Source organism: Ascaphus truei, chromosome 3 (assembly GCF_040206685.1).
Source record: "Ascaphus truei isolate aAscTru1 chromosome 3, aAscTru1.hap1, whole genome shotgun sequence".
In the NCBI taxonomy this organism is placed as follows: domain Eukaryota; kingdom Metazoa; phylum Chordata; class Amphibia; order Anura; family Ascaphidae; genus Ascaphus; species Ascaphus truei.
In genome coordinates this window covers 328,410,165-328,482,253 of record NC_134485.1, presented here as the reverse complement: position 1 = coordinate 328,482,253, position 72,089 = coordinate 328,410,165, and the positions used below count along the sequence as shown (strand labels likewise).

The window sequence follows — 72,089 nt, the reverse complement described above, 5'->3', positions numbered from 1 at the left end:
TTCTCCCAAGGAGGACACCTCCACCAGGACGCGATGCAGAGGGGAGCCCTTCGCCCGGGTGACCAGACTTAAGGAGCCATCGTGCTCCGCGGTCACCTGGAGGCTCACCCCCGACACCCCTGGGGCAGTCGACTCACCCTCATCGTCGTTTGGTACTGGTCCCCATTCTAGGACCGATGGTACCTCGGTAGTAGGTCGGACTGACCATTGTAGGGCGCACGGGCCCACAGCAGGGTCCGCAACATCGGGATACACCTCCTCCAGGGCACACGGGCACACAGCAGGCTCTGTATCCGACGAACAAATTGGTTCGATGACTTCACTAGAGTGGTCCGCCGGCAGGCGCATCACCACGAGAGGTTGGTCGCTGGAATCACTAAAAGAAAATGGGGGTATAGACACCTTACCCTGTGATTCCGGCATCGGCTGGCTTGGGCTCTGTGGTTCCTGTTCTACCACTAAGCCGTCCCCTTTGAGAGGGTCTGGAACCGTTTCTGCCACATGGTTTTGGACACACGGGTCCCCTGAGGCCTCTGGAATTAGGACAGATTGATTAGCAATGTCACTCACTTTTGCAGAGGGGTCAGGCTTCCCCGCTTCTTCTTTAACTGCCTCCGTAGCCTGGGGTGTAATAGGCTTCAAGAACCGCACACCGCAGCATTCACATTCGGCCTCCCACGCCAGTGCACCTCTAGAGCAGTCACAGGTGGGACTAAAACATTGTATACCCGGTTCTCCGCATACCTCAGTCGTCTTGAAGTCTAGCGGTAACTGGGACAGTTCGGCTCCCTCGTCATAGGCTTCTTGCAGGCAGGGGCATATTAACATAAGGCCATCTACTCCTGGCGCTCGCCAGGCCACATACACATTGGGGTGTATGTCCTGACAGTCTCTCTCATCCTCATCCTCAGAGAAGAAAGAGTCTATTACGGCATCACTCTATGGTTGAAGATAACAAGGCTTGCTCCCCCTGGTGGAATCTGAAGATGGGGCACTTTCTACAAGGGAGTGGTTCTGGCTCTGTGCTGAGTCACTCACAGTGCAGGGGCGGGGTTCAGGTTTTCGCGCCCAACCCGGACAATACTCTGCAACAATTTCTTGCACAGTCCGGGTGCTCTCCCGACTTGGTGGGAGCCGCCATCTTAGGTGTGACTCACTGCTAGAGAGAGACTCCATTTTAATCACAGTCTCTGCAATTACACTAGGGCTCTCTGTATAGATAGGGGGGTAGCCTTCTGGTTTTCCCGCCAATCCCGGACAGTTTTCTTCAACACTATTTAGTGCAGGCTTGCAGCCAGCAGCACGTGCGCTCCCCTGCTCTGGCGGGAGACGCCATTTTACTAGGTCTGCGTAAACTAGGGGGTATCCCTCAGACGGGCCCCCGGGCATACACAGGGCGGACGGCGCCTCTGCCAGGCATATATCCGCAGTGAGGGTTGCTACAAAAAGTATTGATTTCCATGGGGCCGTGGAATAGTGTTCTTCATCTAAAACACATGCGTGCGGCCACCCTGGAATTTTACGCATAGAGTACTGAACCTCAACCGCGGGCATAGTTGCGGGAAGGCCTCCTACTGCCACTACCCGGCCAGGCTCCATATACTGCCTCAAAGCCCAGGCAAGGACCTCGTGTCCGGACTTCACAAACATGGCGACAAAAAATTGAGACTTGGACAATTTGGGAAAAAAAATGGAACAGGGCACCCCAGGTCTGTCTCTCAGCAGCGCCTCCAAATGTAGCCCTCTTTCCCCCCCCCTAAGTGAGATTGAGGTGGGTAGGTGTATCTGACTACTTATCAGTGTGGTGCTATACCTGTTGGCTCACAGGAGGGCTGAGCTTCCGCCATGGGGAACCTGGGGCATTTATACTAGGGGTACTTACTTCCAACGATGCAAGAAACAGATCACAGCAATATCAACATCATAACCTGTGTCCCTCTCTAGAGGAGACACTTACGGCGTCGCGCAGGACGCTTCCCAACACTAGGTGATCCCACCCAGTGTCCCGAGAATCCCCACCCAATGTCCTGCACTCTAATAGAGAACGTGGGTGACTGCGCAGTCACTAATTAATGTGTTAGGCCTGTTGGTGCACATATATATTGAATACCTTCCGAGCACTCCGATGCTCGGGCCTGCAACACTCTTCTAAAAGGGTCAGACGTGCGATGCATCCGTCTGATCCTATCCAGGTACTTCTCCAGGAACCCCAACGAGGGTCCCACCGCTGCACGGGAACACAACCGAATCACGGCAACACCAACCGCATCACGGGAACAGCAACCGCCGCTATCCCTGTCTATCCCTAACTAACCCTAAAGCGACAGGAACCCTAACCTAGGGCCTGTCCCTGATGAACCGCAACCTGGGGTGGCTTGGGGAAAACTCCTAGGGCCTGCGGGGTAATAACCTGCCCCACTCCCCTAACTCATCCCAGTCCTGACACTCACTGAACCCTAACACTAACACTAACACTAGCAGCTACGCACTAGCAGCTATGCACTGCAAACTTCGTAACGCGTACAGCAACTTGCTGCACACTAGCACTATGCCTTCTTGTCAGGCCTCACAGCCCTGCCAGCTGTGATCCTGACAAGACAGCACACACACACGCACTAAGGGCAGCGTCCCTATCTGGGCCGTCCCTCAGCACTTACCCACTAACCTGGTGGGGAGTTGGGGCCTTACTTGGGATGTGGGGGACCTTACTCGATGCAGGAGCTGCACATGCTCTCTGCACCCTTCCTTCCCTCACAGCTCCCCAGCTCCAACTGCCGTTCTCAGCGCGCGAAAAGTATCTTATTGCTCCCTCTGGAGATCCTTGGCCCTTATTGGCCACACGGAGGCACCTGATGTGCTTGCCCCTAAGCCTCATGGGAGTTGTAGTCCCGTGGAGGCTGCAAATACATTGGGGCCGCGTGCGCGCCTTCCCTGCGCCTGCGCGAACTACTAATGGCCGCCTCACTGTTTCCTGCTCCTTCTCTACTCTCGCGCGACTCTGCCCTGTCTCTGGGGCTCTTCCTGCCCTCGCGCAATCACTGCGCATGCGCGAGTCTCTCCGCAATGGCGGCGCCCGGCTCTGCGGCCGCCGGGACCTTAGAGATGCGATCGCGGCCTTAGCAACGGCCCGATCGCGTCCCCGGCAACCGGCCGCAGGCAGGAGAAGCCGCGCTGCTCCCTGCTCCAGCCCCCACCCTTGGAAGCAGCCGTCGGGTCGTTCGGCACCCGCGCTCGAGCTGCTCCAGGGGAGGGGGGTCTCAAGGGGCTGCTGGAGACCAGGGTTACATGTATATAACAAGAGACGGGGTGCCCAATGCTACATCCCATTGACAAAACATATATGGTAAAAAGTATAAAGTAAAATACTTCAATAATAATATTAAATACTTGGTTATTTAGTTAACCCTTTGACCAAAGCCATTATTTTGGTTATACCTTGGCATTGGTATGCAGGCTTATGACGCTTTGGCCAAAGGGTTAACTAAATAACCAAGTATTTAATATTATTATTGAAGTATTTTACTTTATACTTTTTACCATATATGTTTTGTCAATGGGATGTATCATTGGCACCCCTGTCTCTTGTTATATACAATTGCCACGCTCAGTAGCTCTCTTGTTGACATAAATATATATTCATGATGTGGTGGGTGTGGGAGTTTGAGCTAGCTGGGAATGTGTGTTAATCAATTTCTGACTGGTAGCAGTTGTTTGGAGGCTGTGACACCTCCCCCCAGAGCTCACTCCTCCTCCTTCACCTTTTTAACTTGGGAGGTCATTTCATTTGCTGCAGGAACAAGACCTATGATGGTTCTTCCCCTCTTACGGAGGTAAAAGGAAGGATTCAAAGTGTAGTGTAGAACCTGCATTAATTTGGTTATACCTTGGCGTTGGTATGCAGGCCTATGACGCTTTGACCAAAGGGTTAACTAAATAACCAAGTATTTATTATTATTATTATTGAAGTATTTTACTTTATACATTTTACCGTATATATTTTGTCAATGGGATGTAGCATTGGGCACCCCTGTCTCTTGTTATATAATTCACATGATCAATTAAATAAATTAGAGATACAGATAAAGATCAATAATAAATTTAAATTAAATTTAAACTGCTAAATCATGCGTGATTCAAAATAGAACTTCAACGGCAAAAAACAATATAATCCATAAGAGTTTAAATTAATCAATAATTTGCTGAATAGCTTTTTTCTGAAAAGTAACTTCTCAATATGCAGATAACGTGCAATAAATTGAACCTTTTAACATAATATTATGTTCCAGCAAGAAATATTATACAAATGTGGCATATTAGTACACGGGATGTAAGATACAATATAAAGAAAGGATACAATATAAAGAAACAGTACTCATGCTTCCCAGTCACAAGCCTGTGTTCACAAGGAATGCTTTAGATCCCATTCTACATTAATCCAAGAAGGGGACAATGTATTAAGAGAATGAATTCAAAACATCTCCTGCTTATTGAGTTGTTTAACTCTATCGCCTCCTGAAGGGGGTAAAAATTATATGTCAGCTCTACAAGTCTCAGGGATTGAAAGGGTGAATATTATCTGCTAGGTTTATCTTTCTTATATGGGCTGTTCCAGTCCTGAGAGAATTAACTCACTATGCTAGTTGTAATCTTTATTTACTTCTGTTGTTCTGTTTGTCTTTTATACAATAGCACAAGAGCAGTAAGAGGTCCCAAACAATACAGCTGCATGCCCTTGATAAACATTCCCTGTATTTCTCTTTGAAATGTAGAAGTAGAAACTGCTGGTCAAACACAAGCAAGATGTAATGTTTTACTAATGCTTTGTCCAAAGACACAGTTACATAACCTCTACAGAAACTAGTTATTTCTCATTGTTAAACATGATATGTTATGTATTAACATGCCCTTAGTTTTTTTTGTATAAATGTTGGGGCACAACTGAATAAACTTTGAAGTGTGGAAGCAGCAGCCCTGTTGTCTGACTCCTCTCTTCCCGAGCTCGTATTTGTCTGTGTTTGGGAGACTGCCAAACCAGTGCTGTCCAAATCACTAAGTTGAGTGAAGTGATTCCCACCAAAGTAAAAAAGTCCAGAGACTGGGAGCATGATATCCTGCCTCTTTATAGAGCGGATATGTGCCATGATTCTGACCTTAGGGGGTCCAATCGTCCGAACGACATATCCTTGACCACAGCCACAAGTCAAGTAATGTACCAAAAAATTAGAATTGCAATTAATGAAACATGGAATCTTATGAGTTCTCTTACTATGAGTGATATTGATTGTTTTAATTTGTTTAGTGTAACAACAAATACTACATTTACCACATTTAAAGAAGCCAAGTGGCTTTTTTTTATAACTTGAGCACTGTCAGACTCTGAAATAAATAAACTGGGGGATAGATAATTGGCCAAAGATTTAACTTTTTTGAAAGCAACCCTTGGTCCTTGTTCAACTGAATGTTGAATATCTTTATCCAGAGTAAGGACCCCCCAGTGTTTATAAAAAAAAATAGATCTTATCTGCGAAGCCTGCCTGCTATGCTTGGTAATAAAAAGCGGTGTGGATGAATCCCAATTAGCGGATTTACAGATTTTCTTTGAATTTTTTGATGCAACAGCCAAATTGGAATGCAATAAAGAGGCACGACTAGAAGATTTGGCATTGATGTAAGCCTCTTCTATATCTCTCGTGCAATAGCGCCTTGACAAAAATCTATCCGCCAGACGATGTAAGGAACGTCTTGCAAGAAATGGAGACCGCTGGGATATTGACAGAGTCTCGGAGTCCTTACGCCTCTCCCATAGTGGTGGTAAGGAAGAAGAATGGATCCGTACGACTGTGTGTCGACTATCGAACCCTGAACAACCGTATGATTCCAGACCAGTACAACCTTCCTCGCATTGAAGAGATCCTGAATGCTCTGAACGGAAGCCAATGGTTCAGCGTGCTCAATCTACGATCCGGGTACTATCAGGTACCCATGAATGCAGAGGATAAGGAGAAAATAGCCTTCGTCTGCCCACTGGGGTTCTACCAATTTACACGTATGCCCCAAGGTATATGCGGGGCCCCTGCTACTTTCCAAAGACTGATGGAGAAGACTATCGGGGACATGAACCCTCGGGAGTGTCTCGTCTACCTGGACGACATCATTATCTTCGGAAGGATCCTGGAAGAGCTTGAAGAGCGGCTGCTTAAAGTGAATGACCGTCTTGGGAAGGAAGGGTTGAAATTGTCCATAGACAAGTGCCGGTTTTGTCACACCTCGGTGACCTACGTGGGACACATCGTGTCTGCTCAAGGAATCGCCACCGACCCAGCCAAAGTGGAAGCGGTCGTGAACTGGCCGCGGCCCGAGAATGTCACGGAACTACGATCCTTCCTGGGGTTCTGTGGGTATTACCGTCGCTTCGTGGAAGGGTACTCTAGTAGAGCTAAACCCCTGAACAATCTGTTGAAGATATACCCCGAAGATACAGAAAGGAAGGCCGTATTGGCCCGCCAGCCGTTTGGTGATAAATGGACGTCTGAGTGTGAACAGGCCTTCCTGAAATTGAAGAAGTGCCTGACCGAAGCGCCAGTGCTTGCGTATGCTGATCCCGAACAACCATACGTTCTGCATGTGGATGCCAGTCTCAATGGACTGGGTGCCGTCCTGCACCAGAAGAACCCCGAGGGCCTTCGGCCTGTAGCCTACATCAGTCGCAGTCTGACACCCAGTGAACAGAAATTCCCCGTCCACAAGTTGGAGTTCCTGGCTCTCAAGTGGGCGATCACCGAGAAGCTCCACGATTACGGTGTTACGTTTGAGGTAAGGACGGATAACAATCCCCTCACGTACATCAATACCTTGGCCAAATTGGATGCAGCAGGACACCGATGGCTGGCAGCTCTGAACAATTACTGATTCTCCCTGAAGTATAAGCCGGGGCCCTTGAATGTCGGGGCTAACGCCCTCTCCCGACGGCCAGGGCTGAGGGCTACTCAAGATGATGAGGAATGGGAAGAACTTCCAGGACCAGGGGTGCGAGCTATGTGTAGCACCGCCGCCATCATCAACGATCAAGTGGCCCTCAGAATTATGGGTTGCGGATTCCTTGGGATGCCAGTCGCAGGCTGTCCCAGCCGCCTACTGCGATCCGAAGGGGATGAACATAACTCATGACAAAGTGCTATGATGGAAAGATCTGGTATACTACCAAATACGAGATCCTGTCAGTACCATTAGGCAAGCCATTGAAAAGAAGAATCCAGCCCTTCTGAAGCGTGCTCCCAACGACTTGGTGGCCTCGCTCATGCGGGAAGCATGAGCGAGCGGACAAATTCGAAATCGACAACTGCTTACTCTATCGGGTGGTGCAATACCACAACCACCCGGATAGACGACAACTAGTGCTCCCTAAGAACTTGCAATACATGGTGTTAAAGTCCCTACATGATGAACATGGACATCTCGGTGTGGAGAAGACCTTTGGGTTGGTCCGAGACCGCTTTTTCTGGCCCAAGATGCGAGAGGCCGTAGAACGCCATTGTCGCCGTTGTACTCGGTGTATACAACGCAAGACCCTGCCTACCAGAGCAGCACCCATGGGCCATCTGAAGAGTTCTGGCCCAATGGATCTTGTGTGTATGAACTTTCTGTGCATTGAACCTGATAGTCGGGGAATATGCAATGTGCTGGTCATCACGGACCATTACACCCGGTATGCCCAGGCCTTCCCCACGAAAGACCAGAAAGCCATCACAGTGGCAAAAGTATTATGGGAGAAGTACTTAGTTCACTACGGTCTTCCCAACCGCCTTCACTCAGACCAAGGTCGGGACTTCGAGAGCACGTTGATCCGAGAACTGCTGAAAATGCTTAACATTTCTAAATCACGAACGACCCCATATCATCCCGAAGGAGATGCGTTGCCAGAACGATTTAATCGAACCTTACTAGACTTGCTCAGCACTCTAAAGATGCTCAGAAGACTGAATGAAGTCGACATGTAGAGACCTTGGTTCACGCGTATAACTGTACCCGACACGAGTCAACTGGATTCTCTCCCTACTTCCTCATGTTCGGACGAGAGGCGAGACTGCCAGTAGATGTACGCCTTCGCGTATCGACAAATGAGATACACAACGCTACCCATTTCAAATACGTACAAAGACTCAAAGACAGCTTGCAACAGGCTTACCAACAGGCTGAGAAATCTACAGCTAAGATGAATGCTGACAATAAAAGGCGATACGACCATAAGGTCAAATATCTGAAACTTCGTCCTGGAGACGCTGTGTTACTTAGCAATCTGGGAGTCCCGGGAAAACACAAATTGGCCGACCGATGGAGACGGTGTATATGAAATAGAATCTCAGATGACTGGCCTCCCGGTCTATCACATCAAAGACACTGAAGGCCAGGTAAATATATGGCACCGTAACCACCTCCTCCCCATTCCACAAGTGGGAGATGAGGAAATGGAATTACTGGCCACACCGCTCAACGGTGAGTCCGACTTATCAGAGATGGGTCAAGAGACTGTCAATAACGAAACCCACTCTGAAACTCATGAAGATCCTATGGAAGGACCCTCTCAAAGGGACTACTCCACAGAAGGGGAATCTCCTGGAGGAGCTACGGGTAAAGGGCCCCGTAGGCCAACGCCTACTAAGGTGGCACCAACAGGCCAGCCTTTGGATCCACAGAGCCCATGCTTTGTGCCTAACCGAGACTGTTCAGAGACATTTCTCCCGTCAAGGGAAGCAGCTGAGCCTCAGGACTGTGTTTATTACTCCCCCGAGGTAGTTGCAGAAGAGCAGCTCCAAAGGAGCCAAAGAATTAGGTACCCGCCAAATCGGGTAACCTATGATCAAATTGCGGCACCCCATTATGAGGCTCAGCAGTGGTCGCGGAGCAAAATCCAATCTGTGATTGTGATGCTCACAGAATTGTGCAACATCGTATAAAGTCAATGCGAATGTGTTAAGTTATATGATTGAACTGCATTTTTATTATATAATTTCTGTAAATGGTTGAGTTATGTATCCCAAGCGAGGACGTTGGGGTTTTTACCAGGGGGAGGATGTAGCCAGCTCCCCTTTTGTCCCGCGACACCCCCTCCTCTTACCTCCGCTGCCGGGGGTCACTCGACAGACCCGCCGGCACTTCTGGAGGGGGCCGAGCAGGTAGCACTCCGGTGCTCCCGAGGTCCCCGGCGGCTCCCGAGCAGGGCGCTGCCATGTTGCACAACTTCGCGCATGCGCAGTGAGTCCCCGCATGCGGCGGCCAGCCAGGGACATTGCGCATGCGCAGTAATAGCGCGCGAACCCTAGCCTACCAGGGACAGGCTCTTGGAAGGGACTACAAGTCCCATGAGCCTCAGGAGCGCCCCACGTGACGCCAGGGAGCCAATAGGGCTAGAGTATCTCCCTGCACAGAGGGATTGATACATTTCGCGGGCTCGGAGCACGTCAGGAGTTGGTGACCGGAGCAGCTAGGGGAAGGAGGTAGGGTGCAGGAGTCAGTGACTCTCTGCACTAGGCCAGCAGCCCCCTAGGCCCCAGATAGCCCTGAGCCACCAGTAGTGTTGTGTTGGTTAGGGACAGGCCCCAGGTTAGGGACCCTGCCCCTTATTATCCAAAGTCAGTTAGGGACACAGCGGATGCTGCGCGTCCATCCAGAGGTCTGGGCTCAGACCTTCGCTGTCGCTGCAGCAGCCATCCGGGTGGGATCGCCCCGGACAGTAGTTCCTGTGGTCAGCGGTCATCGGATCCTTTGTGAAGCTCCTTGGCAGGCCCGGGCACTGGAGTGCTCGGCAGGTAACCATCACCAAGTGCACCAACTATACTTTATTATACTTACACGGGACTAGTGGCTGCGCAGTCACACATATCTATCTCACGTGAAGGGACATATTGTGTGGGGTTACTGGACACGGGGTGGGATCACCCAGTGAAAGGGGGTAGCGTCCTGCAAGACGCAGTAGCTAGTGTCTACTCTAGAGAGGGACACCTGTTGATATATATGAATAAGTACGGTTGCTACAGTAAAGTTATTGGTTGTTTTACATGCTGTGTGTGATATATATATATATATATTGTCCTGCGACGAACAACTCCCCCCTCCGGTGGGAGCCATCGCAGGTGGAGGCGCTGCACCGAGTACGAGGTTACACCTATTATTTATACGTGCCCCAGGCTCCCCGTGGTGGAGGTTTAGGCCTCCTGTGAGCCTAAAAGGTAAAGCACCACACCTGGTAACATTAGTTCCCTGCACACACATACCATATGCTATTGGGTGGGGGAAAACCCGTTATATACATATATATATATATATCTTAATATATGTATATGTATATGTATATATATATATATATATATATATATATCTTAATATATGTATATGTATATATATATATATATATATATTAGTTTACGGACTGGTAACTATGCTGTTTATCTCTATGGGACTAGCATCTGCCTTATGCTTTGTATCAGTGTGCTGACTGGCTCTGTCTAATATATATATATATATATATATATATATATATATATATATATATAAAATCAAAAAATAAATAGATGATACCGTTCTGTGGCTAACGAAATGCTTTTATTTGTGCGAGCTTTCGAGATACACTGATCTCTTCTTCCGGCGATGTTACAATGAATGAAGCAAGGATAACTTGAAAACAGTGTCTCTTGGAATGTTATCTGTGCTTGTCCTTCCCCCGGTGTGGATGTGTTTTATGGCTAGAGGTGTCAAAGGGTAACTGAAAGCAAGTGAAGAAAGAGTGTGTATGTGTATCAGTGTGAATAAAAATGAATGGAGAGCCCACAGTATAAACAGTGCTCTACACAAGGTGTGTGTGGAGTGGGAGGGATATAAATGGTGTGGGTGGGTGTGGAAATGTGAGAGTTTGTAGCACAACTAAAAGTGTGTGTGGATACTATGTGGTCCCTATTGGTGTATATGGATGGAAAAATAAGGAGTATTAGTATGTGTGAGAGACAGCTGTGTGTGCATACATATAGCACAGTATGTACAGACATGGCCTTTAGCGCTCATGGGAAGAGAGTTCGCTAGTGTCAGTAATGACTCATAAAATTTCGATCTCTGTTTAGGCCACTGCTAAGTGTCCCGAACAGTTGCATAAATTTGTATTCATGCAACCGTCTCTCTTTCGGGGTTTTAAGATTACCTTTGAGTATGGCAACCCTCAGATCGTTCATCTTATGGCAAGAGTCAGAGAAATGTTCGCCAACAGGACTGTCTCTTGTTCCGCGTGTGATGCTGTGGCGATGCAGGTTCATTCTCTTCTTTAGCCCCTGTCCTGTCTCACCTATGTAGTAGCAGCCCCCTGGGCATTTCATGCACATGATGAGGTACACGACATTGCTGGAGGAACAGGTGAACCCTCCTCTGATTTTGTATTCCCGATTCTTGTGTGGTATTTGTATTGTGTCCGCTGTGTAGAGCATTGCGCAGGTTTTGCATCTTGGGTCCTGGCATGGTTTTGTCCCGCATTCAGTTGCTCTACATATATGCTCTACACAGCGGACACAATACAAATACCACACAAGAATCGGGAATACAAAATCAGAGGAGGGTTCACCTGTTCCTCCAGCAATGTCGTGTACCTCATCATGTGCATGAAATGCCCAGGGGGCTGCTACTACATAGGTGAGACAGGACAGGGGCTAAACAAGAGAATGAACCTGCATCGCCACAGCATCACACGTGGAACAAGAGACAGTCCTGTTGGCGAACATTTCTCTGACTCTGGCCATAAGATGAACGATCTGAGGGTTGCCATACTCAAAGGTAATCTTAAAACCCCGAAAGAGAGACGGTTGCATGAATACAAATTTATGCAACTGTTCGGGACACTTAGCAGTGGCCTAAACAGAGATCGAAATTTTATGAGTCATTACTGACACTAGCGAACTCTCTTCCCATGAGCGCTAAAGGCCATGTCTGTACATACTGTGCTATATGTATGCACACACAGCTGTCTCTCACACATACTAATACTCCTTATTTTTCCATCCATATACACCAATAGGGACCACATAGTATCCACACACACTTTTAGTTGTGCTACAAACTCTCACATTTCCACACCCACCCACACCATTTATATCCCTCTCACTCCACACACACCTTGTGTAGAGCACTGTTTATACTGTGGGCTCTCCATTCATTTTTATTCACACTGATACACATACACACTCTTTCTTCACTTGCTTTCAGTTACCCTTTGACACCTCTAGCCATAAAACACATCCACACCGGGGGAAGGACAAGCACAGATAACATTCCAAGAGACACTGTTTTCAAGTTATCCTTGCTTCATTCATTGTAACATCGCCGGAAGAAGAGATCAGTGTATCTCGAAAGCTCGCACAAATAAAAGCATTTCGTTAGCCACAGAACGGTATCATCTATTTATTTTTTGATTATTGAAGCTCGGCTAACACGGTACTGATACCTCTACATGAATATATATATATATATATATATATATATATATATATATATATATATTAGACAGAGCCAGTCAGCACACTGATACAAAGCATAAGGCAGATGCTAGTCCCATAGAGATAAACAGCATAGTTACCAGTCCGTAAACTAATAAAGGAGACAGCATACAGCAAGGAGTAATCCAAAAGTGATGTATTCAAAACACACTGTTACACGAATGCCAACGTTTCGGTCCCACAGGGAGACCTTCCTCAGGGCCGCGCAACCATCAACTGTAAGTGACCCACCTATATACCCCACCATAAGTGCACATAAATCACATGCAACCAATCACCAGCACCCAATCCATGTCATTATGCACCTCACCTGGTGATCTCCCAGTTCCAACCAATCTGCTGCAGATAATGCATGTAAAGCACTCCACCAACACAGGGGATTCAATCAACTACTCAGAACGGGCCATTCTGACGTCACTATCTGGCGTCTAGTGCCGACAGATGCCGTGCAGACCCCATTGCGCATGCGCGAGCAAGACTGCTGCGAGCCGACAAGCCAATAGGGCAGACGCCACTGCGAACTGTCTCCAATCGCAGTGAGCGTCAGAGAGTGCCCTGGCAACCACGGACGCCAGCTAACCGCATTATGCATGCGCATTAGCACTAATAGGCCACTGGGGACAGCACTGCGTGAGCCAGCATAGCCAGGAGACGTGGAGAAAAAAGGGGATATTAGAGCAACTTCAGGCGGTGTCACTCGATCCAGATGAGACGCAGATGGCACTCATACAGATGGCTGCACGTTTTCGAGAGAGAGGCTATGATGCTCAAGATATCCGTTATGCGTTGCAGAAGGTTGCATTAGTTGATAGGAGTGTTTTATTGACACCAACACCCCCTGAACAGGTTACTGACCGAATGAACATCATCAGCACGTTCAGCAGAGCGTCTAATGGGATTAAGCGTAGTATTCGTAACAATTGGCTATGCTGGCTCACTCAGTGCTGTCCCCAGTGGCCTATTAGTGCTAATGTGCATGCACAATGCTGTTAGCTGGCGTCCGTGGTTGCCAGGGCACTCTCTGACGCTCACTGCGATTGGAGACAGTTTGTAGTGGCGTCTGCCCAATTGGCTTCTCGGCTCACAGCAGTCTTGCTCGCGCGTGCGCAGTGGGGTCTGCACAGCATCTGTCGGCACTAGACGCCAGATAGTGACGTCAGAACGGCCCGTTCTGAGTAGTTGATTGAATCCCCTGTGTTGGTGGAGTGCTTTACATGCATTATCTGCAGCAGATTGGTTGGAACTGGGAGATCACCAGGTGAGGTGCATAATGATATGGATTGGGTGCTGGTGATTGGTTGCATGTGATTTATGTGCACTTATGGTGGGGTATATAGGTGGGTCACTTACAGTTGATGGTTGCACGGCCCTGAGGAAGGTCTCCCTGTGGGACCGAAACGTTGGCATTCGTGTAACAGTGTGTTTTGAATACATCACTTTTGGATTACTCCTTGCTGTATGCTGTCTCCTTTATTAGTTTACGGACTGGTAACTATGCTATATATATATATATATATATATATATATATATATATATATAGAGCAAATGGAAATATAACTGTATGCTCATTTGCATGTCTTAGGCAGGTCTGCAACCCCGCCTTTCACCATTATCACCCAGCATTGCAGGAAGGGATTCTGGGAAATTACATGCAAATGAGCACACAGTGCCACTTTTTGCCTCAAAACCATTTTATACATGGTTCCCTATAGGCTTAAGCTTGCTGCATGGTCGTCACAGCTTTAAGCCCAGCCAGGGTTAAGATGCACAGCCAGTAAACCCACCCACAGACAACTGTTTGGTTTTTGAAATAAATTTGTTTTGTCAAAGAAATCAACATCAAATGTCTTACTTACAAACCCTTCTGTCTCTAACATTTCATCAAACATCCTCAACATCAAAGATGGCTGCAAGTGAGGCATCGCAGCTTTGAACTCCTCATATTCATAAACCTTGCACGCCAAATTGTAATGTCCTTTGAATAAACATCCTTTTTCCCCCCCTTCTCTCCTCCCCAAGCAAACAAAACAATCATCATTCAGTATTCCTTCATACTTCTCTGGACTTCCCTTCCAATCATCCAGGATCAAGCTTAAACGTTCCATATTTCCCTCCTTCCACACCCAATCAGCCCATTTTTGTATTGTTTCTTTGTCCTTTATGCGCACATACAGTATATCAGAGACTTTCCCCTTCCATTCCACTCATTCTCTGTCCATTTTTTCCATGCAACTTTCATGCTCTTTCTCTCCTCACTCACACTCCTCTTTTTTACTTCCCTACAATCCTCACCATTCTCTCCATCAGATTCACTCTCCTCTGATCCTGTTTCCTCCTTATCTGCCCAGCTTCCCATTTCTGGGGTTGCTGGAAAGTCCTCATCAACTGAGCTTTCATCAGAGTCCAGTCCACTCAGATCCATTGCCACTTGTTGCACTGTTCTTTTAACTGTTTCTTTTTGGCATTGTAACTTTCTCTTTCCTCTGGTTACAAACTGCTCCTTCCCAGCATCCTCCTTTAGGCCTCGTTCAGGGTGCAGGCTTTGGGGGGAGGGCGTGCTGACTTGCGTGCGGCCGTGGGATACAATGTATTTAAAGTGAACTGTGGTTGTCAGGGTAGCAGCTGCCCTGTCTCTGAAGTACGGAGTTGACGCTGGCTACAGTTTCAATAAACAAAAAAATTGTTTTTTGAAGCTGCAGTAGCGTCACTGGGACCTCGGCAGCCAATGAAATCATTCTTGAGAATGATTTCAAGACTGCAGCCTCGATCCCTAACCTCAGGTCTGTAGCCCCGCCCCCTCAACTCTGAAAAAGTCTGCTGGGAGGATGAACACAATCGCCCAGCAGACTGCTGCTCGCACACGCGAACGCCCGCCCTCCAACTCCTGCCTCTGGCACCCTGAACGAGGCCTTAAAGCATCCGCTTCCCCCAGGCCCTGAGGTGTTGCTTGAGCCTGGGGTGGGAGTATCTGGCTCCATGGCCACATACTGCTCCAATCCACTTTTTCCAGCTGACTTCTGTGGTTCCTCAGCCGCATGGCATTCGTTTGTAGCGGCCATCTTTTCTTCCTCATGGCGTTCGTTTGAAGCGTCCATCTTTTTTTCCCCCTCTGTTTTTGTCTCCTCTCTCCTCCAACCTCCTCTGGCTCGGTTTGCATACGATTGGGGACACTGTCTGAAACTGTGACCATTTTTGCCACACAAATTGCACTTCATTTCTTCCGTGCATCCATGTTTACTGTGTCCCAGTTGGTTGCATTTTGTACAGAATTCCTCTTTACAATCCTTCTGCAAGTGATCAGGTGCCCCACATCGCCTGCACCTTCTTAGCTGTCCCGCATAAAATACTGATCCATGCAATTGCCCAATATGTATCGCATTCGGTATATGTACCAGTTCTAATGTCTCTTTGTCCTCTTTCAGGAGTACAGTGTACTTCATTACACCGGTTTTAATGCGGTCCTCATCCACACACCTTTCTGGTTTCTCCACCACAGCACAATACTGTTTAAGCCAAAAGGCTACATCCTCTGTATTTACATTTTCATTGTAAATCGCAACAAACACATTTCTCCTGGTCCTATTAGTCAGGTCCTCCAAGAAAATCTTATCCAATTTTCCCTCCCTTTTAAACAGGGAATACAGCTTCATACATTTCTCATGTGCAGCTGGGTTTGCAAAGATCACTTGGTAACACTTACTTGGTGTCTGTAAGGACCCGTGATGCGGGGACTCCCGCTACCAGCGCCTCCTTACCTCTTCTCCCCCCTGCCTCTGGTCCCCGGCGGCGTTCCCCAGTCCTCGGCGTCTCCCCCGCGGCTGCTCCCGCACTTCCGGGTCGCGCGCGTCACCCTTACCGGCGCGCGGACCCAAGCTTCCCTTTTCTGGCGCCAGGAGCCTGACCCCGCTTCCTCCAGTGCGGCGCGCGCATTGGCGTGCTTTCCTGCCCCCAGGCTCTTCTCCCCTATCAGGGCTTCCCTTGGGCCGCACCTCCGCTCCTCCCTTTCCCCTGATAGGTCCCAGCCCACTATTTAGTCTCCCCTCACCATTACCACATGGCACTGCATAGCTTCTGTACCTTAGTGCTGTCTGCTTCTGCCTGGTTCTCTTGTGTTGCAGTCCCTGTTCCTGTCCCTGGATTCTCTGCTGACCTCCCTGGATTTTGACCTTTGGCTTTGGACTTCGACCACGCTGCTCTCTGGACCCCCTTGGCTTTGAACTCTCTACCTTGCAGTCTTCTATATCCCTTGAACTCGGCTTACGGACCCCTACTACGCTGCTCTCTCCGCTCCACGACCCAGGCTTACGGACACTCTACCACGCTGCTCTCCTACACCTTGACCATTGGCTTACGGACTTTACCCTTCTACGCTGGAGTTGGCAAGTGCTGAACTCTTTCTATTTTTGTTCGCTGGACCAGCTAGGCTACTTCCACACTCCGGCCGTGCCCCTGTTTACTGTTAGGTGTGTGGTATTTCTCCTTTTCACCTCAGTCCCGGGGTCTCATCTGGCTTGTGGGCAGGTCGAGCGTTACAGTGTCACTTCAAAGATATAGTCCAATTCCATGGGGCCGAAGCCAAATAACTTCTGTAACACCAATCGACTGAAGTTCAGGCGATCCATCCGGATATCATCATGCAGGGCAAACTGGACAGCATTCCTCCTCTGCATCTTCTTAATCTTTCTGTTACCAGCAACACAAAAGCGCTTTCTCTTCCGTCAAAGTTGCAGGGCTTGCACCCCCAGCCCCAGCCAGCGGGGCCTCACAGCTGTTTCGACCTTAATGGGTCTCATCAGTGTGGGGTTGGCTACACTGGCTATGCAAAGCTTAAGTAATGAGGATGGGTTTTACCATACTTAGTTAAGTTATGGTGAGTAAAAAAATATATATATTCTGAACTGGAGTGTTGCCCTTATTAAAGCTAGAAAAGGGGCAACCTGACCACTTAAGGTATGAGATTGTCTCAAAATATTCTGTTGGTATTGTAGCTAAGCTAATGTTAATAAGATCTTAAGAAAGAAGTATACGGATATACTTAATGGTAATAAGCAAGTTGTTACACGGTTCTGAGGGAGAAATAGAATGAATACCAGGTTTCAAAAAATAATAGTGATAACAAAGCCTTAATCATTCAGGTACGGGGCAGTCCTCATTTAGGACAGATAATAGAGCTGTAGTCCACTGTGTGACCTGATAGTGAGTAGGTCAAAGAGGGTGGCCAAATAAATCAGTAACAATGATGATAGTATATAGGGAACAGGGTTCTGTGTGTATAGATCCATCTGGATTCTCTCTTAAGACGCTCTCTGTACTAGTTGCTGCCTCTTAAATCCCTCAAGGAGATGATTAATCTCTGTAAACCTAAAACCTTTAATAATCTCGCCATTGTGTGTTTCAAGAATGTGTTTGGCCAAGGTTGTGTGAAGCTGATTTCTTATGGCCCCCAGATGTTCAAGCATTCGGCGACATAACTGACAGGGGGTTTTGCCCACATATTTTTTGCCGCAGGTAGATTTTGCTTGTAGATTTTGCTCCCCCGTCTGTTCTGCAATTCATAAATTGTCTGATGGAAAATTTCTTGGAGTCATTCCAGTTGTAGAAAGATTTTGTGGGAATGCTGAAGCGACAGGCTTTGCAGCCCCGGCATTTAACATTTCCCACAGATCCTATTGGACAACCATGTGTTCTTGATCTGGGCCTCGAAGTGACTATAGACAAGCATGTCCTTCAGATTATGTCTGATTTTTCACTAGTAGTGCACCACGCTTTTGCTTCTTTCTTCCTGCTTCTACATCCAGCGGATTTGCACACTGAGGACTACCTGAGGATCTGCAGCACAGTTGACCAGACTCATGAATATGTGAGTGAGTTGTATTATGGTTGTTCCACTATCTGTTCTCATTTTATGGCTGTGTGATGGTATAGAAACGCAATTGAAGAAAATCTTGATGCTGTTATTTCTGATTACTTAGTAGCCTCCAGCTATCTGCGAGTCTGAAGGTACTAGGCAGGTGTTAATCTTCCCACACACATCTTGCCCAGCATTTACTAGATGTCATTTCTATAAAGGAACTCCAGAAATGGAAATGGCCAACGACTAATATCTGAATGTTTTTTTATTTCCTCTGAGCACAATATCCACTCTGGACTGTCTTTCTGAAAATGAACCTGCTACTTATCCCAATTCTTCACTGTGGCCTCATATAAAATGTTACTCTCTCTATCCACTACAAACTTCTCCCGGCTTACCCACACCCAATGTATTCATACACCCTGATCTACTCAAAAGCCTTCATACTCTAATGTTGGTGGAGATCTCTGAAAACCAGCATACCTAGCACCACTCATTCTAACACCTATGGCAAACAACGTAACTTTGCAGCCTATAATTATTCAAATGTATATTTCTATTATTACTCTCTTTAGCAGGGGGATATTGAACTGAACCCAGGCCCTTCTTTTTCACCTCCGTCCCATACCCCTTTCAAATTCCAAAAAGGGCTCGCTGTCGCATATATAAATACTCAAAGCCTGATGCTCAAACTGGATGAACTAAGGGCACGGTCCCTTTTGCATAAGGCTAAAGCCATTACTCTCACTAAAACATGGCTAACTCCTAAAACCCTAGATGCATCTATCTCCATTCAGGGATATTCCATTTTTAGGAAAGATAGGTGTCACGGTAGACCAGGTCTTTAACTCATTTCTATTTTTGGGATCATTCAATTGTCAAAACAATTGTGTATAGGTGTAGAGATTGACGCTCATATAAGTGTTTAGACTCACAAGCTGTATTATTTGGCATAAGAATAGATGGGAACTTTCAAAAATCCTTAAAATATGTATGCAATAAGAAGTTAAGGGGGGGCATAAACATGGGACCTAGCGGTCAGTCAGCACGACTACCGCAAATGTGGTTCCACCGCTCACCCCACTTAACACATACACTTCCCCACATAGGGACCCAGGTAACGAAATGAGGGCTATTGCCCATTACCTGTCCGGGGGGTGCATAGAGATCCAGAGTCCACCCTCAGAAAAGTTCCACCACGTGCAATCCTGATTGAGTGAACAGCAACATTGGAGAGAGCAAAGAAGCACAGCTGGTATAAAGATCCACAGGAAAAATCCTATAGAAAAAATGAAGGGCACAACTCCAGGCTAAAACTGAGGGTAGTTTTAATGTATAAGTGCACAGGGACAGAAACACAGCCCACACACCAACGCGTTTCGTCCCAGGGGACTTTATCAAGGTGTACCACATAAACATACCTCCTCACCTTTATTATCCCCATTTCGCGCCAAAACCACCCGTGTAAGCATAGTGCGCATGCGCGCCAGTGACGCGTCGCATCATTGTGACATCGCCTCATAACCACCCAATCTCCTCCATACCTGAGGCGACGTCACTTCCATGCGTCCGCTTCCAGCCTGGAACGCACGGCAGTGATACTCTCATCGGGTAGAGGCGGAGGGGAGTTAAAAAATGTTTTTTTCAACAACTTTATTAGTATTAAAAAAACGGACAAACTCACATATAGCAAACCGAATCCATAAAAATGCACAAAAAATACATATACTAAGGTCAAAACATATAAAAACAAACAAAATATAGAAAAAATATAGAAAAAATATAGAAAAAATAATAAATCCATTGATAAATAGATTACAAAGTAATGAAAAAGGATGTTAAGGCAATCACAAACCCATAGATAGCCATAGCTAGCAATTAATCAGATAAAAAAATTAATCATCATTTGAAGATATATGTATAATAATAATACAATTTAGTTAATTTAAGTTAATTAAATAATAAATACACAAACTAAATACCAAAATAAGAATATAGACTGGATATATGTGATTGTCAAGGACATAGTGATTTATATGGAGAAAGAAATATATAAACATTAATCATTCAAAATTGAACCAATATTAAACTCCATATAAGGATGAAACAGATAGACACCAATAGATTAATATGCAATTATCAATTATCAATATCATAAACAATTAGATCATACACAAAAGAGCAAATACTATCATTATAATACAGAACCCCTCTCCACTACAGAAAGTGGGAAAGGTCCCAATCGATATTCATACCGTGAGGCACTCTGGTTCTCAATGTGAAAATCCAGAATGCCTCACGTTGATTGAGCTTCTTGACCCTATCACCCCCTCTGGGTAATGGCAAGATGGACTCAATACCTTGAAAACTGAAATTTTTTAATCCACCTGTAACAGAGGATTTATCCCTGTTCAGTAATGTGCCTTTAATCTAGCAGTGTGGTAGTTAATTACTAAACACCACCTGCCTGATTAGATTGTTTACAAAAAGCCTGCCTTTGAGACAGGAAGTGACTCCTTAGCTCTGACTGAGAGCTGACCTTTGGAGCTGACCAGTCTTGAGCTCTGCACAGCAGAGCTGATTTCAAGACACAGGGAAAACTACTGCACCTGAAGCTGAACCAGGAAGTGAGAAGATTTTCCCTCCAAGAAACAGAGAAGACTTTTATTCTTAAGAGACTGCTTATATCTGCTTATTTCATGCTATATGTTTTTGGGCTGTGAGAAATGCTTGACTAAGGGAGATGTGAATTATTGCATAGTGTTTCACTAGAAATACTCCCAAGTGAATAGAAGCTTTGTCCCCCCCCCCCCCTGTGTTTGGATGGATTTCCTGATGAAAAGGAAAAGGCACAATAAAGCCTTATTATAATTTCACATTATAAACGTCTCCAAATTGTGTACCTCTGTGAACGTCCGTCTACATATGGTGTCCGGGGTGGGTCAAGAGGTGTCTTTGTAGTTAAAAAGGACCGGAGATTTTTATGTGAAATTTTTTTTTAATGCTTTTTACCTACAAACAAGTCTGAGAAAAAAAAATACCTCATGCAGCAGAGATCGGAATTAAAGGGATACACACCACTGAAACCACACTGCACTGAAACTTACAAAAACCCAGAAGAGACTGCTGAAGTAGCTAAACCTTAATTTGCCTATCACAAAGTGTAATATGGTCATTGAAATAGGGGTTTTGCCTTTCAGCCATAGTCAGGGTTCAAGAAGTGAGTCAGCCCTTAAAAAGGGATAGGTGTTTGTTGTTTTCAAAAGTTTCGCTGAAGCAGTGAATACAGATGGTGACCCACGAGTGGTACTGATTTTGAAAATAAAGGTTGCCACACCGCATAGGACTACCAGCTGTGAATGGAGTATATGCAGAAAAGTGTGAAAATTGATACAAGACTGTGCTGAAGCAGGGGAATTTTTAGCAAACAAATGCTGAGTGTAAAATTGCCCTATAGGGGGAAAAAGTGATTTCTGAACTGTGTAAAAGGTTTTTCAAAACTAATTGCTGAATGTTGAGTCACCCTGCCGGGAATGAAAGAAATAGTCCACTACAAAGAATGTTTTTTTTCTGCAAGTAAAAAAGTCTGCCTATATATCTTGGGAGCAAAAACAGACACCCAAAGTGTGAAGTGTGAATGCCATAATACCCAAAAATGAGACTGAAAATTACTGAACTCAGGCAGAAAACCAAATTCTGTTGCTGAAGCGGGGAGATTGCACCCTGCAAGAAAATGGTGTAAAGCAAATAGACTTTTTTACCTAGCAACTGCACAACTTGTATACCTGATGAGAGAAAATGCATGCACAGTACTGCTGATATTGTAAAACTTATCCAAGAAAGAAAAAGTCTACAGAGATGCCTGTGAGAGCTACGACCTCTACAAGCAAAATATGCCCATCTGTAGGACTACCACAATTGGGGGTTCTAGCAAATACAGTGGCAATAGCTGCAATAGTGCCTCCTGAGGTCAGGAAGAAAATTACACCTGATAGCCTAAAAATGGAGGACAAGATGCAGCTTTCCTGTAATGAACCCTACCCCACGGAAGAGTGGCCCTTCCAGTCCAATAAAGAGGAAGACATCTCTTACGGGGAACCCGAACCGAGTCACACCCACAAAACACCCCAAGAATGGTGGGGGTGCCTGAACTCGGCACGAACAGAAAAGACCGCTCCCTTTGATGACGAATATGATCAACAGGAGACAAAGCGGGAGCAGCAGATCACCCAATATTTCTGTCAGCTAAAGCAACTGCAAGAAAAGCATGGCGTATATAATGAAGCTGCTAAAATTTCAAATGAAGATGGAGACCCCAATATCCCTGAAGGGACGGTGTCATCCAAATCAAAAAGGCGGAAAAAGAAAAGCAGTTCTTCACTTACCGTGGAAGGAACAGACACGTCCGCAGATCCTGTGGAAGAAAAGGGGGACCGAGTTGACCTGCAGCCTAGAGAAAATGGAGAATTCGTCCCACGGTTAACCGAATATCCAGAGGGCCCAAGGCAGAAGTCGTGTACCCCAAAGAAGTGTCTGTCCAGTGCCAACAGTGAGGAACCCTCAACCAGTCATCCCAGGGAAGCGGAGCCGGAACCAGTGAGTGACGATCCCTTGACCAGCCCTGAAGACGCCCTGAAAATTTCCAGGCATGACTGTGATCTGCTCTGTGAAGAATTAGGAAGAGAGAGAAAAAATAATGCTGAGCTACAGAAGACTGTGCTCGCAATTTACTCTGCGGCCAAGACCGAATTGGAGGATCTCAAGACTGAGCTAGATACTGCAAAGGCTACTATTTCCGCCATGGATGAAAAGCAGAGCCAATCGGATAAAATTGTGGCTACGCTAAAGCGGACGTATGAGGAGGCACTGAAGCAGATGACAGTCTTCCAGCAAGAGGTTCACACTCTTCGTATAGAGCTTGATGCCTCACATCATGAGACCAACAGCTGCCGCACATACCTGGAAGTTTCCAAAAAGGAACTACACAGTCTCACTGAGGAGCTGGACATTGCTAAAGAAACTACTGTCAATCTTGATACAGATCTCAAAGTCTCTCAGAAGGAGCTTCAGACCCTCAACCTAGAGAAGGAAGTCTCACGCCAAGAGATTGTCATTCTCAAAGCAGATGTGCGTAAATGGAAGGAGGACTGCAAAGAAGCCCTGAAGAATACAGAGACTGAAAAAAGAGAAAATTCAAGATTAAAAAGAGAAAACTTAAAATTGAAAGAAGAAAATTTTCAGTTGACAGAAGTCAAGGAAAAGTTTGAAGCAGAGCACCGACTGTAGAACCAACTGCAAGGTCTGCGTACACACCTCCAGTATGCTGAGGAGAAGCAGCAAACGCTGCAGGAAGAAAAGCTGCAGGCTGCTAAAGAAATTCAAGTGCTGCAGGAACGTCTGAATACCCAGTACGTCCCCACAGAGCAGTATGAGGAGCTAGAGGCCACGTTGCATGTCTTCAGAGCATCGTTGGAAGCGGAGCTTCGATACCAGGTGACTCTGTATGAGAGGGAGCGTGAGAAGGCTCAGAAACTGGAGCAAGAGCTGGAGAGACAGAGAGACTATTCCATTCCCTTGAGTCAGTAAACCAAGGAGAAAACAGACGCAGCGGCAACCTTGACGACAAAAATGACAGAGCTCCAGAATATGAAGGAGACTCTGATACAGATTCCTCCAATACGGAAAAAGGTATTGGCTCTGCCCAAGCACCAGTATCCCACAGTAACTAATGCCCGTAAGGACAAGGGTACAGTGAGAGTTGGGGACTCCATGCAACTTCAAAACAAAATTACGAAGTTTGAGCCAGCAAAGAAAGCACTAGCCAAACCTACAGCTGCCCAACAGGCAACAAACAGAGGTAGGAGTGCAGAATCAAAGCCAGAAGAATCCTTAGCTGAAGAAGCTGAACTGGTGACTCCGTGGTGTGGAGAAGCTGCAGAAAGACCACTTCAAGAGCAGAAAACTCTAAGGGCTAGTCCTAACTGCTCTACAACTGTTGCCATACACTTTGTCTACAAAAAGAGGAGTGCCCGATGCAACAGAAATCTCAAGACCGCGCACGCGATAAAAAGACTTTACGTGGAAAAAGTCCTCCTCGAGCGACTGAGGAGTGCTGATCTCAAGCATCTTCGGGAGGAGACAAAAATAAACTGGAGAAAGGGCTCCAATCCCAGCGGGACAGAGGGTTCTCTTCCTCCATCCACTCTCATTCAAGTCACAGAGATATCTAGAATGAGAGTGGAAGGATGGGCTTTGGCCGTGGTAAGCCCGAGCTTCCCACAAACAGGGGAGGTATGTAACAGGGGACTTATCCCTGTTCAGTAATGTGCCTTTAATCTAGCAGTGTGGTAGTTAATTACTAAACACCACCTGCCTGATTAGATTGTTTACAAAAAGCCTGCCTTTGAGACAGGAAGTGACTCCTTAGCTCTGACTGAGAGCTGACCTTTGGAGCTGACCAGTCTTGAGCTCTGCACAGCAGAGTTGATTTCAAGACACAGGGAAAACTACTACACCTGAAGCTGAACCAGGAAGTGAGAAGATTTTCCCTCCAAGAAACAGAGAAGACTTTTATTCTTAAGAGACTGCTTATATCTGCTTATTTCATGCTATATGTTTTTGGGCTGCGAGAAATGCTTGACTAAGGGAGATGTGAATTATTGCATAGTGTTTCACTAAAAATACTCCCAAGTGAATAGAAGCTTTGTTCCCCCCCCCCCCCTGTGTTTGGATGGATTTCCTGATGAAAAGGAAAAGGCACAATAAAGCCTTATTATAATTTCACATTATAAACGTCTCCAAATTGTGTACCTCTGTGAACGTCCGTCTACACCACCTTGGATGCAGTTGGTGAAATGTTTTTAGGAAAGATAGGTGTCACGGTGGACCAGGTCTTTAACTCATTTCTATTTTTGGGATCATTCAATAGTCAAAACAAGGCAGTGAAATAAAATGGGGTTTATTTTGATAAAACCTTGGAAATACAACAAAACACAAAAACTTACTGGAGGTCTGGGGTTTGAGATCTAGCCTTTCCTAGGTGCAGGGTGCCTGCTTGCAAGGGCTTACACTGATCGGAACCTTGTTCCAAACGTCCTTGACCGAGATTCAGCAGAAAATCCTGACAGGGACCTAGTCCCGATAGTCCTGGAACTGTTTTCGGCAGGAACTCCTGACCGCAACCGCTACGTTCTAAAAAGGGGACCTGGTCCTCGCGTCTGACTTAGTCTCTGCAGGGCAGACTTTCCTAGCTTCAAAACGAAGCCGGTTGCTCTGCTATTTGGGACAGAGCAACTTTGAAAAGCCCGCCCTAGCTTCATGAACTCAAGCCACAAAATCGTCTGGTTCTCAGACTGGGGCTTCTCCTTACATCCCATCCGCTGAGCTATGTTCAACATGGAGGAAGGAGGAGCGACCAATCAGAGCATGGGAATTCCTCCCCGCCAGCCAATAGAAACAGGGGCTTGTCTCTGGGCTGACGTCAGAGGCCAAGCCGTCTCGAAAAGCCGGGTGAGTGGGAAATATGATTTAGCCAATGGGAGAAGTGCCTACGAGCTGTATCTCCCCCAGCTAACTCATTGCCACCTGCTGGGCAGGTTCCACCGAGTCTGGCAGATACAAAAAGGTGTCCCCACAGGGTGCCCTTTATTCTCCGGACTTGGCAATTCGCCCTTCTTCGCCCACCAAACAGTCTTCTCACCTCTGGACATCCTCTCCTCTTTGAACTACAGACTCTATACAGGCATGCCGACATCTATGCTGATGCCCTGGCTGACTGTATAGAGTCTTATAGCAAATATCTAAAATATTTAAGTAATAATCCCCTCAGAACAGGGCACTACTGGCCAATAATGCCCTGGCTGGAAGAGTTGAAGACCCAAGGCGAAGCCGAGGGACTCTAACCTAGCCAGGGCATTATTGGCCAGTAATGCCCTGTTCTGAGGGGATTATTACTATTATAGGCTAAATGTAGGCTTTTTTCATAAATTATAGACACTTTTGTATAGTTATATAGATTTTTTTATTAAAATAAAATGGTAAATACATGAATCCACCTCTATATACTCTTACACTACAGATATCGATATCCACACACTGCCGCCCACACCAGATCTACACACACAAACTTCTGCTACACACACACACACACACACACACAACACAGCACCTCTACACACACAAGCACACCACACACACATACACACACACTTGAGCTCTACACACACCACAGCACCTCTACACACACACCACAGCACCTCTACACACACAACATAGCAGCTCTACACACATACACACACACACACACACACACACACACACAACAGCTCTACACACACACACACACATACACACACACCACAGGAGCTCTAAACACACACACAAAACACAGCAGCTCTACACACACACACACACACACACACACACACACACACACACACACACACACAGCAGCTCTACACACACACATAGCACAGCAGCTCTACACAGACAACACAGCAGCTACACACACATGCTACACCCATAAACACTGCTGCTGACACTGACACACACACACACACACACACACACACACACACACACACACTGGAGCTCTATACACACACACACATCAGCTCTACAAACACAACACAGCAGCTCTACACACACACAAAACACAGCAGCTCTACACACACACAGCACAGAAGCTCTAAACACACACACACACACACACACAAAACACAGCAGCTCTACACACACAACACAGCAGCTACACACATGCTACACCCATAAACACTGCTGCTGACACTGACACACACACACATACACACACACATCAGCTCTACACACACACACACAACACTGCCGCTCTACACACACAAAACACACGAACTGCTGCTACACACACATACAAACAGCACAACACAACACAAACACTGCTGCTGCTATACCCATAAGCACTGCTACTGACACACACACACACACACACACACCACAGCAGCTTTACACACACACACAACACAGCAGCTCTACACACACACACACACACACACACACACACACCAGCTCTACACAAGAACTCTGCTGCTGACACAGACACACACACACACACATCAGCTCTACACACACACAAACTGCTGCTACACAAACATACAACAGCACAAAACAACACACACACACACACTACTACTGCTATACCCATAAACACTGCTACTGACACACACACACAATTAAAAATGAAGCCACTAACTAAACTTTGCAGACTCTCCCCCCAAATTCAACTGAATCTGCTCAGAAAATTTCAGTCAGCTCGGGAGGGGGAGGAGTCAACCCGTGGCTGATACTTCCTGACCAATCCCCTGTCCTGTCTCAGCTGTTCTGAAGGCTGATTGGCTGGAAATAAACACATTGAAAATGACACTTTGCAAGCTGCTAAAATTCTGGCCATTACTGATTGGTTAAAATTCCGGGCATTATCCAATCAGAGAGCAGGGTTTTCAATAATGCCCGGAATTTTACTGCTTTAGCCTATAATATAAAGTACACTTTAATAAAGTATACACATTGGGGAAACATACTCATAAGGGAAATGGATTTGGGATATTTGGGCCTGAAATCCAGGAGTCTGAGGGACACTGGGTTGTACTGGTGTAATTCATCCCGTGTTCCTGCAAATCCTGCCTGCTCGCTGGTGAGAATTTAAGGACTACCGGTAATTTCGGCCCCCAAACTCCTGCAAACAAAATAATTGTATTTCTACCCAAATATCCCCCCTAAAACTGACACAAGAAATCTCACAGTTCTAGGGTCAAGGGAACATGAAAACAGAAAAAAACAGGGGTTACTTTATTTTCAACATGTATTAACGGCCTAGAGTGCCTACCGCGTGGTTTGCCTACCCCACCATACAAACTTAGACGACACAGTTTTTTGTGGAAGTAAAAATGGTCACAGCTTTATTGTTTAACAATACTATCAAATAACTGTCAGCCATAAACTTAGTCCTTTGTCGTCCCTATTCTCGATATCTTCCGGCGGGAGGAGCCCTCCTCCGCCCACCCTATTCTACCGTCAACCGGGAGACACACTCTCCGCCGTGATGGACACTCTCGCCCCTTACTCACGGCCCCGTCATCCGTTCAACCTAGGTCCCCCTTTTCATGGCCGTCTGGGCCTACCCGCATAGGATAGAGCACAGCTACCTAAGATTGGTGCCAGGGGTACAGCGACCGACTGCCTGCGTCGGCGCCTCCAGCCCGCACGATCTTTTCAGGGGGACCGTTACCTGGTGGCCCGCCGCATCGGGTGGAGCCCCATTTCGGGTATTTACGGTGTCCCTATGATGACTGGCCTGACAGTTCCGCCACCCGGAGGACCCATTAAGGCCACTTACTGGGGACTCACCCCACACACCAAGCTGTGACCCTAAACCCTGACTGCTGATCGCTTGCAAAGGCCTGAGCATGTTGTCAATAAAAATATCCAGGCCCTCGTTTGTTAGGTACACCCCGTCCTTCCTGTGCCACCTGCGCCCCGTCTTCAAATTCCCCATGCTTCACCGTCCGCCCCCCACAAAAGAGGATGAAATTACGGATGTCTCTGTTAACTTCTCGCCTTGCCTTCTCTATGCCCACCCAACCGCGTGCCCCCCTCCATACCAGCTGGGGTATAATCTCTGACCAAATAATGACTGCGTCGCTCCAGAGGGCTTTAAATCTGGCGCAGTCAGCGTGTATCTGGAGGATTAAGTCTAAAGACTTGGTGGCCACCATGTCGTTCCCGCCCAGGTGGATCATTATCACGTGGGGCTTCCTGCCATAGACTGCTAGCGCACTTGTGGTGGTCGGCACCAAGTCTCTCCAGCGCATTCCTCTCTTACCCAGCCATCGTAAGTTCATGCTCTCTCGTGGGATTCCCAGCTGCAGACCCAGCGTGCTCGCCGCCCGCTCCCGGGCCCAGTACATGAAAGAATGACCGATCAGCCAGACTTCCCGCGCTGCGCCTGCATCGCCCACTGTGAAGACATAAAACATGTTAGGAAACTGCACGATCATCTAATTACCCCCTTGCTGGGACCTAAACAAAACCCTTTGTAGGCGTTTGACTTCCACCTCCCCAGTTCCTTAATATGCGCTATCGGCAGCACCTGCTCGGAGGCTACCGTTGCGGCCCCAATCTGAAACGAGTGGGTCCCGAAATTGGTGGCATCTATGCCTCCTGTCTACAGGCAACGCTTAAAAATCCTGTTGAACTGAAACTTTGTTAGGGGAGTTGAATCTTTATGTGTCAGGAAAACCTCGCCCCCTTGTGATCGTTGCCTGGCCTAGCGCTTTGCCGCCCTCACAGGGCACACCTTCCTATTCTCGTGCCGTCTCAGGTGCACCCAGGCCCCTTTCCCTGCTTGGTCAGTTTTTGACTTGTGTAAGCGGCATGCTACTGTCTCCTCCCCTATAATCACATTTCCTAGCAACAGGCCAGTGTCCCTGCTAGTTTTTCACGCTGCTACCAGTTCCCCTACTCTAAAGGCTCCAAAAAAGGCAAAAGTGAAAGCCGCTTTAAATAAATTTATTTCGAACGGTCCTGCGCATACTGACTCTGCTGCCTTGTTCAAGCTCTGTAACCTCTCCACCGTTACCGGCTCCCTCTTATCCCCCCCCCTTGCGCTCCCCTCTGCCCCACCCAATCAGTATTCGCCTGAGGAGAAATTCCTTGGTGATGTCTGTCTGCCTCCCCAACTTCAGGAAAAATGCAATTCCCGCTAGCGTACCGCCCATCTTAGCCCGTGACATGCCCGCCCGCTTCTGGGTAAGTAAGAAATTGATTAGCTGATGGGTTTTGCTAACCTTACCACTCCCCTTGGAGGCCTTCCTGAAACTGCGTCATTGGCGCCATGCGTTGTTATACGTCTTCCATGTGTGGGGGGCTAGCGATTGCTGCACCAAGACCATCACTCCCTCCGCCCTAGCTGGTACAGATAATTGGGGCAGGTCAGACCTCTTTCCTGCGCGTCTGGGGCTGCCCGCCTAAATGCAGGCCAGTTAAAGCGGGATAGCGCGTCTGCAATTACATTAAGCTTCCCGGGGACGTGCTTTGTCTTAAAGTTTATGTTCATGCACTGCAGGATCAGCCTGCGCAACAACCTTATCACTGGTGGTGATGTAGCCGATAGGCCGTTCACTGACTCCAATACCCCCAAATTGTCTGACCAGAATATTATGTGCTTGTTTGCCAACTCCTTGCTCCATAACTCTACCGCTACTACAATGGGGAACAATTCCAGGAAAGCCATGTTCTTAGTTAGCCCCGTCTCCACCCAGTCAGCTGGCCATGGACCCGCACACCACTCCCCTCTAAAGTATGCCCCTAACTCGTGTCCCCCTGACACGTCAGTGAATAATTGCAGGGCGTCACTGGTCTCGCTGTCCGTAACCCACAGCCTTCTCCCATTAAACTCCCTGAGAAAAACCCCCATACCTCCAGGTCTGCCCTAAGCTCCTTGGTGATTCTGATACGGTGTTGGGGCTTTTTTACCTCCGCAGTGGCCCTTTCCAACCTGCGGTTAAATATCCTGCCCATGGGGATTACTCTGCAGGTGAAGTTTAGCAGACCCAGCAGTGACTGCATTTGTTTCAGGGTCACCTTCCTGGCCTCCCTGACCTGACCTAGGCTCATTCTAAGCTTCCTGACCTTGTCTGCGGGTAAGCGTGATTCCCTCGCCAGCGTGTCAATCTCTATGCCGATGAATGACAGAATTTCTGTTGGGCCCTCGGTTTTCTCCTCTGCTATGGGAACCCCCAATTCCCTCATGATCCCCTTAGTACTCTCTAGCAAACTGTTGCACTGAAGTGAACCCGGGGGACCCACCAGCAGGAAGTCATCCAGATAGTGCGCAACTGTGCTAGTCCCCGTCTGACTGACTATGCACCAATGCAAGAAAGTACTAAAAGTCTCAAAGTAGGCACATGAAATGGCGCAACCCATGGGGAGACATTTATCAATGTAATACGCGCCCTCAAATTTACACCCTGTGAATCTAAAGCTGCTGGGGGCCAAAGGAAGCTCCTTACCCGCGACGGGTTTAAATAGCCCGCCCTCCTCCCCTTGCTGCGCGCGCAACTCCACGCCGCCTCGTGGTGCGGGGGAGGGGAGGAGGCGGCCAATCCATGCAAACACTGGAGGGCCCGGCCATTATGAGGGCGCAGGATCCATTTTGGAACCTCTGCCCTTCTTATCCCTGGTCCCTGACTTATGATGCTTATGTAGCTACCAGGGACCCCACGGTTTCAGGGGTAACCAAAGGGCTTAACCTTTATTATGTAGCCTGGTTACCCCCTACCGTCACAATAGGTCAAAGAGTGCAGTAAGGGTGTTATTTTATATTGACAACACCGTACAATGCTACATTGCCCCCAAGCCATCCTCTTTTGAAATCCTAGTTGGTAAAATGTGCCTTCCTTTCTCTAAACATATTCTTATTGCTGGAATCTATCGATACCCTAAAGCCCCCATGACTGATATCACTAATTTTCTTGGCACTATTTCCTCTCTGATTGGGAAGAGTGAGCTGTTAGTTCTTGGTGATTTCAACCTCAATTGGCTTGAACCTAAAAACAACAAAATCTGGAAACAATTCTAGTCACTAAATTTAATCCCAACCCACATGGATAAACCTAAAATCTCGCAACCATTCCTTGCTAGATTGGATTTTACCCTCTTGTCACAACAGAATCTAATCCTATAGTATCCTACCTGAGAGTTTCAGTGACCATGCCATAGTGTATTGTGTAAGGAAAATTAAATCACCCCAATAAAGCCCTAAAGTTCTCCTCACTAGAACATTTAGAAGCTTTAAAACACAGCCATTTCTGGCTGATCTTACGAACTGCCCTTGGTACAGAATTAACCCGATACCTAATCCCAATTCTGCTCTCGTTTTTTCCCCAGCAGAGTTCTAAAAACCTGTGATACCCATGCCCCACTTCCCAGAAAGAGAGTAAGAGTGGGCCCACCTTCCATGGGTTACATCCAACATTATAGCGCTTTACCATTTTAGGGATGCCTGGTGGAAAAGATACAAAGTAACTGACACCACCAAGGTTTTAATAACTACAGATGCCTGCGGAATACATCCACAAGGCAAACAAGACTAGCTATTACCCCGACAATCTTTATGAAAATACATCAAATCCAGTAAACGTCTAGAAGGTCATCAACAACATATTCCTATACTTTCTAGCTGTAACGCTGTTTCCCCCACCCTCTGGGAGATTCTGCCATTACATGGTGTATAGTGCTGGCTACCTGTTGGCTCACAGGATGTTGAGTTGTCTGCCGATGGTTGTGGAGACTTCTGGACAGGCTTCTGTGGTACATCGCTGCTCTTTATCTCTGTTGGCACAGTGCCTCCATCTGCTGCAAGCTCCAGGAGTGTGAAGGCAAATCTCCTGCAGAAGAACTTACTCCACTCCCCCCAGACAGATTGCACACTACGCAGGAGTATAATTTACTGGAACTTTTTATTTTTCCTCTGCATACACAGCACACAAACTGCATCTGCTTCAGCACAGTATAACGGACAAGTCTCCAAACTCAGGATGTTCCCTGGACATCCAACCCCAGCCAAGGGTACAAGAGACAGTCCTTACTCTTCCCTGACTCCCTAATCGAGCCAGGGGAAAGGTATTACCCCACTCCCCAAGCGGAGTGTACAGCAGGTGCCAATGCCAGATGCCAATGCCCCTGTGTGAGTACCTGTCTCTTTCAAGGGAAGAGCCACTGCCTAAATTTAGATGTGCAGCCTCTTAAGTACAGAGGGGGGAAGGTACAAGGTCTGAGCCCAGGATTGGTCAGAACACAGGCCTTGTCCCACCTCCTCCCCTGCCACTCAAGAGAGCTGCTTACGGTGGGGAAAATCCCTGGATTGGTCCTGACATTGCCTGCACGGTTACCAGGGCTTACATGTCAGGGAGGGTAGACTGGTAGCTAAAACCAGGAATGGCTACACAGCCATCAACTATTATGTAATATCAAAAAGGATGATACTACGCTGACAAATCACAATGACATTGCAAATACATTCAATGAATACTTTGTGTAGTGTGCTACTTCTCTACTATTAAAGAGCAACCTTAACTACAATCATGAATCATGAAGCTCAACCTTGGACAGGGGTCTGTTACCCGCTTTGCGTAAATACATATGGCTCTGCCCAGGGGATCGGCCGGCGATGGAACTTGGGCCCAGCCAGAGTTCGGGCCACACTTCTGCAATTCCAGCCCCTCACTCTGCGGCCAATCCCTCAATCTCCTGCTTGTTTAATTTGCCGGCATGGGGCACCGGAAGTTGGATCCAACTCTTGCATCCGCCTGTGTGGCAACTTCTTGAATTGCTTGTGTAGGGGGGAGGGGAAGAGAATTCAGTGGGGGGGGGGGGGCAGGGGGAGTGATAGTGGGGGGAGGGTGAGAGTGAAAGGGGCAGGGGCGGAGAGAAAAGAGGGGAGGGGGGAGTATTTTTTTTTTCTCCCCAATTCTGATTGTCATATGTTAATGCTTACACATAACTATTAGTGTGTGTGCAGTATACGTATCATTTATGTGTTTGTGGGGGTGTAGTATTCATATTCCCTCTAGATTGTAAACTCTCACTAGCAGGGCCCTCATTACCTCTTTGTATCCATTTGTGCTTGTTTGTCCTCACTTGTATGTAACTGTTTATGTAACATACATAACTCTGTAGCCCATTGTACCGCGCTGCGGAATATGTTGGCGCTTCACAACTAAATGATAATAATAATATTCATGCTAGTGTTGCGGCTCTCAAAAAATTTTGGTCAGGGAAAAAAATTAAAAAGGGCTCTTTTTCCTTGAAAGTTTGCAGGCCCATAACCTAGGAGAACCCATATAGCTCCATCCCACAGTGCTCACAATGTTCAATTTGTCCCAGTATCTGAAGATGGGATTACACTGGCGCTCCTAACATTAAAACTAGACATCCAATCTAGACCTGATCTAGTGCAATCAAAGTGCCCCAGTCATTGCCATACGGCAGGCCTGCACAACTTCTAAAGTGAGAAGGGCCGAACTGCTCCAAGGAAAACAGATTTGGGCCGCACGGGTGAAATCATCATCAGCAGCAGCATCATATTTCCCCCAGCACCCATCCTCATCCTCATATCTTCTCCCCCCCCACTGATCATCATCATATCACCCCCCTCCCCCAGATATATGAGGGTGATGATGAGGGGTGCTGGGGGAGATATATGATGATGATGAGAGGTGCTGGGGGAGATATAAGGATGGTCATACCAGATAGGGCTGTATATTGCTTTCCTGGGGCTCAGGACAACAGTTTCCATTGCCCCCCCCCCAGTGTTGGCGGCTTTTGTGAGACTCCCCCTCTCTCTCACACCCCCATCTCTCCCTCTCACATCACCTTCTCCCCCCTTGCACCTCACATCACCCTCTCCCCCCTTGCACCTCACATCACCTTCTCCCCCCCTGCACCTCACATCACCCACCCGCACCCCTCATCATCTCCCCCCCCCGCACCTCACATCACCCACCCGCACCCCTCATCATCTCCCCCCCCCCCGCACCCTTTCACGATGGTGGAAGCTGGCCCCAGGAGGTGTTAGCGTTAGCGACAAGAAGGTAAGAAGCGCGCTCTAGCAGCAGACCCCGGAAGTTCTGGGTCACACTGCTAGAGCATGGGGAGGGAGGGGGAAATCGCATCAAACTGCTGGCACTCCTTATGTATCGGCAGAGCGGGTTGGGGGCACATCACAATGCTAGCGCTCCTTCGCCACTCACAATTCTGGCACTCCTTCCCAATTTTTCGGCAGAGCGGGTGCGGGGGGAGCGTGTCACAATGCTGGCGCTCCTTCCCTCCTGTGTCTGCAGAGCCGGCTCGGGGGTGGGGGAGTCAGAGAGTCATTGCGGGCCGCACAGAGAGTACAGGCGGGCCGCATGTTGTGCAGGGCTGCCATACGGTTTGCCTCCCTGATTAACTTTATTTTGTCTTCAAGCCATATCCCACAGATCTGGAAAAACTGCCAGACTTGTCCCAGTCAACAAAAGTGAGGACAAAAACATTGTCTCCAACTATAGACCAATCTCTCTTCCCCCAATACTATCCAAAATCAAGGAAAAAATGTGTCCACTCCCAATTAATGAAGCAGTTCCATTTACCTTTTCCCCCTTAAATATGTGCACCAATACAATCCACACAATGATAAGTAATTAGCTAATTTGCCGATCGATCGCGAAGATTCGGCTCGGGGGTTCTCTAAATGACTGTCATTACAGCAGAAGAGGACCAAAGATGCAAAGTTCTGGTGGGAGGGTCATGTGACCAGTCAGTCACTACACACAATTGGGGCAATTCTAAAAACAAAGAGGTGTGCCAGAGCGTGTTTCAGAAGAGGAAGGGGGTGTGACTTTGTAATTGGTTGCTATAGCAACATAAAATGCTTGTCACATTATAATACATTAAAAATGTCATTTAGAGTTGTTTAAAAAAAAAAGTACAGAACTTGTTTATTAAAAAAAAAAAACCACACATGTAGGATATTGCTTGAACTGCAGCTTTAAGTGATTACTATACCAAGACAAATTTCCTTAGCCAACTCCAATTTAGCTTTCGTCCAAACCACTCCACAATATCTACTCTGTTAAATTTGCAATGAGATTCAGTGTGGAGTGGAACAACTAACGTGTGCAATATTCCTAGATTTTTCAAAGGCTTTTGATACTGTTGACCATGTTATCCTGTTGAACAAGCTTCAGTGCTCTGCAATAGGGAACATGCTTTAAATTGTGTCTATCTTGGGCTCTAACTCCAACCCCATAGATGTCACCTGTGGGGTCCCGCAATACTCTGTTCTAGTCTTCTCCGTCTTCATTAATGATCTATCTACAGCTTGTAAGGCAGCTTCAATGCGGATGATACTATCTTATATGCACACAGCCCTAGCCTCACTGACCTTGGACACGCACTTCAATCTAATTTTTCAAGACTTGAATACTGGATTTCCCAAAACAAACTGTTTTTACATACAGACAAAACAGTAATGATGGTATTTGGAACCAAGGCTACATTTCTAAAGCTACCAGCTGCAGATCAGAAACAACTGGCACCATTCTAGTCCCTGTCAGTAGGCTTAAGTATCTGGAAATTTGGCTTGACTCCCATTTAACATTTGGGTTGTGTATAGATACTCTGACACCCAAAACCTATACATTATAGGAACAAATCCTCCTTAAGGCCACGTCCATAGAAGGACAAGCCGCGCAGAGCCGTGCGGACGCTCCGCGCTGAGCCCCGGCATCCTCAATGAGGATGTCTTTAGAGGGGGCTCACGCGAGCGTCCGCAGGCGTGCTGAGGAGTTGGATTTTTCAGCCGACAGCCAAGTTGTTTTTCAGTGCGCTGTCGGCTGAAAACATCCAATCAGCGCGAAGTAGCGTCAACGTCACGGCGCTGTGACGTCGGTGCCGGGACTCTGACGTCGGTGCGTCGCGGTCGATTGGCCCAGCGATGTCACTGCCCCGCCTCCCTCAGCCTCCCCCCGACTCCCGATCGCGCCCGCATGTGTATGAAATCGCACAGGCTTCAGCAGGCGAGCCTCAGCGTCAGCGCGGTTCAGCACTGCTCCCATCTCTATGGACGCAGCCTAAGGCTGCGGCCCCGCTGGCGCTGAGCTTGCCGATTTTAATTACATAAATCTATATGCGTAAGTCCCTGCTCACGCGGGCACGCACGCTCACGCAAGCTTGGCGCTTGAGTAAACGAAAAAAAATAACTTTCAAGCGTGCTCAACTTGCCCGCAACGCCCCCAAGCGCACGCTTGCGAAATAGCCAAGACACCCGGCGCTCATGCTTAGAGAGTTGGTGACGTCACCGCTCTCAAGCATGAGTGCTGTCAGCGCCAGCGGGGCCACAGCCTAAACCAGCTGGTCAGAAAGCGCATCACACAGCAGATGCTAATGACAGACTATGAGACATAGTATATGGTACAGCACCCCAAAATCACCTTAGAAAAAAAGACACCCTGTACAACTCAATATACTGCTTTGTACTGCAATGTAATTACAACATAAATCACTGCAAAATGCTCCAAGAACTAGATTGGCTATCCCTTGATTCCAGACGCTAAGTACATTTTTCCTGTTTTGCCTGGAAATACTTTCTGGGCAAGCTACCCGCCTATCTGAACAAACTCCGCATCCCTACCACCTGCAGCACTTATCACCTGAGATCTGACTCCAAAAGACTGTTCAAGGTCCCACGGTTCAACAAAGAATCCGGCCGCTCCTCCTTCTCTTAGGCACGTTCTATAGTGCCGGGCGCGTGCTACACCGTGCGCGCGCGGAATTTTAGTTGGCTGACGTTAGTCAGCCTTTCTACACAAGGGCCGCGCGCGCGGCAGGGAGAGGGGAGCCGACAGACAGCGCGAAGATGAGGAAAATCATCTTTTTGCGCCGCTGCCTGCGCTCAAATGTATGTATGTGCATGTATGCGTGTGTGTGTGTGTGTGTGTGTGTGTGTGTGTGTGTGTGTGTGTGTGTGTGTGTGTGTGTGTGTGTGTGTGTGTGTGTGTGTGTGTGTGTGTGTGTGTGTGTGTGTGTGTGTGTGTGAATAATTGCAGAACTAAAAAAAAAAACATATTTATTAAACTTTTTTTTTTCTTTAAAAAAAAAAATCTTATTTAGGACTTCCTTTCACTCACACAACCCATGCACACACATATACTCACACATACACACACACACACACACACACACACATTACCTGCAGCTCCTGGCTCTATAGACAGGAAAAGCATGCGGCATAGGTACGCGCGGCCGCATTACTGTGCACCTCACAACTGGAACAATGTGCCAGAGACTCTCGAAACCGTCTCCAGTATCAGTAATTTCAAGACTTCAGCTGTCTCACATTTTAATTTTGTCTATAAGGGCTTGCGCAGACAGGCTGCTGCGGGGCTGTGCTTGCGATGGCACCTCCGCCGCGCGCTCCTGCGGCTTAGCGATCTCTGCTCAAACTGCAGGAGTTGGGTCGCGGCGTTTAGGGGTGTGACGGGGTCGTGTAACGGAAACGTCACGGAGCCGATTCGCCTCTACTGGCTGAACCAGCTCACGTCACGCGACAGTAGTACCAAATTTCAATTCGGGTTGTGGCGGCAAAATCTCGCAGCAACAACGCTGCACTTTGCCACCGGTGGAGTTTTCAGTTTCAAAACTCCCACCAAACAACCCGAAATTGCGACGGACATGCGCGCATGTAAGCAAGCGCATGTCGCGTCCTGTCTGAGCTGGCCCTAACTGTTCAAGCATTTACTATACTTGCCATGTCTGTGACCCTCTCAGATTACCAAGTGCAACTTTGAACCTCAGAACTTTTACAAACTCATAGAAGAACACAAAGCTTCTCCCTTATATAGACCATGCACTGGAAAGTTCCAGAAGCTCCCACAATCGGCCTAGCAACATGGAACCTGCTAAATGCTTCCTGCTCGTTATGATGACATAATAATCCCCACCCCTTCTCATCACCAAGGCCACCACAGACTCTCCAACATTAGGCGCATGAAATAAAAGGTACACAGTACATTCTGATTCCTCTGTCAGAGTGGTATACAGGAGCAAATGAGAAGCTCCTCTGAAAGCACCGTAACACATGTAATTTATGTAACAATCATATATATATATATATATATATATATATATATATATATATATATATATATATAACTATTTGTGTTAAAAATTCCCACTGATCATTTATCAAATTAGTTATTGATCTTCCAGTCAAAGAGAAACACGCAGTGGAGCGCTCCTTGGCTCACATACAGGCAGAAATAGGTAAAATAGGTATAGTTCAAGATATAAAATATAAGTACTGTACCTGCTAAATAGGTACGGTTGGAGGGTATGCAACTACTATTCTGCTCAGCCTTTATATTGGAAGGTTTGAGAAACTTCAGGAACATATATATACACAAAGTTCATGGGTGGCGCTCTCATACAAGCAATTAACCAATTATTCACCAGTGTGCAAATTAAAAAGATTAGCAGAGTCTTGTGAAACAAACTTAGTGCAGTGAACGTGACAATCTACAACCTACTAAACAGACCGTAATAATGTTACACACTTATATATAAAAAGTGACTTTGTGAATTGACAAAAAAAAAAAAAAAAGTGCAAGTGAAAAATAAATTCAATTAAAAAAATCCTCCACTTAACCTACAAATAAGAAACAGTTTCTTCAAATAGTGTTCTTCCAGGAAAAAAATAAGGGAGCAAAGGATAACACCAGGGATTTAAAAGAGAAACAAGAAGACGCAATAGGGTAATATCATAGGGGCTCTCTCATGAAAATCTGCAGTATCCTCCAATGGTTGTACTCGCATACTATGAAACAATGTTAGGCACATCACAATCAGTGGCAACATTGTTGTGTGGTGGACGTAGGCCATTCTTTTAGGCAATGTAACAAATGAAAACAGGGTAAGGCCGAGTTCAGGGTGGATGCTACGGCCGCGAGTGTCCACCGCGCGCTCCTGCAGCCCAGCGATCTGTGCCTTGGCTTCAGGAGTTGGAACGCGTCGTTTGGGGGCGTGACGAACGTCACGGAGCTGGTTCGCTGAACCAGCTCACGTGACGCAACTGTAGCCCGAAATATAATTTTGGGTTGTAGCGACAAAAAGTAGCAGCGTCAACGCTGTACTTTGCCGCCAGTGGAGTTTTCAGTTTGAAAACTCCCACTGAACAACCCGAAATTGTGATGGTCGTGTGCGCGCGCTTGGCATCCACCCTGAACTTGGCCTAATGGTGTGGACAACGATCTCACCACCTCCGCAGCATGACACTGATGTGTCACAGCTATTGGCTCTGTGTTGGTGTTCCTTCTGTTAGCGGCCGCCCGGGAAACTCAGTGAGTCCAACAGTAGTTCCTCTTCTGACGTAACACCTTGAATCTCCCGACTCTACGCGTTTCGTTGTGTTCCTAAGTGGCTATGACTCCTGGGAAATTTGGAACACAAGGAAACGCAGAGAGTCGGGAGATTCAAAGTGTTACGGCAGAAGAGGAGCTATTGTTTTCGACTCACTGAGGTTCCCGGGCGGCCACCAACAGCTATTGCTAACCCCTTAACAAAATTCTTGCCACCAGTGTACTGAACAAGGGGAGAGAACCCGCTCTACCTATACTGACCCAGAGGTACTGCGACAGCACGGCACCGTCAACACCAACACCAGTGTACCACAACAAATCCTATGGGGTTTAGTCTATATCCGCAGAATCGCCAATCTGGCTGTTTTTCGGTCGATATTCTCAAAATTCACCAAAATAAGCATACCATATTTACTACACTGCCTTTAATATCTAAAGGAATAAACTCATGGGCTACAAAAGTGACTTCGAAAAATTGGACATTTATCTGCGTCAATTTAAATTGACACCTCACGCACTGAATTAATATTGACCAACAGGCCTCAGTCACGTAACCTCTCATTACAAACGGCCGTTGGCTCGAGATCTCCGTGCGCCTGCGCACACTTTTGTGTTGCCGCGAGACTGGAGCGCGCGCCGAGCCCTTTCTCCTCCCCGCCCAGAAACGTCACGTAGGCCCTAGAGTGAGCGCGAGGAACAGTCTGCTGCAGATCCCGCCGGAGAAGGAGGAGAGAGAGAGAGATCGCGCTAGCTGCCTGACCGAAAGAGAGAGGCGGAGACAGGCGCACGGACTGACACCGGCAGAGCAGGCGCGGAGGAGAGGAGCCCGCACCGACCGCGTGAGGAGAGACAGAGGGGGAAGCAGCACCGACTGACAGACCGCGCATCAACATGTGAGTTCCCCGGGACAAACAGCAGGCCCCGGGGCGTCAGCTAGAGAGGAAACTCCCGGGCTGCAGGCAGTACCGGAAATCTGAGCCGGCGGGTTTAATGCGTGAGGGGAGACCGGGGCTGGGGGAGGAATGGCTGGCGGTTCTCAGGGAGAGGGGAGACCCGGGACCCCGAGTCCTTTTCTGGCAGAGGGGCGATCACATTCCTGTGTGGTGCTGGGAGAGGGGTTAGGGCAGGTCTGTGAGCCGGTGTCTCCCTGGCCGCGGTGGGTGGAGCCGGTCTCCATGCCGGCTGTAGAAAGCGTGGCTCCGTGTTGGTTGCACCTGATGCAGACACGGGGGCTGTGCGCTCTCGCGGCGATGTTACATTGACACACACCACACACAGTCGGAGTTGTAATTAGTAGGATTAGGGGGATTAGTATTGGGGGGTAGCAGACACACCAGCCCCAGTCATGTTCTCTTGCCCACGTCCCGCACCTCGGTGGGTGGTACGGGGTTATCTCCCCATTGTGCGCCCCCCTCCCCCCAGCCATGATGACACGTGCAGGCCCCGGCAGTGGAGGAGGAGCCGGCCCATTTCCCGGGCACCTCGGCCCTCTCTCCAGAAGCTTCTGCCAGGGCAGTCACCACATGCGGCCTACTCAGCCCTCCTCCCCGTCTTTATTCCCACCTGATCCTACTTACTCGCAGGACCGGACCTGCTAATCCTTTTACCAGCGCCGCCATTCATTTCTTTGTGGCGGGGGCAGTTTATTTCGGTGTGCTGTTTAATCGCTTGTTGGATATACGTACAGCCTCCTAGTCGACAGGAAAAGTATTCTGCACCTGTATGAAACAAATTGCAAGTGCAAGCACATTTTATCCCCCACGTGCCATGTTGACTTGTCTCTTAATCCCCGATGTGTTCGTAGGTTGAAATATATTTTTGTTTGCCACCTTCAATAAAAAATGCAGGATTTGTTTTAGGCTGCCAATGCCCGTTGGGGTTGTGACCACCATGCATTGATTGTCTTCGTCCCTGTTCTATCGTCTACAGCAGGATTGGCCAACGCCAGTCAAGTGCCACCAACAGGTCAGGGTTGCAGGATATCTGGTTCAGTACAGGTGGCTGTCATAATGTCATCCTCTGCTGAAACAGGCATATTCTGAAAGCCGGACCTGTTGGCCCTCGAGGCCTGGCTTTGGCCACACTGTACAGCAATAACAGCCGAGCCCCTTTGACCAGGAGGGAACTCAGGAGGTGGTTTGGTAGATACCATTTGCCACAAAATGTGGAAGTCATGGCAGCTAGAGGGGGGGGGGGGGGGGGGAGTTATAGGGAGCATCCATAGTTATTGCAGCACTGCTCAAAATTGAATATTTGTTTGGAGGCTCCAGCATACTGCAACGTTTTCAAGTGGTGTATTGCTCCATGTTTATTTGCAAGGAAGGCTTCTGTACAATTAATACACTTTGTCATACCAAATACCAGCTTACTTGAATGTTTCCTGCCCCGTATTGTGATTTTTAAATATGCACATTACTGAGCTTTTTATTTATGGGTACTCAAACTCATCCCTGTAGCAACATTTGTTTTATGGAAACTATGTTTACACAAGCCAAAAAGTGTGTGTGTGTGTGTGTGTGTGTGTGTGTGTGTGTGTGTGTGTGTGTGTGTCCGTCCGTCCTTTTTATTAAAAATCTTGTGACACTAAAATCAGTTAAACACTAAGCTTACACACCAAGATTCATTCATTGGAATCAGAATTTTTTCGCGTTCACTATGATTTTTCATATTACACTTTTATTCGTTGTTTTATGCAAACTGCACATATTTTATAAAGCATATCGTGATTTTCTTTAGTTACAAAGGACAATATCACAACTGCTGTGTTAGGCTGCGCTTATAGTGCCCGGCAACACGACGTCGCACCAAAACAAATACATTGGATCCGTCGCATGCGTTTATCGTAAGCGCGGCAGAGCTACAAAATTTTTGGAAGCCATACAAATTTGATTTTGGGAGAGGCAGCCGCCACATGTCTACACCAATCACAGATCGCCTACTGCACTCTGCCCCCCTTTGTGACATCACTTGCCTGTTCGCCACCACCGTCGCTCTAAAGTGCAACTTTCGCCAGTGGCGACTACGACGGCTACCGTCATCGGTCGCAGGCGCTATAAATGCGGCCTTAGCTTATTTTTTGCTGCAGCCTTTTTAACATTGACTTGATATAATGCAGAAATATTATTTGTAGTGTTTTATACAGCACTGATATGTTGCAATGAGCATGCGATTTTACAAGTGCTTTGAATCCTTTGCCTACAAAAAACCATGGCTCAGGTTCTAAATTTTGGACCATTTCTTTTGTCCTACTCTGCAGTATTACAGTTAACGCCTTAATGTCTTAAACCAGTCAGTCCTGATTTTTTTTAATCTAAGATTTTTTTTTTCTTAGACCGATACCAAATCCTTTGCATTGAGATAAATGAATTAAAGTTTAATATAAAGTAGCTCAAGTGAAAATATACTTCATGAAATGTATACATTACTCATACTGGTGCGTTTGTACTTCTTTCACAGGTCTCCAAACCTGTATAATTCCATTGTTTACAACAAAAGACAGGGGAGCCTAATGCTACATCCAATTGCCAAAACATATATGGCAATACGTATAAAGTTAAATACTTCAATAATAATATTTACTTGGTTATTTAGTTAAACCCTTTGGCCAAAGCGTCGTAAGCCTGCATACCAACGTAAAGGTATAACCAAATATGCAGGACCTAACACTACACTGTGATCCTTTCCTTTTACCTCTGTATGAGGGGAAACAACCATAGTAGGTCCTGTCCATACAGCAAAATAAAACAACCTCCCAAGTTAAAAAGATGGGAGGGGTGAGCTCTGGAAGGAGGGGCCACCTACCTACAAACAACTGTTGCTAGATTGAAATTGAATTAACACACACATTCCCAGCAAGCTCAAACCCCAACACCCACTACATTATATATATATACGTACATATATATGTATATAATCTCTATCCATCACACACGTCAAAAGGGGTGCTACTGAGCGTGGCAAAAGACGGGAGCCCAATGCTACATCCAATTGACAAAACATATATGGTAATAAGTATAAAGTTAAATACTTCAATAATAATTTGTGCTCTCATTTTGCTGTATGGACAGGACCTATTATGGTTGTTCCCCTTCATACAGAGGTAAAAGGGAAGGTTCCCAGTGTAGTGTTAGGATCTGCATATTTGGTTATACCTTGACGTTGGTATGCAGGCTTATGACGCTTTGGCCAAAGGGTTTATATAATCAAGAAAAAATTATTGAAGTATTTAACTTTTATACTTATTACCATATGTTTTGTCAATTGGATGTAGCATTGGGCTCCCCTGTCTTTTGTTGTGGCGTACAAAAGTATGTGAACCTTTAGATTCAGTACACCTTGAGCAGCAGTGACTTCAACTAAGTATTTCCAGTAACTGTTGGTTCGTCTCTCGTATCGGTTTTGAGGAATTTTGTCCCATACCTCCTTTCAGAACTGCTTCAACTCTGTGATATTTGAGGGCTTGCTTGCATGGACAGCACGCTTTAGTTCAGTCCTGCCACAACATTTTAATGGGGTTTAGGTCCGGACTTTGAGTAGGTCATTCTAAAACGTGGAATTCATGGTTGTCAATGGTCAGCAAACTGTACAGTACCTGAGGCAGCAAAGCGACCCCAAACCATCACACACCCACACGCTTGCCTTTTGGGATGAGGTTCATCTGTTCGAACCAACGTTTCGTTTTTTGCCAAACATAACGTTTCTCATTCAGGCCAAAAAGTTCTACCTTTGACTCGTCTGTCCAAAGAACATTTGTTCCAGAAGTCTTGTGGATCATCTATGTGCTCTTTGGCGAACTTCAAATGGGCAACAACGTTCTTTTTAGAGAGCAGTGGATTTCTCCTGGCTACCCTTCCATGAACACCATTCTTGTTCAGTCATTCTTTTTTACGCTTTTTCTGATAGTTGAGTCGTGGACACACATTAGCCAAGGTGAGAGTGGCCTGCAGATCCTTGGATGGATGGTACCATGGGATTCTTTGTTACTTCCTGGGTGATTTACCGTTTTGTCTTAGAGAGATTTTGGTAGGACGACCGCTCCTGGGTAGAGTGACTGGTCTTGAACTTTATCAATTTGTAGACTAATCTGTCTGACAGTGGATTGGAGCCCCAAATACTTAGAGATGGTTTTGTAACCCTTTCTAGACTGTTGAGCATCAACAACGTCTTTCTAGGTCCTCAGATTTTGACCGTGGCATGACGTTTCCACAGATCTGTATAGTGAAGACCAAACTGATCTTTCTATTGAGTGGGGCTTCCCAAACTCACCCCTGAAGATAGATGTACCTATTTATTTAAACACCTTATTCTAATTATCACCTTTAATTTAGCTGATAAAAACAGTGTTTACTTTTTTACATGCCCTGGCACTTAATTACTCATTTGGACTAGAAAGTAAAGCAAATCTTAAGAGATAAGATATACAGAAACTCCATAATGGGGCGGTAAAGAAAATACAACATTTATTAAATATGCAATCAAAGGTATGACAAACCAGACAAGTGATATAAAAAAATATTTTCAAAACATAACTAGACCGTCTCCAACGTGCCAACGTCAAAAAACAATGTCAGCAAACAAGGTGTGATAAGGTAGCAAAAAGTGTCACATTAGGCTAAGGCCCCGCTCCCAGAGTCAGCGCGCCCGCACTGCAGACAGGCGGGGCGCTGACATACACAGACCGCGTAATGCGGTCTGTAGGGAGCGGGAGGTGGGCGGGAGTGGGAGGCTTGAGCGGGAGGGGGGCGTGGCTTGAGCGGAGGGACCCGCTACTCCCCCCCCCTCCACGGCTCGGGCTGCTGATTGAAGGTAAGTAAAGCAACACAGGCACATACACACAGACAGGCACACACGCAGGCACTCAGGCACACACATACACACAGACAGGCACTCGTGCTGCTTTCACTCCACACTCCTCCCCGCTTCCCGAAGCCTCTCCTCCCGAAGCCTCCCCTCCCCATTGGCTCACAGCCACACCACGTGACGCGTCAACGCTAGGGATCACCATTCTCTTGTATCCCATAGCGGCTGACGCGCCACAGCGTGTAGTAAGCTGTGCAGCCAGGGGGGACCGGCTCCGCCGGACTCCCCTGCTGGTGGGGAACTCGTGTGTGGCCGCCCGCGCCGCCGGGCGCACCGGGTCACAGGCCTACGGCTGCGGTCCCAGTAACTGCCACAGCGCACGGTGCGTGCAAGCACCGCCCCTCAATGGGGATGGGCCCAGTAGTCACCTTCACGCTGAAGGTGCAGCCGCGCCGTACTGCAAGGTTTTTTACAACTCAATGAAATTGCATTTAAACCTTGCGACGGAGGCGTGGCCACGCCCCCACCGGCGGTTAACCCAATGAGGGCGAACCAGCCGCGTGACGTGGTGGCCACGCCCCCGCAAATCCCCAGCCACGCCCCCTCCCGGCGCAAGATCCCTCTCTCCTGGAGACCGCAGATTGCGGTTAGCGCTGTGCACGCGTGTCAGTCATGACTGGGACCGCAGCCTAATAGTACAGTACCACTAGACAGAGAGAGTACCCCTAAGGGGACAGTAACTTCACATTTAAACTTAATAGAAAATCCTTACGTCCCGGAGGGGTCAATGTAAAACCTCTCCTGAAAACTGGGATGTCTGTCAACCCGGTAAAAATTGAGGCATGGGTACACCTCAAATCAGGGTAGATATAAACTCCTTGATAAAGTGCATGTTTACACGAAACGCGTAGGAGGGTGTTAAACCTCCACTTTTAGATGGATTAATAAAGAAGACTTTTTATTATCTTGGCTTGGGACCCACTTTGTCGGTGCGCTGGTTTTTTCCCTGTTTGAATTGCCTTCTGAGACCAGCATCTCCTTACCAGGCTGCACGCCTTTACAGGACATTGGCAAAGGGGATTTGTGAGGTTTGTTCATTATTGTGTGCTTATTGTGAGTCCAGGAGCAATCCCAATGAGGGCTTGACTTGGGTTAGTTCATTCTGACCCATTTCTTGCCCTTCAGGGATCATTGGCTCTTCTGGGGACTTTACCTCAAAAAAAAAAAAATTCACATACCCTCATGTCCGTTATTGCTTATTTGTCAATACAACTATACAAGGGATCAAGCGTTGAGCGCCTTTATCACTTCCATTGTTCTAGATATAAATGCATATGTTAGAATGTTGGCAAAACCAATGCAAATATGATGCATGGTAAACCCTGGTGGAACGTAGCAATTGCAGATGGATACAAATGGCTATACATTTGGTATCAAATACTGGGAAGGGATAGTAGATGCTGCTGAAAAGACAAGCCCTAATGAGCATTAATGAACAGGTGGATACATGGAAGCAAGTATCAAGAAATGTATATATTCCCATGTTATTACAGTCCACTCTTAAAGATGTATTGAAAATAAATGCTATTCAGCATAGCTCTAAATTGCAGCTCTTCCTCCCAGAGTGAGTGATGATATGTGCCAAAGATGATATAACTTGGATCTCAGATGAAATATAAGCACATTGGATGGCGGCAATGCATTTGTTTTGACACGCCGTCGCCGGCACACATGAAAGAAAAACTTTAAAAGAGAAAAAACAATGATATGGAAGATAGCATGATCCTTAAGTATATAAACTCCTGTATATGGAGATATTCAAACACTAGATTAAATCATATAAAAGATGAGAAGCTCAGATCCTCATTGAGACCCTTGGGGGCCACACAATCTAAATTAAATATCAATCTACTCATGACGTAACAATTCCGCTTCCAGGTTCCCTCCTCTATTCAGAGATACTTTCTCCCCCGAGCAAGCAGGCCTTTAGTTGAACCTGCATGTTTTTGGTGAAAATGCCTTGCTACATTAGTTGGTTTTCACGCCCGTGCTAGGTCTTTATTAGCATTACAAATATTACAGGCGTGTCGAGGATACGTGCTTTAAGTTCCCTAGAGGTCATGCCTACATATAGCAAATTGCATGGGAAGATAAGTGCATATATTACCCCTTTAGTGTGGCAGTTGAAAGATTCCCTCACTTTAAACTCTGCTCCTGCTGCTGTTCAAATGTTTTTTTTGTTTAGAAATTAACCCAGAGCATTTACAATTTTCAAAGGGATATGTGCCGTTGGAGGGATTTGTCCTAACCACTGTTTTATTAAAGTGGCTATGGACGAGTTGGTCTCGCAAATTTGTGGCCCTTTGGGCTGTCGTCACCCTAGGTCCTATATAATTTGAGAGACTTGTTTCATTTTGTAAAAAGTAATTCATTACTCATTGTCTAATTCAGGGGGACGCAAACTGGGGGGCACAAGAATTTCATGGGGGGGGAGGCAGCGGTTACAGAGGTAAATTAAATGCCGGAGGAGGCGTGAGGCCTCTGTAATATCTCCTGTTGGCTCTTCAGTGATGCGTCACCATGGCAACGCGTGTCAAATGACGCTGCAGGGTGACGACGCGTGACCCGCGGTGTCATTTGATGCCGGCTCCTCATGAAAGCTGGGGCTGCCAGGCAGGGGGCACAGCTCGCAAACTTTGCGCACCCCTGGTCTAATTCATACATCATTTTGTTTTAAAAGACATGGAATTACTTAATATATAAACCCTATTTGATATTTTTATGAAAAGACTGGTTTTGATGTAACAAGGTTAACACACACACGCACACACTACCTCAATTTTTGTGTGTGTGTGTGTGTGTGTGTGTGTGTGTGTGTGTTTTTAATGCCTTCTGGGCCTCCATTATTGCCAATACGAGAGAAATTCTGACTTGAAGATCCTATCTGGATATGTATAAATCTATTTTGTCTCATCTTATCAATCACTTTTTATTGTATATATTGTTGAAATAAGTAGGTTGTCACAACTGCAATTGTTAATGCAAACACCCCATGTCACTATACAAATGAAGTGTACAGCATATTGTCTGTGTCTTAACTTTTTTGTCTTTTGTTTACTTCCAACAGCCTAGTAATGTTTTTTTATTTATTTTGTGCACTTCTCCCATTTGCCACTGACATTGAATTTGGTGTCATTCACACATTTAGTCATGGTATCTTGGTTACATTTGTAGGCTGTAGCTTGGTAAATTTCAATCAACATTTCATTCAAAATACTTTTAAAAATAAAAAATGCATTAGATCAGGGGTGCGTAAACTGGGGGTGCAGGATTTTTTGGGGGGCAGTTGGAGAGGCCCCGCTCTCTTCCCCCAAGGTCTCTGTAACCTACTCACCGGGACTCAGCACCCTCCTTGTACCACGTCAAATGCCGTCGCGTTGCAATGGCAACAGGGTCATGTGCCGTCACCCGCGTCATCATTTGACGCCAGTAAAAAGTAAGGGGGGGTGCGAGCACCTGGGGGAGCGGGGGGGGGGGCGCAGCTCCAACAGTTTGCGCTCCCCTGCATTAGATAATACTGCTTTTCTCTTGTAAGCTCCTTGTATTGCTATAGCAACGATTTAGGACGCTACACCACTTCTTTTTAACTAGGCAGCCATATTGCGTGCCCTGGGGGCCAGATCTTTGCTGATCGGCTGCTTGGGTAATTGCATTGCCGGAAAGGCATGACACCGCTGCATCTGCTAAAGAAAATAAAAAAAATTAGGCAAGAGGAAATGCCTGTTGCGTGCCCTGGGACGTAGCTAATAGGTCATGGGTTCTGGCACCCTGAGTGCCCCATGAAGTACTACCCACCCCCAAATGCTTGTCTTCAGGGAAATCATGTGAATGCTCAATATCTGAAGTGATGGCGGACGGAAGGGGGGTGGCTCCTCCCCTTCTGTCATATGTGACGGATACATCACGTGACTACTTCGGAGAACGAACACGTGATTGCGAGTGCTGGGGCCAAGCACTTCACTCAAAGGGTTAAAATGTGACAACTTTCCTATTCATCTGAAGTCATTACAAGCAATGTCGAGCTGGTTTAATTACAGCAACCCTTGTTTTGGGATATTACTACTGCTTTGTATATATGCCTGTTTTTGTTTCCAGAAATAAAACGTGCATAGATGGTTAAAATAGTTTCTGTGGAATTACATTATCAAGTACTGCACATTTCTGAGTACATTTAGGATATTCAAATCACATCACTTCTGACTAAGCACACTCCTAAAGGTTAGAGACAGTAGTGAGATGAAAAACTAACTGCAGATTTTCCTACTTTTCATAAATACTGTGTAGAAGTATTTTGCCTGCAAATGATCTTCCCTTTACCTTCAAGCATTCAAGACGGCCTAATTATGTAGCCACTAATGGCAATAAGTAATGAGGTGTGTGTGTGTGTGTGTCTACATTTATTGAAGGGTGTCTGCAAATCCCTCAGTGATAGGTTCAACGGCCTGTCACTCACCGAGGGACAGCCAGTTAGGCCGTGATTATACTAGAAATCGTCGCCATGCTACGCCGCATGGCTGGAAAACCAAATAGCTGAAAACCGATGAAGGTTTACATACCAGTGCGCCGCCTGGAGCTGCAGGGCGTCAGTCTCCTGAAGAGATTTTCCAAATTGTTTTTGACGGTCGCGTCGACGGTTCAGCCTATGAGGGCCAACCGCTCACGGCCACGCCTCCTCTGCATCTCTTCTCTCCTGTCTCTGGTATGATCAAGATGCCGCTCAGCGGCAGCGCAGGGTAACGTCACTGGATCGCGTTGCTGCTTGGCGGCATCTGATATAATAAAGGCCTTAGGATGCACATTCCTCCCCCTCTGTTAAATTAAGCAGTCTCTCACTAACCCAAGAATTTTAATGACAGGTGACCGGTGTTAATGTCCTAACTAATGTAGGCAGCACATCTCTCCCCCGCTGATAGGCTGAACGCCTTGTTACTCGCCCAGAGACAGCCTGTGATCTACCATTCCGTTTCAAACTAAAGCTATTTCCTATACGATTGGCTGCATCAGTGACCATCAATAAGTCACAAGGCCAAACGTTTGATAAAATATGCCTTTACCTACTTACGCCTGTTTAGTCCTGGACAATTATGTTGCTCTTTCAAGAGTCCGATCTTTTGGTTCACTTAGTGTAGTGTTGAAAAAGAACCCAGAAATTGACAATTATATATTTTTAAATCAAAGATTTATCTAAAGACAAGTTAAAAAAGTGTTCTTTTGAAAGTTAATGACTGATTTGATCCTATTGTTTGTGCTTAAATGCCATGACTTTTTTTTCCCTTATAGGCAGCCAGCATCTGCAAAGTGGTACGACAGAAGGGATTATGTCTTCATTGAATTCTGCGTAGAAGACAGTAAAGAAGTGAAAATAAACTTTGAAAAAAACAAACTAACTTTCACGTAAGTGAATATAACATGGCTCAAACAATATGGTCCAACTACATCAGAACTGTCTCTTGCAGGAATGTTTTACAAAACGTATGTGACGTTGATGTTATTTAACGTAGTTTTTAAAAAATAAATCGATAGCTGAAATGTACATTTGTCTCATTAAAGGTGCAGCCCATTTTAGGACTATATTGAGCTTTAGTGGAATAATTAATAGGTAGTCTAATAGATTAGAGATGCCCTTAAAGAGCTGCCCATGCAATGACGTAACTGGTATGTGTTAGTGTGACTTTTTAGTCTGGAAATACTACATCAGGCAGCACTCGGGGTTTAAAGGAGAATTGTATCTTCCGACACAAATTGAGATTTTGGCAGAAAATTACAAATTTATCATGCTACTTTGTAGTGCGTTTTCTCACTAGTCAAAGTAGTTCCAGAGGCAATTCTTCATTTCAGGACTTGAGCAAATTTGATAGTTGTATATACAATTAGGGGGTTCCTGAAGATTTGACTGAAGCCAATGCTGATCACAAGACCACCCAAAGAAAAAACCAAGTAGGCAGCATTATGGTTGTAACCTTGCATACCGAAATGTCTGCTAATGTAACCGATGCTTTGCCTCCAGAGCCACAGAACAATCAGATCCGAAAATGTCACGAAGGCCCCATGCACAGCAACTCTAGATCTGCTTTTGGAATGGCATTATGACCTAGATTGATTTCTATTACGGGGTTTTGTTTAAACGTATTTAACCCTTTCAGTGCCCTGGGATGTAGTGACCACGTCACGCTTAGTCTTGTTTTTGCTGGGTTAGATCACATCCTGTGTTCCCATGGAGCACAGGACACAATCTAATCAGTGAGGAGGCGGGGGATCCTTCTGCTTCCTCCAAAATGGCTGTTGTGGTCATGTGACTGCTATTGAAAGCTGTCAAATGACCACGCTGTGCTGACGATAGAACTCGGGCACCACAACCCCTGCGGCACTCAAAGGATTAAATGATATTCTGGAGCAAAACTGCACGTCATGCACTTGGTTCCCCTCTAGCCTAGGAGATATTTTACGTGTTCGTCCAGCAACATTCCCCATAGTTATTGTATTGTCGTCATTATGATACATGGTATGTCGATGTCATTGGCTCACAGGCAGTATGACGCAGTTACTATAATGTTCAAATAAAACATTGTATGCTGGGGACTCACTCATGCTGCTATTTTTATTCTTTTAATCTTTCTGTTGTTGGGACCTCCTGGTTCTGGAGCATTGAGCTTTGCGGTTCCTGGATGTCGGTGGACCACAGATCACCATGGGGTTGCTGCTTTCATTGGCATCAGTTTATAATGCCACCAATCGGTGTAAACTGCTTCCTAAAACCGTGTAAACATCCTTTGTCACGCGAGACCAGGCAATTGACACCTTTTTACCAGGATCATGTATTGAGCAAAACAAGTTAATGAAATAAATTGTACATTTAATCACAAGAAAAGGCATACACAATGATACACAAACTACAGCAAAAAGACACACTTACGTGGGAATTGGGGTAACAACCTAGACTCTCCTAGGTGCAGGGAATCCTCACCCTAATAACCAGTGCAAAAACGGGACAGAAAATATTCCAGGTAGCTTTCGCTGAAGCAGCCCTTTCTTGCTGGAGATTTGAAACTGGAAACTGAGGACTGGATAACTATCTGATGGGCGTAGGGTTGTTTTAATACTTCTGAGTTTCATTCAAAAAATACTATAGTCCAATCCAAAGCGTGAGAAATTTCTCCGCAGCCACTCGGAGCAGGGCTCATCTGGCTGATGATGTCAGAGGCAGGGGGCGTGTTGAGCTAGGTTGAAAGAAACAGGTGGGTGAGAAATATGAATCGGCCAATGGGAAATGTGCCCACCAGCAGCATCTCCCCCCCCCCCCCCAGCTAAACCATTGTCGACTCCACTAAGTCTGGTGGGGCAAATGGAAATGCAAAGAGTGTCCATAGATCCCAGGACGTGGATACTTGAGTCATCCCTCCCTGTACAAATGGTCTTGACACCTCAGACATCCTCTGGTGTTTTCATCTCCAGATGTCTTGCCAGACCTACTGGCATCAGTTGGTAGCCCCAGTGTCCTGTCAGAGCATTGGTTCTGAAAGTCCCAGCTCATTTCTTTATTAGTGAGCCTGGTTACCTCTTCACCGTCCCACCCTTAAAGTAAAACTTTTATTTATTTTCATTCAGTTAAACGGGTAGCTTTTGTCGGTCAGTTGAATTGAAGCTGATCAGCTACTTATAGTATGTTTGTGTGACGAATGTGGCATCATAATTACTATACAAATAATGATCAAAACAAAGATCGTAATTCACATCTAGTTTTGAGGATTGACAACCACCTCATCACTAAGCTACCTTTTAAAGATGATAAAAACCAAAAATGTTTACCATGGAAATGTTAAGCTTGAACAAGTAATTTGAAATCCTGTTTTGTTCTTTTAAGATGGTGTCAATCGTGTCTTAACCTATTAAATATGCAACTGTCTTAGGTTCAGTTTTGTCATTGGAAGTATTGTCCCTTTAACTTGCCTGATCGCATTATAAAAGTTTGACTGGTTATCATTTGTTTTTCATTTGTAGTTGATTTCAATGTTGTTTTTCTCACAGTTGTCTTGGAGGACCTGATAGTCTTAAACATTTAAATGAAGTTGAACTTTTTCAGTCTATTGATCCCAATGTAAGTACTGTTCTTTATTTTATTGTCTGTTTCCTTTTTCCTTAAATGTTATATGTACACACATAAAATGGCCGCACTCTGCATGGTAGAAGTAGTAAAGTTAATACAAACGGATGAGATTAGCAGCACTTGGTACCCAAATACAGTGTAAAAGTATTTATTGAACCATACCCAATATGGAATGTTGTACTATAATGCCATTTTGAATTTGTGTTGGCTAATACAATCCTTCAAATGTATTATTAGCAGGAGTTATGCAAGCTCTGCTTAAATAATTGATGAGGGTTTTTGCAAAATGAAGACATTTTAGATTTGTAATTCAGACAGACATTGTTTGTCATCATAACTCTATGCCTAGGACACACTTGAAAACGAGAGGTATCTCTCAATGTATAACTTCTTGGTAAAACATTTTATAAATGTTTCCCGTAGTGTATATTTTAGTTAATTTGCTACATGTTTTGAATCTGTCTCGCCCAAATCGGATTAAATACTGAATGGTCGCACTTTTTTCAGGGATCCAAAAATAAAAGGACAGACAGATCTGTTTTGTGTTGTTTACGAAAAGGAGAATCTGGCATTTCATGGCCACGGGTGACAAAAGAAAAAGCAAAGGTATTTCCTGACATTCTCAAATTCATTGATATAGGGTGTAGGTGGGTGTAAAATAACATTTGGGAGGAGGGAGGTGTCTGATTCTTGTAACCAGGGCCAAATAAGCAGTTTCCATGTGATTTGGGGTAGCCCCTTAATCTTGTGCCAACAATGTCAAACTTGGTTGTTTAATTCTCTTGGCTAATGAGTCATTGTACCGACTTCTTTTAAAAAAAAAAACTTTTATACACTGTTATGAATGAAAGCAAAACTTGTATTTGTTCAATACTGTTAAACTGCTCGTTTGCGATCTTATATAATCATTTTGATGGCTGACAATTGAGATTCATTATCTTTTCTTCCAGCCCACCTGGCTTAGTGTGGATTTTAACAACTGGAAAGATTGGGAAGATGATTCAGACGAAGACCTGTCAAATTTTGATCGCTTCTCTGAGGTGACTTTGCATTTGTTTAAAGCAGCAGCCCCCCACATATGAGATTTTTTTTATTTTATTTTCCCTGAATTGAGGGTTACTCTAGAAGCCATGAAAACCCCCCGATTGTGGAGAAATTTGCCTTTTTTAATTTGCCTTTACTGTACTTTACTGTACCATCTTATAAAGCAAGATGATTGCCGTGTCACTCAAAGTCACAAAACAATGACGTTTCTGTTGGCCTAAGTGCCGTAGACTACCCTGCTGACTTTTGATATGAAGGTAAATTTTGCAGGAACCAGGCCAGTCCTCAGAGATGAGAACGGGGGCCCCACTGTTTCCAATTCAGAGTGACATGGTTTCTTTATTATTTAAAAAAAAAAAATTCAGTACCGGTCTCTAAGATTAATTGATGCGTCGCTGGGGTACGTTCTTTACTATTTGTATCTGTAATTGTTCTTCTGATTTTGTTTTCTACAGATGATGAACAACATGGGGGGAGATGAGGATGTAGATTTACCAGAAGTAGATGGGGCAGAGGATGTAAGTTCTTATCAGGATCTTCCCTAACTGGTCATCCTGAAGTAATCTGACACCCTTTTAGCTACTGTAACATTAAACCTAGAAGTGTAGATGGGTAGAGGCATCATAACCTCAGTCTTCCCAGCTCCTCTGTTCTTTCATTGCATTTCCAAATTGCTCTATTTGGGCAACTGTCATACTTTATGTTCTATTTATTTTCTTGTGAACAAGTTGCTGTAGTGGTTGGTTGGATGTCTGTTGGGGAACAATTTGTAATGCATTAGGTTAATGTGTAGCAGCTCTTAAGTTTATGGCATTTAAATTGAAATCTTGTGTGTATTGCCACTAATGGCAGCAATAAGAGTTTTTTGTTTAATGGAAAGCCTTGTTGCAGGTTATTCTTGTATCCAAGGGGAAAATACTCACAAGCAAGTATGGCCCTTCTCCATTAATTGTCGAGCTTTTTTTGAAGCCACTTATGCTAGGAAGTTTTGCAGCAGCTAACTTTGAATCGTTTTAATATAATACACCTGACATTTATAAAATAAAAAAAATTACGATCCAAGTAGTATTCCAGGCACATGAATGATTGGTAAGAATAGCATGCTGTAATTTGGAATCCTTCCTTTTTTTAAATTTTTAATTTCTTTCTGATTTCAGGACTCCCCAGACAGCGATGATGAAAGTAAGTGATTGCAACATGTTACATTTTCCCAGTGGTCATATAGTTTGGGATCTGTGAATAAAACATGTGAAATGGCTCTCTACACATAGGTAATAAATATATAAAGCACCTTTTGACAAATCAGACATAAGCTTGCTCTAAACTGTTTTGTTTTTTGTTTATTTTGTTTTCCAGAAATGCCTGACCTTGAATAAGAAGACACCTGGCGTTATGGGGGTAGGGAATGGGAGGGAAGGGTGTAAAGAAAAATAATTAAACACACTTAGCAACAATTGCCAATACCCAAGCTGTAAATACAGTTTCTGAGTCCTTCCAGTCAGCCTTGTTCGTCTGTTATCACGGAATGGCTTTCATTGGGGGTTGGAGATTACAATTGTACAGGGCATCCTTAAACCCTTTACCGCCACAGTTCTACAAAGGTACACCTTCCCCATGATGTGACATGTAACACAATCTGTAAAAAAAAAATGTCTAGCTTGATGTCATATATGGCTGTAATAGACCTGCAAGGAATTGGTTTACATTTGAATTTTCTGTGCAGACCTTCAGAGGAATTATCTTTAGTATACTCGATATTCTACCTGAGTTGGCACAATAGTATAGCGATATAGAAAAATAGCAAGAGATGTGGATAAAGCCTAAGCAAAATATGCTTACCTAACCATTTCCCTGAGACAACTGATATACATATGAATAAGATCACAAACTGTGCAAGGTTTCCTTCTGAAGCCTAGGATTCAGAATATATATTTTGATAAACAAAACTATCGGTTTGAGAGAAAACAAAGGGCAAACCCAACACACATAAAAAGAAAACAAGCAATGCGTATGTTTTGTGAAGAAATACTTCTTGTTTCTGTGTACTTTCATTAAAAACTATTTGGATGGGCCTGTAAAGTATAGCAAATACACTTTCTGCAGGTAATTCCATCAGAAATTGGGTTAAAATAGTAAACATCTTGAGTGAATGTAAAAGGGAGTGCAACATATATATTTTTTTTAATATATATATATATATGGTGAAATTAGTTTCAGGTGCCCACTTTTTCTCAGAATCTTTCAAAGACTTGACTCATCTGGTAAATTTTCTAACTAAATGCAGTGCCAGAGTTCCCTCTCCTGTTAAAAAAAACTTCTTCTATTTGCCTCGAGAATATATAGATTAATTTGTGTGTTGCTGTAAAAATATTAAAGGCATTGTCATTTTGAAACAAATGAGATGACCTTTAACATTTTCTCTCGGACAAGCACAGCATCGCTAGCACTAGGTTTTAGTTTGTTTGCCTCCCCACATTTTTTCCCATATAGCCCAAAAGGGAAGCCTTGATAGGCTATTGTAATTATCAACATAATTTCGAGAGGCATCTGCACAATATTGTCAGCCCACTTCTGGGTGTTCCCTCAATGCATTGTAAATTCCCACTAGCAGCATAAGAGGTTAAACCGATATTTGTAGAGTGCCCTATTCTAATAATAGCCATATGTGACATCAACAACTATTCTGCATATTTTAACCCTTTTACTGCTACAAAGGCTCTGATAGGGTTAATTTCTTTAATACACTCATGGACACTAAGTGGTGGTGGTGAGAAGAGATGACTTCTCACCCCTTCCTATCCCTGTAAAGCCTGTACAATTGATCCAGTTTGACCCTTTTACATCTCCATCTTTGGAAGTGTAGCAGCTGTTCATTGTTTCTCTCGTCAACCTGTACATTTAGACCAAATTGTATTTGCACTGTCACAATATATATTAAAAAGGAAAGAGTAACAATGTTAATACACTATTCAGTTTTTGTTTTGTTTTCTTTTTGATCAGGTGAAGAAGCCTAAAGTTGTGTTCGCAGTGGTGGGGATTTTTTTTAAAAATTGTCTGCATTATTTCTAATAAACTGTTGAGACTTCATGATTTTTTTTTTTGGTATGGGTTGTAAAAGTGGTTTTGTTTGATTTTTAGGTTATAGGGTAGCTAAATTTGCATCAGGTAGAAGACTGTAAAGGAGTTGGTGTAACTGACGTAATAGACTAGATGAGGAAACTATGCACAAATACAATTCAGCAGTAGAACTGTTGCGTGATACAACTCGTGATAAATGTGTATTAAAGGGAACCTTATCTGAGAAAGCAAAATAATTCAGATTACTGTGAGGCACCATATTATTAATGGTGTTGCTAAAATGTGTATGAAGGCCGAATACACTGTTGAATCCTACATGAGTATTCTTGGATTTATTTGCTATGTTTGATCCTGTAACTTGTCACACATCTAGCATACTATAAGCATGAGAAAGTACTGTAAGTTTACATTTTAGATTTCCTGGTGGATGTTTTGATAGTCACCTAATTCGTAGCACACTTGTGTTGTGCTAGTTCATACAGAATACAGGCTGCACCAGAGATACTTAGATTAGTATCTAATCTGTCTTCAAACTTTATCCAATTTGTATAAACAGAAATATGTAAATGCATGCACTCTTCAAATCAAAGCATATTTGGGGTCAGACTTCTCAAGTGCTGGTGTGTGGGTTATCACTCCCAATCTGTCAACACTCATTCTGTGGGAGTTAACATGTATTTGTTGCCCTCACCCGTACCTCTGCTTGATGAACCTGCCCTGTAGTCTTTCTGGTCGGTTACCTTTTTATTAGTGGGTACACCTGCTGGTATCTCTTGTTGGATCAAGCTAAAGACCAGAATTTGATGTTGGGAACGATCATTAGAGCAATATATACTGCAGGCAAATAGGTTAAAATAAAGAATGAGATTATAAGGTTAGTGGTTTCCCTTACTATACGAAGAGTTAAATACACACACACCCTTCTTGCAACAATTCAAAAGAATTGTTCTTAGATTAAACCGGCACAAAATATTGAGTTGAATAAAATGTTTTGTCCTCTGAGCACTTTGTCTTCTTTTCTGTCATTTTAAATATTGTTCCTATAGTGGGAACGGATAATGTTACAGGCTCCTACTTCAGTCAACACTGACCTTCTTCCACATCCTTATTTTATTGAATTTAGTGAGACATGGGTATTAATGATCATTCAACTTCCATTTTGGTAAAGAAGAGTTTTTATTCCTTGTGATCGTAATAGGGTTTCAGTGGGTTTGTTGTTCATTAATAAAACAAAAGTACTCTGATGTTCTCTTCTGTAGTACTCGTCATCAAATATAGATGAGTCACAGAGAAGCTGGCCTTTGAAGGGCTTGAAATATTACTAATTGAGAATTTTGTGATCTTCTGTGACTGAAGATGTTTGAAACAATTCTAAAATACGTGTGTTTAAAAAAAAAATATATATATATATATATATATATATTATGTGAATGAGTTTAATTGAGCAGTTTGTTTCAATTGTGGCACCAAGATCCAAACGTAGCCCAGGGAATGGACTCTGGGTTAAACTAGTAATCAATTCCCCCCCCACCCAACAGACTGGGAAAAGGATGAAGGTTTGCATAGACACCCTGTCTACGACCAAAGTGCACAAATGTTGATTGCATTATTAATAGGCACCTTAAAAACATTAGAATATTTTCAAATGTTCTGAAGGTAAGGTTTCAACAATGCAAGGTTTTTACAGATGGAGAAGATCTAAAAATGTAATAGCTCGCCAAGATAAATAATTGAAAAAGAAAGCAAGCAGATTTTGACCATAGAGTCCAGCTAATCATTCATTAATCAAATACGTATATTCAGTACTAATACAGTAAGGGGAATACCACGATAGACAAATAGGTTAAACCACGGGCCTGGAAGGTGTATGTAATTCTCAACCTTTTGCCCTCCCCAAATCTTTATCAATTATGTGAAGACAAAACTGGTCACAATTTTGTGTCATCAGATGCTATGTAAATATAATGCCTTTTTTTTTTTTAAATTATTATATGGAGAACACATCAGTATGTTTCCACAGTGATGAACAAAACCCTAATTATATTCTAATAGCGCTTAACCTAATAATGCCTGTATAGCGAATGTACCTAATGTGCTGGGATGCATGAATGAGTTAATAGTTTTGTCGAACTATTCCCTAGAGTTCTATGGCTTAAAAATAAATTAAAGCAATCAAAACCCCATCATGTTATTTCCAAATAGGAGACCAACTAATCCTGATAGGGAGTGCTGGATTACTAATGGATATTGGAAATACAACTAAATACTCTGATATAAAATGTACATTCAATTCTTAAGAAATATGGCAGACTGGGCACTAAGACAGACAGGTCTTCAAAAATCTGTCACATAAAGATAATAAAAAACACAGTTAAAGTCCCTGGGGCAATAAAAACTGCAATAACAGTCCATTAAAAGTGGTATAGAAAGTCAGTCCTGTTTTTCACAATGGTACTAATGGTGGTTCTTGCAGATGCCGGTTTCCAAGAAAAGAAAGAAAAAAAAACACCATTGCGCAGTGTCCCCTGATGTTTTCACGCACACTTCACAAAGACAATTGCCTACTTTAATAAATTTAGTAGGTGTCAAAGGCAGGGGAAATTATATCTTTAATCGCCTCCTCTGGGTTTGGTGATCCAAGACTGCTGTGCCTTTCGATCCTCACGATCTTCCGCAGTCCCCAAAACGATGTATTACCTAAGAAATTATAAAAAGTAAATGCTACAATACTATTTAAAACATTTAAATAGTGCATACATCCTAAATCACAGTTGGCGTGTATATTATGGTGTATGACACGAAATGCTGTCCATGGCTTGAGCCCTCTGAGCGATGCTCGGCAGCAGGGGTTGGCACTCCGTTCATCTCTCGGCCGCGACTCTACGTCTCCCCCGATAACTTCACTGCTTTGCGTCCAACTCTGGTTTGCTGATCCTCTGTGACGGCGTTTCAGCCTCACAGACACCCCGAACTTCCGCCCAGCGTGCAGATACAAAGTAACTCTGACTGTCTTAGTCCCTGCTGAAATGAGTTGGTGGTTCCTATCGCAGCTGCGCATGCGCTCTGCTGCTTGCGAGCAGGGAAAGAACTGATCAGCACTACAGCTGAGATGTGCCTTGCGTGATGACGTAAATGGGCAACAGTGGTCTTGATGAAGCACTTGAGTGCTAAACGTGTAGAGGTTGTCACACAAGGTGTGTCTCGGCTGTAGTGCCGATCAGCTGTTCTTTCCCTGTTCACAAGCAGCAGGGTGGTTGAATTTGAGACTGAATTGGTTGGTAGAAAGAATGGCGAAATGGAAAGGGACCAGGAGGATTACTCTAACAATAGAGTGGACTCCTTGAGATCGCAAAAAACTGCCACCATTAAGGAACCATCTGGTCCACCTCCTTATAAATATAAGAATGGTAAAATTACACCAAAATACAAAAAGTTTGCTCCATCCAGGATTGATGAATTTGCTTCCAGGCCTATAATAGAGAACCTTTTATCCTGTTTGGACAACGATGGGCTGATACACCCAGTGATCCATGCTGTGAACGGTTAGAACTGGTTCTTCGTTCTGATTGCTTGGGTGCCAAACCCAAGTATGCCAAGAAACAGGATTGTGATATCATCATTTTTTAGGGAAGGGAACAACCAGTTACCCCTCCAGGGAACAACATTGGGTTCCTCATCAGGAACAGAGCCCATCCTGTTTCACCCTTCCATTACCGTCAAGGAAAAGAGGAGGGCATGTGGAAGATGAAATAGAGCAGGGAGAACAATACAAGAAAAGAACGCATCAGGATTGAGGGCACTTATGCCACCTGAATCCAAAGGTATTTTCAATATTTCCTCCCATGTTCTATCCCCTGATCAGAGATGTATAGAACGCCAGTGCATCAGAAGAACAAGTCCTTGTAATTATAACGTCTGCTATTGAAAAACTCCCAATGTACTGTGTATGTACAATAAAGTTGCCCTAATAGGGTTAGGGGACTAGTACTTAATGCCACTGGCACCACTAATAATTAGTACAAACAAAGTCCCATATAGTGAAAATAATAGGGTATGGCAACCCATAGAAAAGACTCACTTTTTGTTCCAGTAGTTTCCCACAGCAGGTAAATGAATGGCGTGCAATCCACCAGATGATGCAGCAGGAACACGTAGAAAAACGGCAGTGCACTGCCAAGAAGACCAGGAGGAGGCTCACGGTTGCAACAGCAAAAATGTTAAATGCATAAAAAAGATTGGACTAAATGTCGCCCCTAGCCACAGCAATGGTCCACCAACGCGTTTCGGGCTCTACCCTTTCTCAAGCCTTGAGAAAGGGCATAGAGCCCGAAACGTGTTGGTGGACCATTGCTGTGGCTAGGGGGGACATTTAGTCCAATCTTTTTTATGCATTAAACATTTTTGCTGTTGCAACCGTCAGCCGCCTCCTGGTCTTCTTGGCAGTTCACTGCCGTTTTTCTACCTATCCCCTGATCAGGTTCATGTTTTGAATAGAGGTTTATCTTTTTGCCCCAATGCCGTTTCCGATTCATTTGAATTACTTGTTGACCTCAACCGTTTTATATGGAAACTGACACAGAAGAGGCACTTTTTAATGAAAAATGATGGTAATACACCTATTCCGGTTTTTGATGCCTGTGATCATGACCATTTGGAAGACCTTACATCCTTATGTTTGGAGTCTAATGTCAGTATGGGCTCCCAGGGAATAATTTCTCCCCAAGTTGTGAATGTATCTGGAATCTCTCATCTCATCGTTCATTCTCCTTTAAGATCTAAATCACACTTTTTTCCATACCACTCCAAGGGGAATTTTATTGACACATTTTATACTTTGGTCAATAGTGACCTTCAAAAACTGTAAAGATCAGTCTTGTTAACCCTTTAAGAAAAAATCTATCCCGAGGTGAAGAAGAAGCATTTGGGGAATTAAAGAAACAGGAAGACCTCATCATTTGACAGGCTGACAAGGGGGGCAGTATTGTTTTACAGGATAGAGCTGTATATATTAGTGAAGCAATTCGCCTCCTGTCAGATGAAATGTCCTATATCAAGATTGGTTCTGACCCCACTAGACAATATCAGGCGGTTCTACATTCTGTGTTAAAAGAGGCTCAGACCAAGTGCATTTTAACTCACTGAATTTAGATTTTTGTATATCGCATTTCCCAAGGTGCCTATTTTTTTTTATCACTTACCCACGGTGCACAAATCCCTTATAAACCCTCCTGGAAGAACTATTGTATCTAGGACGGGGTCGATGACGTCCAATCTGTCCCAGTATGTGGATCATTACCTCCAGGTATATGTCACCTCCTTGAGGTCACAGATTAGAGACAGCCTGCATGTCATCGATTCCGCCTCAGAGACAAAGTGGAAACCTTCCTATCTTTTGGCCACTTGTGACGTTCAGTCACTGTATACTTGTATAGATCATAACAAGGGTCTGACAGCGGTTAAACACTTTAGATGGTGATATTGGGATGTCTCACATTCACAACACATTCAATCTTTCAATGATAGAATTTATTTTAACTCACAATTATGTTTTATTTCAATCATAATATTACCTTCAGATCTGTGGAACGGCCATGGGGACAAGGTTCGCCCCAAGTTATGCCAATCTATTCATGGGTTTCTGGGAGGAAAGCCAGGTCTGGACCGGAAACCCACTTGGGGTGGGCCTGGTCTATTATGGTTGTTTCATAGATGATATTCTTATTATTTGGGACACTGATTTTGGTGATATTAAATAATTATTTCAACATTTTGCCACAAATGCATTTGGTCTTACATTTTCGCATATAGTGGATCCTACAAATATTGTCTATTTGGACTTGCTCCTTAAAGTTGACTCAAAGAATGAAATCAAGACACATGTATATTAAAGAGATAGCAACCAACAGCTACCTCCATGCTAAGAGTAATCGTCATCGAAGTTGGCTGAAGAATATTCCCTTCAGCCAATTTAGTAGTCTTAGACGAAATTGCTCCACTGATCTATATTTTGTTACCCAATCAAGTCTTTTAAAGGAGAAATGTTTACATAAAGGCTTTGAGACTTCTCTTATTGAAGAGTCAATTATAACGGCAGCAAGTATGGATAGAGCTAAACTACTTCAATCCTCTAATGAAAAATATCTTGCAAAGATTAAGAGGAATAAATCATGTTTGGACGATCGGACAGTTTTTTCTACAAAATTCAGTCAATCGCATAGATTGGTTGAAACCATTATGAAATGGCATTGGGACATTCTTACACATGATTTGTCATGATAATATCATGATATTAGGTATTTTAATACCTTTGGTGCTTAAGGAGTTAATGATGTACAATCTGAGTTTAAAAATACAATATATATTGGGTTTATGACAAGCCTAGGCTTGTCACGGGTGGATGCTGTGCTTCAAACAGAACTAAATGGGTGGGTTATCCTGTATAGCTCACTTAAAAGGGCCAAATGGGTTGTATATTTCTAATAGAGTCGCGATAAGGGCAGTGTCTAGAGACTTGGGGATACAATGTGGCCCCTGTGATAAGTTTCTATAAACATGGTCTGTTTAGAGCAGCTTCAAAGCATTCTTTTGGGGGGGTATTTGGTTGGCCATGGGGCGTGTCTGAGAGCGTATCAAACCAAGAGTGAATTTATTAAAAATGTGAATATCTTGTGATGTCATCACCTGTGCATAATAAAAGTAACAAATCTGTAACCGTGTCCCTGAAAGGCACGTTCTTTCACCACACACTCACTGTACGGTTAATAGATTATAAGGAACAGATATTGATTTACACTTGTCGCGTCTGCAGTGAGTGCCTGAATGTATTGATGTGTCTCACGTGTGTGTAAGATACTCTTATCCATAGATCAACACATAAAACTAGGCATGGTAAGTGGTTCGACCTGCCATAAAAATAATTCATGTATTTTTAAGGCAACCTGCAGCTCAAATTAACCTCTGATGTGCCAGATTGATTAAAATACTTAATACCTCAAAAATTATCGTGACCGCTATTTGTGGAGGACGTTCTATTATCCCTAACTGACTCAAAGACCTTGATATCAGAACCAGTCAAAGAAATAGACACTTTTGGGGCTGCATCTAATTTTAAGACTAATGGATCCAAATTTGATGCCCTTGGCTTGCACCTTCAATCTGATTTGCTAAGTAAATTTAAAACAAAAACAATACATACACAGTCTTAGCCAGCTCAAAACCCAAACACACTGCATTATATATATATATATATATATATATATATATATATATATATATATATACACAGTGTTCGACAAACCTATACATTTGCTCGCCCCGGGCGAGTGGATTTAACCCCCGGGCGAGTAAATATTTGCCCAAGCAGCACACGTTTGGTACTAGGTGGCGAGTAGATTTTTTTGTGTGGCGAGTAGATTTTTTGGTGATTTGTCAACCACTGTATATATATATGTATATTTGTGATTGTCAATTGGAGTGCTGCTTGGATAGTGACCTAATGTATATACAACAATAGACAAAGAAGCCCCAATGCTATATCCAGTATGACAAATTATTGCGTTAATTACTATCTGTTTTTTCTCTGTTTGTTCTTCTCATAAGTATGGGTCATGTAGTTAAATCCTTTGGCCAAAACAGCATACATGTTACACATCCCATGCTGTTGGCTATAGTGTTGATTTGTTTCCTCTTCTTTCCATGCAGTGGAAGAACTACAGGGGACAGTGTGGCATTGGTAGTGTAGGACCTGCTGAGAAGATCTACCTTGACATGCGTGCAGACTTGAAATGTTTTTCTGATCTCTGAAGACAGCATCATCCGAGCAGTTCCTGCGTATCACCCTGAACTGTCTGAATTGGATGTTGTCGAACTACTGACGGTGATGACAGTGGGAATTCAATAAATAGTTGTTCGAATCAACTTTAAAAAAAAAAAAGTTTTTGTCTTGAGTACACAATCTTCGACATAGATAGTTAAATCCAAAAAGTCAATCTCTTTTTGACTCCATTTGAAGGTGAACACCAAATTCTAATTACCAGTATTATTATTAATGTACTGTAGGAAAGTGTTGAGATCTAGCTTGCACCCTTTCCAGATGAACAAGCAGAAGATTCTGCGAAATGCGTTGCTCTCATCTGCGTGGATCTTTGACACGTGACGGCCACCGTAGCTCTCTGGTTGAGCTGCGTTCCAGCACTCAATACCGGACACGGTAGCGGGGATCCATCTGTGACGCAGTGATCCGTGATTCTACTGTCGCCGCCGGGGAAACGTTTTTATGCGAGATCTTTAATACTTTTGTGCAATAAATCTATCTGCCTTTCCTAAAAATACGAATATTCTGTGCATATTGTCTGGTACTGTGGGACTTCCCTTGTGACTGGGATAACTTACATCATTAACATACTGAAGCTACCAGCTGCAGACCCCAGGGAAACTGAGGACTCCGCGGTCAGAGGAATACTTTAAAGATACCATTTAGGACTTCCTTGCTTACACATAGTAGTATTACTATTATTATTATCACTATCACCTGATTCATATCACCGTTGCTTTTACAGCATCTGTGTGTTCATCTCACTATCTGTGATTGTTTCATGTCTCATATCTAGCTGATTGATCATTGTTTTTTATTCTATATTGTGCTCCCCTTATCTCTTCTACAAAACAGCTATTAGCCACATTTGGCTAATAAGGATCTGGGGCATTAGTCTACAGTGGGGGGGGGGGGTCAATGGCATAGCAATGCTTTACTAGCCACCAAGGTGGGCAACAGGGTTAGGTAGTGTATTGTTTTAAAATGGGCTCACCCCTCTAGTGCCTGTGGTATATCTTGATAACCACAGGCATCAAACAGGTTAATGTTATTTTTATCATAGGCTTGTGTAATAATAGTTATTACAGAAACATATGATAGAAATATGATTGCGATGCTGAGTCATTAACGCATTATAAACGGCCGCGTTAATTCCCACATCGTGATTTTGGCAGAATATCGCATCCGCTAAATTATTACTGCAATTTTAATGTATCCCGACTTCAAATTGCAGTAATAACACTCTGAATTATTTTTTTTTAGTGAGTGCGATATTATTTCCACTTTAACAAAGTTTTATGTATCTGGCCTTAAATGTGAGTTACCAGCGGTGCCTCTTGGAGATGTGTGCCATTCACATCCAAAGATCCAATGCACACAAAATTTAGAAAAACAGGGAAACACTTTTATTTTATATAAGGCCAATGTTTCGATCCAGAAAGGAGCTTCCCCAGGGTAACAAAAAAATGATTTATTTGATGAAGGGACCCTTTATGTGGTTTGCTTTATATAGGGCAGTCAAAGAAGGAAATCAAGACTTAGTTTATTGAGCATCGCAGTCAGATCTGGATAGGGAAATATACAACTGCATTGGTACAACACTGTAAATCTTTAAACCAGTCAGTAGCATCTTTGAGACTGATGGGAAGAGTTTTCATGCCCAAAAGAGTTGGAGATAGGGAGCGTTTGTTAGCATAGTGCGTGCATGGCCTTGTGACAGCCAGTGAATGTTATTAGGGAATTCCAAAGTTTAATAAGTTACCTCTTGTCAACTATATATTCATTGTAATTGATGTGCTGCTGCATGGATTTGAATCTTGCATAAAAATAACCTTCATGCTCATTTACATACAATGAAGTTGCACACCCCCCCCCCCCCCTGCTCCTCCCCCCACTAGATGTCAGGCAATTTTCCAAGGGTTTGGCTTCAGCACTGGTAATGTCATATAATAATCCTTTCATGTGCCCTGTGAGTTAAACATAAGTGGAAGTAAGAAAACATTGCTGCCCGGCCACATAATCTGCCTTTAGCAATTGGCAGTACCTTGGCTTCTCTCGACTTGGAGGGAATGAAACAGATTTATTTTATGAGGCCCATATGATGTTCTATGCTCACTCGAGTTCGTTTTTCTAGTACCAGAAAATTCCCAGTTTCTCTCTCTGATGACTTTGACCTTTGATGCTTGTGTGTGGCTTGTGATCCAACACAGAGCCCTTTCTTTCTGTATCAGAGAATAGTCACACTTCCTTCTTCAGGGTCTACTGTCTTAGAAGAAAAGTACAAGGGAGAGAATAATATGTACATAAGATTTTACATTCAGGATTTGCTTAGCCAGTGTCATGGACACAGCATGAACACCTTTCAACCCCAAGGGCAGGCTAAAAACATATTTTAAGAAAACTAATATTCTTTGGTCCTTACTTAATATGCGTTGAAGCTATCTTCTCCTTGCTAGAGAAGCTTTAAACCCACCTAAATAAATGGGGCTAAGTACCTCTCTAGCAGGGACACTGTAGCATTACAGTATATTGAATAGAGGCCTCGGGGCTAGATTTATTAAAGGTTGATATTGAAAAAATTGATGATAATGGATATTGCCAATTTTTCTTAACAACCTATTCACTAAAGCCATATTGCCAGCGGCAAAGTGATGAGGCTTTTTACTGCGGCGGATGCAAATGAGCATCTAAATGAGTAATTATCACAAAATGCTTTTTTACAGGCTATTTTGTGGTATAGGAAGGACGGATGTGTGGTTTATCCCTTACCTTACTCTCACCCAGAGGTGGAGCTAAGGCAGGGCGAGCGGGGCAGCTTCCTAAGGCGCAGCCTGATAGGGGGTTTGCAAAATGGGCACAGAGATCCAGCTTTTGAAGACAGACCCTCCAACAAGGTGGAGAGCGGGGACATCTATCCTGGGTCCGACGGCAGGTTGGAACCTGGCCTGGCAATCCAATCCCAGAAGTCAGGCTCTGACGGAAGTCGGGTTCAACTTCCGGTATTGGCCACTTGGTTGCGTCCAGGATGGAAACCCACCCTAGCTCGAGAAGTAGGGCCCGAGGAAATGGCAGAGAGTGGGAAGTGAGAGATGGTGAGTGAGTGAGAGAGATAAGGGGGGGTGTAAGAGAGAGGGGGGAGAATGAGAAAGGAGGGGAGAGTGAGCGGGGGCGAGAGAAAGAGGAAGATAGAAAGAAAGGGGAGGGGGAGAGAGACGGGGGAGAGAGAGATAAGGGGACAAAAGAGAGGAGAGGAAAAGGGAGAGAAAGAGAGAGATGGGGTTCTATATATTGGGGGAGGGGGGCAGTTGGTAGAACTTGGCCGGGCACAAAAATACCTAGTTCTGCCTCTGCTTTTACCCTTTCCTGCTTACTTGTGCCCAGGCAAGTGGAGGAGCACCAGAGATAGGCAAGCAGATACCAGAACGTATATTAAATTTAAATATATATATATATATATATATTTATATATACAGTTAGGTCCGGAAATAATTGGATACTGACACAATTTTCATAATTTTGGCTCTGTACGCCACCACAATGGATTTGAAATGAAACAACCGAGATGCAATAGAAGTGCAGACTTTAAGCTTTAATTTAAGGGGTATAACAAAAATATTGTATGAAACGTTAAGGAATTGCAACCATTTTCATACACAGTCCCCTTATTTCAGGTGCTCAAATGTAATTGTACAAATTAACAGAATCATAAATAAAATGTTCATTTTTAATACTTTGTCGAGTCATTTGCAGGCAATGACTGCTTGAAGTCTGGAACGCATGAATATCACCAAACGCTGGGTTTCCTCCTTTATGATGCTTTGCCAGGCCTTTACTGCAGCTGTCTTCAGTTGTTGTTTGTTCGTGGGTCTTTCTGCCTTAAGTTTTGTCTTCAGCAAGTGAAATGCATGCTCGATCAGGTGATTTAGGTGATTGATATTCCACTTCTTTGCCTTAAAAAACTCCTGGGTTGCTTTCGCAGTATGTTTTGGGTCATTGTCCATCTGTAAAGTGAAGCGCCGTGCAATCAACTTCGCTGAATTTGGCTGAATCTGAGCAGACAATATATCCCTATACACTTCAGAATTCATCCTGCTGCTTCTGTCTTCTATCACATCATCAATAAACACTAGTGAACTAGTGCCATTGTAAGCCATGCATGCCCATGCCATCACACTGCCTCCACCGTGTTTTACAGATGATGTTGTATGCTTCGGATCATGAGCCGTTCCAAGTCTTCTCCATACTTTTTTTCGTCTCATCATTCTGGTACAGGTTGATCTTAGTTTCATCTATCCAAAGAATGCGGTTCCAGAACAGGGCGGGCTTTTTTAGATATTGTTTGGCAAAGTCTAATCTGGCCTTTCTATTCTTGAGGCTTATGAGTGGTTTGCACCTTGTGGTGAACCCTCTGTATTTGCTCTCGTGAAGTCTTCTCTTTATGGTAGACTTGGATAATGATATGCCTACCTCCTGGAGAGTGTTCTTCACTTGGCTGGATGTTGTGAAGGGGCTTTTCTTTACCATGGAAAGGATCCTACGATCATCCACCACTGTTGTCTTCCGTGGACGTCCAGGCCTTTTTGTGTTGCAGAGCTCACCAGTGCATTCAGAATGTACCAAACTGTTGATTTGGCCACTCCTAATGTTCCTGCTATCTCTCTGATGGATTTTTTTTTTTGTGGCCTAAGGATGCCCTGTTTCACTTGCATTGAGAGCTCCTTTGACAGCATGTTGTAGGTTCACAGCAACAGCTTCCAAATGCGAATGCAACACCTGGAATAAACTCCAGACCTTTTACCTGCTTAATTGATGATGAAATAAAGAAGGAATAGCCCACACCTGTCCATGAAACAGCTTTTGAGTCAATTGTCCATTTACTTTTGGTCCCTTGGAAAAGAGGGGGCTACATATTAAAGAGATGTAATTCCTAAACCCATCCTCCAATTTGGATGTGAATCCCCTCAAATTAAAGCTGATAGACTGCACTTTAAGCCCATATTCATTATTTAACTGTAACTTGAATTTATTTTGGTACACAGCTGAAATAACAAAACTTGTATCAGTGTCCAATTATTTCCGGACCTAACGGTATATATATATATATATATATATATATATATATATATATACACGGTGTCCATGGCGAGTGTATTTAGGCCGCTGGCAAGCCGTGCTGCGGATCTATGAATTCCCCTGCTCGCGCCAATTTTTTTTTTTTTAAATAAATAATCCCCCTCCCTGATTGGGCTAATGTGGGGGAAGAGGGTCGGCTGGCAGCTCTGGGTTAGCCCCTTCCCCCGATCTCCTCCCCCCCTGCCCCTGATCTCCTCCCCCCCTGCCCCCGATCTCCTCCCCCCCTGTCCCCCGATCTCCTCCCCCCCCTGTCCCCCGATCTCCTCCCACCCCTGCCCCCAATCCCCGCTTGCTGCCCGAGGCGGGAGGTAGGCTGGGGGGGTCCCCGCTTGCTGCCCAGGGTGGGAGGTAGGCTGAGGGGGGTCCCCGCTTGTTGCCCGGAGCGGGAGGTAGGCTGCTGCGGCAGCAGCTGTGTCCGCCTCTGGAGGGGGTGCTGCGTCCGCTTCGGGGGGGGGTTGCTGCGGTGGTGCGGCAGCATCCGCTTCGGGGGGGGTGCTGCGCTTGTGCGGCAGCGTCCGCTTCCACTTCAGGGGGGGTGCTGCGGCGGCGTCTGCCTCTGGAGGGGGGGCTGCGGCATCCGCCTCGCGTCACACAGGCAGGAGGAAGTGCTGTTGAGGAGGAGAAGTGGAGAGAGGGGAGTCCCGGGCAGGTAATTACAGCGGGGACCCCGGGGAGATCAAAACCTCAGTACCTGACTCGTGTGCAACATCCCGTGAGTGTCTGTGAGTTTGTGTGTCTGTGAGTGTGTCT

The 72,089-nt window shown here is 45.0% G+C and overlaps 1 protein-coding gene across 4 annotated transcripts; it reads left to right on the top strand.

Moving 5' to 3' along the window:
* Positions 1–40,942: 40,942 nt before the first annotated feature.
* PTGES3 (prostaglandin E synthase 3) lies at positions 40,943–66,671 on the top strand. Of its 4 annotated transcripts, none has more exons than XM_075591420.1 (9): positions 40,945–41,201; positions 51,448–51,561; positions 54,193–54,262; positions 54,779–54,877; positions 55,222–55,311; positions 55,771–55,833; positions 56,473–56,497; positions 56,672–56,713; positions 66,095–66,654. In XM_075591420.1, coding segments are annotated over exons 1-8 (483 nt in total). In that variant the 5' UTR covers positions 40,945–41,199; the 3' UTR covers positions 56,692–56,713; positions 66,095–66,654. The 4 variants fall into 4 exon arrangements, with proteins under 4 accessions (XP_075447538.1, XP_075447536.1, XP_075447535.1 ...); XM_075591419.1 differs by lacking the exon at positions 66,095–66,654 and adding an exon at positions 58,316–58,400; XM_075591423.1 differs by lacking the exon at positions 55,771–55,833 and having other exon boundaries at positions 40,943–41,201; positions 66,095–66,671.
* Positions 66,672–72,089: the final 5,418 nt, after the last annotated feature.

Bases quoted from the DNA above. Each gene is read 5' to 3' on its own strand.
- PTGES3 (XM_075591420.1), top strand. The intron at 54,263-54,778 runs GTAAGTACTGTT...CACTTTTTTCAG, and splicing joins TTCAGTCTATTGATCCCAAT to GGATCCAAAAATAAAAGGAC. The intron at 55,834-56,472 runs GTAAGTTCTTAT...TTCTGATTTCAG, and splicing joins AAGTAGATGGGGCAGAGGAT to GACTCCCCAGACAGCGATGA.